This window comes from Bufo gargarizans, chromosome 9 (genome assembly GCF_014858855.1).
Source record: "Bufo gargarizans isolate SCDJY-AF-19 chromosome 9, ASM1485885v1, whole genome shotgun sequence".
Classification (NCBI taxonomy): domain Eukaryota; kingdom Metazoa; phylum Chordata; class Amphibia; order Anura; family Bufonidae; genus Bufo; species Bufo gargarizans.
Window position 1 is genome coordinate 17,415,604 of NC_058088.1, and position 71,658 is coordinate 17,487,261.

General features: G+C 47.1%; 3 protein-coding genes and 1 long non-coding RNA gene across 6 annotated transcripts in view; 2 read left to right on the forward strand and 2 right to left on the reverse strand.

Annotated features, from left to right (window-relative positions):
• Positions 1-8,770: 8,770 nt before the first annotated feature.
• Positions 8,771-14,052, reverse strand: LOC122946294. 2 transcript variants are annotated; one of them, XR_006391232.1, is made up of 6 exons: positions 13,949-14,047; positions 13,196-13,226; positions 12,972-13,089; positions 11,648-11,799; positions 10,302-10,353; positions 8,771-9,927 (listed from the first exon to the last, which is right to left on the reverse strand). It is a non-coding gene; the product is annotated as an uncharacterized LOC122946294 (long non-coding RNA). The 2 variants fall into 2 exon arrangements; XR_006391231.1 differs by having other exon boundaries at positions 12,972-13,226; positions 13,949-14,052.
• A 279-nt stretch (positions 14,053-14,331) lies between these two features.
• On the forward strand, positions 14,332-36,094 carry DDX39B (DExD-box helicase 39B). 2 transcript variants are annotated; one of them, XM_044305723.1, is made up of 11 exons: positions 14,332-14,418; positions 20,455-20,696; positions 21,646-21,773; positions 22,031-22,123; positions 22,737-22,920; positions 23,486-23,604; positions 31,312-31,443; positions 34,702-34,811; positions 34,980-35,124; positions 35,315-35,462; positions 35,585-36,094. In XM_044305723.1, the coding sequence occupies exons 2-11, from the start codon at positions 20,486-20,488 to the stop codon at positions 35,599-35,601; spliced, it is 1,287 nt and encodes a 428-aa protein (XP_044161658.1). In that variant the 5' UTR covers positions 14,332-14,418; positions 20,455-20,485; the 3' UTR covers positions 35,602-36,094. The 2 variants fall into 2 exon arrangements, with proteins under 2 accessions (XP_044161658.1, XP_044161659.1); XM_044305724.1 differs by lacking the exon at positions 31,312-31,443.
• An 8,006-nt stretch (positions 36,095-44,100) lies between these two features.
• On the reverse strand, positions 44,101-48,318 carry DXO (decapping exoribonuclease). The gene is made up of 7 exons (XM_044306591.1): positions 48,235-48,318; positions 47,059-47,443; positions 46,399-46,625; positions 45,823-46,042; positions 45,600-45,735; positions 45,424-45,518; positions 44,101-45,278 (listed from the first exon to the last, which is right to left on the reverse strand). Exons 1-7 carry the CDS (start codon positions 48,269-48,271, stop codon positions 45,164-45,166), a joined length of 1,215 nt encoding a protein of 404 aa, XP_044162526.1. The 5' UTR covers positions 48,272-48,318; the 3' UTR covers positions 44,101-45,163.
• A 285-nt stretch (positions 48,319-48,603) lies between these two features.
• STK19 (serine/threonine kinase 19) overlaps positions 48,604-71,658 on the forward strand; it is a 23,910-nt gene continuing 855 nt past the window's right edge. The window contains 7 exon segments of the mRNA XM_044306515.1: positions 48,604-48,675; positions 48,982-49,200; positions 66,549-66,694; positions 66,960-67,105; positions 68,296-68,422; positions 68,425-68,530; positions 70,971-71,068. Of these exon segments, the coding sequence (XP_044162450.1) occupies positions 66,592-66,694; positions 66,960-67,105; positions 68,296-68,422; positions 68,425-68,530; positions 70,971-71,068 (580 nt within the window). The 5' untranslated portion in view covers positions 48,604-48,675; positions 48,982-49,200; positions 66,549-66,591.

Genomic DNA, 71,658 nt, shown 5'->3' on the forward strand with positions numbered 1-71,658 from the left:
CAGATGAGGCAGATAAATATATGCTAAACACCATCAGTTATTTGTCAACTACCATTTGACACTTTTTAAAGTTCCCCTATCCTTATAACCTAATAAATAAGATCCATATATCCTATCGGTTGCGAGTCTTGTCTATTCATTTCATTTCCAATATTACTACTTTGAAGCTTTGGGTTAGCTTCCTCGGACTGAGCACAGCCACAATTCTACTACCAGAAGTGAGCCACCATAACCGCACATTCTTTATCTTTTTAACCCATCTCCACACCTCTCTGGAGAAAATCTAGAACCTTAGTTGGAGATGACAGGAAGTAGAGGGAGAAACACCCAAGAACTTAAAAAACACCTACAAAGTTCTGGCATAAATATTGGTGGTTACCGGTTTTCTACTTAGCAACATGGTAGAAACAACAGACTCGGATAACCCTTTGTCTAACAATAATCGCCTCTCAAAAGCACGCCATCAAATGGAGTCCCTTCATTGGGGGATTAACAATTGGGCCTTGCATAAGAAGATCCGGTATCTCAGGCAGGACCCAGGGATCGGCTCTAGACCTGATCCTTAGCCAGGAAAACTATGCTCGTCAGGGCCAGAAAGGGGCTAGGAGTATTATCTTTGCCTTGTCCTCTCTGACCTTCTTTAAAACCCTGGGGATAATCTGAAGAGGGGGAAACTCATATAACAGACCCTGGCTCCATGGCTGAAGCAAGGCGTCCACTGCGTTTGGAAGGTCTGTTGGTGACAGGGAGAAAAACTGCTCCACCTTTCTGTTTTTGCTCTGGTGGCAAACAAATCTATTTGTGGTAATTCCCCAGAGTCTGACTATCCTGGAAAAAATGGATTGATTGAGGGACCATTCCCTCTGATCCAGAGACGACAACTCAAATAATCCGCCTTCCAATTGTCCACCCCTCTGATGTGAAGGGCCGACAAGGACAAAAATCTGACAAGGAAAAAAATCTGAACCGCCAGAGCTCCCAGAGACTTGGACCGCGTTCCGCCTTAATGGTTAAGATATGCTACAACGGAGCCATTGTCGGATAATATCTTCACATGTCGGTCTTTGATTAGGGGAAGAACTCCCTGTAGGGACCAAAGGACAGCCATTAGCTCTTTCAGATTTGAAGAATTGCCCGAAATCTGGCAATCCCATAATCCCTGGAGTAAAGTTTCCCCCACATGCCCCCCCCCCCATCCCCACAGGAACGCCCTGGGTTCCTGGGTTAGATTGTACAGAGAAAGCCACCAATCTAGGACCTGACATGTCTGAGCTGAGACTAAAACTTCCTTCTCTAGGTCTCTTGCCTCTCTCGACCAAGCCCCTAAGATCTCCCACTGAAGAGCTCTGCAATGTACCTGGGCCCATAGCACAGCCGGGATACAGGCGGTCAAGGTTCCCAACACTGACATCCCTTTCCTTATAGAAACTTGAGGGTTGTCTATCAGGGAGTGAACCACTGACCTTACCTTCTGGGTTTTTTCTGGAGTTAAAAAGGATCTCTGAACCACTGAGTTCACCATTATCCCCAGGAATTGTTGCTTCCTCTCTGGAACTAGCCTCGACTTCTCCTCGTTTAGGATCCAACCGAGGGTCGACATGATCTGCGTCACCTGCTGAACATGATATAAACATTTTTGACTTGATGGGGCTACAATCAGGAAGTCGTCCAAATATGGTACGAACAGGATGTCCTTCTCCCTTATATGGGCTGCCATCTCTTGGGGCAATTTTATATTTGATTAGCATTAATAAAGGCTAGGTTTTAAGTTGTAGGATGTTTCCTGTGAATATATTTGAATTGAAGACCATCACGAGATATATTACCCTCCGACCGGTTATAGTCTGTACTGTGAATGCCTGCCATCTCTGAGACCAGTTTCGTAAATATTCGAGGACATTAAAATCCCAAAGGGTAATACCTAGAATTGAAAAAGTCTCAATCTCCCCTAAAATCTCAGTGCCAATCGGAGGTATTTCTGGTGTTCCGGAAAAATTGGAAGATGGTAATAGGCATCTTTGATGTCCAATATCACCATAAAGCAGTCCTTGTAGAGGAGCTCCACTACTGACTTTATGGTCTCCATCTTGAACCGTCTGTATTCTAGATATCTGTTTAGAGACTTCAGGATTATAATCGTTCTGTAGTCTTCACTTGGTTTTTTTACTAAAAAGAGTGGAATAGTATCCTGTACCTTCTTATCTTTCTGGACATGGAATAAGCGCTCCCTTCTGAAGAAGGCTTAAAACCTCTTTCTCTAAGGAGGCCTGAACTGTGCGTCCTACTTGGGTTACTCTGAACTTTTCTGGAGGGGAACATTTTAAATTTATCCTGAATGCCTCTTTTAACGATCGAAGGATCCAGGTGCTGTTTGTTATTTTTGTCCAGACTGGGAGGACATTTTTTCATCTTCCTCCCACCCTGGCTTCATTGTGGATTATCTTTTCTGGCAGGATCTGAGGGCTGATTTCTGAACAAAAAAAACCTAGCTCTGGATCTGGAAAATTTTTCCCATCCTTAAACAGCCTGCCCCTTTGAAAGGAAAAATTCTGTCTACAAAAAGGAGAAAAGGAAGATGGAAAACCCTTTTTTCCATCTCCCGCTTTCTCCAGGATGTCGTCTAAAGTTGAGCCAAAAAGGAATTTACCCTCACACGGGATGCTACAAAGGCGACTTTTAGAGGCCACATAACCAGACCAGTTTTTCAGGAATAATGCTCTACAAGCAGAATTAGCCATAGATGAGGCCCTAGCAGATAGTCTAACTGCATCAGCCAAAAAATCTACTGCTTTAGAGATGGCCAGAAGGGATTCTAATCATTTATCTCTGGGAGTTTATCCCTTATCTGAGCCTCCAGTTGTTTAATCCACAAAATCTGTGCTCTCGCCGTACAAGTGATATTAGGCTTAAATGCCGCCCCAATGGACTCCCAAGTTCTTAAAAAAAACGATCTGCCTTCCTATCCATCTCCTCCTTGAGTTGACTATGATCATCAAAAGGCAGTGAGGATCTCTGAGACTGGCTATGGGGACGTCGATTTTAGGAGCTTTATCCCATAAAGAACAATCACCTTCAAAGGGATAGTTCCTCTTAACCAACCCTGGGATGAAACTGCGTTTATCCGGATGTTTCCATTTCCTGTTAATCATGGCCTCAAAAGTTTTTTTGTTTGTAGCCCCTCAAACATAATGTCCTGAACAGATCAGACTTCTTTAGCATCTTCAAAATTCATGGTTGCGCTAACAAGCGAAAAAAAAAACAAAAAAAAAAAGGTCTACCACCACCTTCGTCATCCGAGGATGAAGAAGCTGTAGCCACTTCCCCGCTTTCTAGGAATTCTTCAGAACTGGAAACATCAGAATCTGGCAAAGCTAAAGCGGACTTTTCTCTAGTCTATGGTGACGGTGTTTTCTTTTAGATAACAAGGTACTATTGACTTCTTCCCTAATCATTTTCTTCATGCATCTAACCATAATCGGGGATTCTTCAGCAATGGTATTTTCAATGCATGCTCTACATAACGGGTTAGTATAGGGGGGATATAGTTTTGTTTTACAGAGGCCACATTCTTTATGGCACATCTCAACGGCCGCTTTTTTAAGGTTTACCCTAGAAGAATAAAAAAAAATGCCAGGATAAACAATCCAAAAAGTCCATTACATTGAAAATAGACCCACCCATACCCGCATTCATACCACAGGTGCAGGGGTAACTGGGTCTCTTGGGGTTTCAGCAGAGCTCTCCATGCTGGGATACCTCTTGCGGCTTTCGATCTGGAAGAACCCCGCAAAGATCCTAAGGTAGGCTTGAACTGGGCTGAAGAAATTTCTGAATCAAGCATGGGACGCCAGGATCACATCATTAGCACCCCCTCTTATATACCTGGCGCTTTTGAGCTTGTCACTACCGCTATGCTGTTTGAAAAAGAGCGCTCCTTCAAGCTCTGACCCTTCTTACTTACCTGTCAGCTGGGGAGGCCAGACGCCACCAGGGATCGCTCTACTGCATCTATGTGCCTGCTGCGGCTCTGGTGAGTACCACCACATCCTCTACTTGCGTCCCTGCCCAGATGGCCTTGTATTTAAACACATTTTCTGCTCTTTCCATCGCATCCTGCTGCCCCTGCGATCAGATGCAGTCTTCAAGGTGTGCGTAGCGGGGACCTCACCCGGTGCACACCTCTGCCCAGCCAGCCTTAAATCCGGGGTTAGAATCTACTCCCCATGTAGCTTTACAATATAAAAATCCTGCAGGCTGTCCTTCCAGGACAGGACACCACATCACTGAATGAGGGAGAGGCTCCTTTTAATTTATACCTGTGGGTTTCCTGTCCAGGGAGGCAGATCCCCTCTCCTCATGCTGTCATAGGACGTAGGGATAAAGTTGACTATTAATACCAGCACATTGATATGACTTTGTATTAAGTTTACTTCTATAAAGAAAATCAATTTAACGCCATTGTGCGTTTGGCAAGTGTGAAACGAGCGATTCCTCACTCATTTAACGGTTCATATTCTCGTGAGGTTAGTTTGGTTTCATTCACGAAATTTGGTACAATATTTGCTCCATCTAATGCAGGCTTTACCAGTCTGCTGGGTCCCCCCTAACCAGTCATTAGACACCCCCTCCCCCTTTACTTATACACTTTCTAATAGCTGGCAGACTATTGAGACGAGCACCACCAGCTTCCAGACCTTCTCTGCCCCCGACAGGACAGGCAGCAGTCAGTGCAGGACTTTATAGACTGCTCAACAACTACATAAAAAAGCAACTCCTTTTCCCAGCCAACATTTATGGACTTATTGTTGTTTCTTTATTGCAGAAATTCAGTTTACAGACATGTGAGCAGCTCAGCTGCCCTTTTACAAGCCACGACCCTCTTTTACAAGCTCCATATACAGTCACCTACAATCATTCCTAAGGAGCCAAGATCAGGAGTGGATCATAAGGAGAGAACACACAAAGGACAGATCAATAAAATGCATTCCTGTTTTGGCAACCTGAACGCATGGCTGTGCCCTGAAGGCAGGCTGCATGGCTAGGGGCTAGAGGTTATACATTTGGGGGACTGGCTGATACGCTGGAAATCAAGGTCAACACAAAACGCAGTGCCATCTGAAAGCAGCATGTTCTAGAGCAGGAGGAGCTGAGCAGACTGATCTATAATAATACTGTAGGGAAAGATTCAGTAAAACTTTTTGTCACTTCCTGTGAACAGCTATTGGTACAGGATAGCACTGTGTATAAGGGCGATATTACAGCAAAAGATTCTGCAGGCGATTGTCAGGAAGCAAGGGGTTTGCACGGTCATCGGGTAATCAGCGACACTTAGGCTAGGTTCAGACCTGAGCGTTCGCGATGGAGCGATTGTACAGGCGTTTGCAATCGCGCACACAGAGACAAGCGAACGCCCATTGTCGCGCATTCCCGCTGAAGTCTATGTACGGGAACGCGCGACAAGACGCCCCAAAGAAGCTCATGTACTTCTTGGGGCGTCGGGCGTTTTACAGCGCGATCGTACACGCTGTAAAACGCTCAGGTCTGAACCCAGCCTTAGGGCTGTATTAGGGCGCCTTCACATGTGGCAGAAAATTCTGCAACTGAAAAATCTGTTCCATTTATTCGAGGTTTTATTTTTCTCCCAGGCTGTGAGCTCTGCGCTGCGATTGGCCAGCACTACAGCCTAGGAGGAGACGCCCAGCAGAACATGGGGAGACTCCGCCTACTATAACCAAGTCCCCGAACATACCAGAGGAGAACAGATAATAGTAAGTGCAGGGAGAACCTTGGCCGCTGTATATGTCATGATACTTAGTTCACAATGTCAGGATCGGTGAAAGGTCCTCTTTAAAGGGTTCCTATCACCTCGTTTTGACATAATTAGCTATCAGACACTAGCGATCCGCTAGTGTCTGCTCTACCAAACAATGCTATTATAATAGCTTTTTGTGCAGCCGTTTGCCTAAAAAACTAACTTTTATTGATATGCTAATGAGCCTGTAGGTGCTATGGGAGCGTCTTTTTAGCACCTAGGTGCGAGAATTCGTCAGCTGGCTCAGAGGGAGGATGGCATTCTAGAGACGGGCTGGAGGGACGCGCTGGGCGGCATTTTGTGCGAGTAGACCGAGCCTCTAGGTGCTGAAAAGACACCCCCATAGCACCTGGAGGCTCATTAGAATATCAATAAATGTTAGTTTTTTAGGCAAACGGCTGCACACAAAGGTATTATAATAGCATTGTTTGGTAGAGCAGACACTAGCAGATCGCTAGTGTCTGACAGCTAATTATGTCAAAACGAGGTGATAGGACCACCTCAGCCCCGCTAGCTTAAACCCCCTTAATGACCAGATCACTTTTTACAATTCTGCACTACACTACTTTCACGGTTTATTGCTTGGTCATACAACCTATCACCCAAATGATTTTTACCTCCTTTTCTTCTCACTAATAGAGCTTTCATTTAGTGGTATTTCATTGCTGCTGAAATTTTTCCTTTTTTTGACATCAAAAAAGGACCAAAATTTTTGCAAAAATAAAAGTTCACTTTGTTGTAAAATTTTTCAAATGAAACTACATTTCTATATAAATTTCTCAATTTATTGTTTTACATGTCTGATAAAAAGGCAATAAGTGTATATTTATTGGTTTGGGTAAAAGTTATAGCGTTTACAAACTATGGTGCAAAAAAATGAATTTCCGCAATTTGACTTTCTGAGCACCTGTCACGTTGCCTGAGGTTCTACAATGCCCAGACAGTAGAGACAACACACAAATGACCCAATTTCAGACAGTAGACACCCTAAGGCAGTGATGGCAAACCTTTTAGAGACAGAGTGCCCAAACTGCAACCCAAAACCCAATTATTTATCACAAAGTGCCAACACAGCAATTTACCCTGAATACTACAGTCCAGTCTATCTTGCATGTACTTTATTAATTTACCCTGAATACTACAGTCCAGTCTATCTTGCATGTACTTTATTATTTGGTTATAATAGCCTGCCTACATTCAGTACGTCTCCTGTGCTGTTCATAGTGCGTCCTGCGCTGAATGAATTAAAGGAAAAGTCTAAAGCATATTGGTACACCATAGAATTTTTCCCGGGTGCAGGTGCCCAAAGAGAGGGCTCCGAGTGCCACCTCTAGCACCCATGCCATAGGTTCACCATCACTGCCCTAAGGTATTCCCTGATAGGCATAGTGAGTTCATGGAAGTTTTTATTTTTTGTCATAAGTGAGCGGATTTTTATTTTTTTCTTACAAAGTCTCATATTCCACTAACTTGTGACAAAAAAATAAAATTTTACATGAACTCACCATACCCCTCACGGAATACCTTGGGGTGTCTTCTTTCTAAAATGGGGTCACTTGTGGGGTATTTATACTGCCCTGGCATTTTAGGGGCCCTAAAGCGTGAGAAGTAGTTTGGAATCCAAATACGTAAAAATGCCCTGCTATCCAAACCCACTCAGCCCGTATGCCCTGGCAAACCCGATTTCTCCATTCACATCAATCGATGTGGATGAATAAATCATTGCCAGAATTTATTATATACAGTGTTTGCCAAAGCATATGAACACCGCCGCCTCGGCAAACATATCTTTATTACTTCAGAGAAAGCTAGTCTTGCAGCGCCGCATACACCGACTTGTGTAATCTGACAGCAGCGCAATGCTTCTGTCAGAATGCACATCAGTGCTGCAGCTGATTGATCGCTTGGTCCACCTAGAAGGTAAAAAAAACAAAAACACACAGGCAGCAATGCAATAAATTTATTATTAACTTTACATAAAACATTTGAAAACAGAACATTAACTTTTATAAACTCTATTGAACTTTTGGAACATTAACTAGGACAGGTTTCCACAGAAAGGCTGGGCATAAAAGCTGGGTGGTCTCTGGGACGGGAGGTGGCGTTGTCACTAAAGTGCAGGAAACACAGGATGGTCTCAAATCGTGCCCTGGACATAGCAGCAGAGAACATGGGCAGTGATAAATTGGGTTCGTGGACCAATATGACCGCAATTCATGCTTTTTGGTTAGACCCATGTTGAGAAGGCCCAGAAATTTTTTTTATTCGGAAACTTGGACAGGTTTCCACCGGAAAGGCTGGGCATAATAGCTTCCCGGGTTGGCGGATATAAATTGAGTGGCATACCGGTTTGTTTCTGCCACGACTATGTCCAAGAGCTCCGCAGTCAAGAACAGCTTAAAAAAAAAAAGTGCCGAACCGATCTGAGCTGTGAAAGGGGGAACTACTGGTGCGGCTTAAGATGGTGGCTGACAATCAGGGTTTGCCAGCACCTCAGGGACTCTAAGGGCCTGTCTGTGCAGTGGCTGCGACGGGGCGACTATTGCACGTGCTTACCGTACCAGCGTCAACTGCCCTTCTGGTGCTCGCCACTTCACCATGTTGTATGGCAGTGCTGGTACTAGGTCCAGGAAGGGGTGCACTGCTGGTGCATGCCTCACCACATAATCCGACTACGCCAGCCCCACTCTGCTGCCCTTGCGCAACCTGCGGTCTAGCAACACGGGGCCGGGTACGCATGGTGCTATCAGGGACCTCAACCTCATCGTCCGAACTTTGGGTCAGAGAGCCACTGCTTGCTACAGGTTCGTATTCTGACCCGCTAGATCCATCAGATGAGGGTTCCCATTCCTCATCCGACTGGGTCAGAAGCCTGTAGGCCTCTTCAGAAGAATACCCCTCGTTTGACATTTGGTCAACTAAATTTAGGGGTATTCCCTGAGACTACCCAAGAAAAAAAGCAAGCCTGTCTTCCAAATGGGAGGCTAGTGAAGTACCGGAGGCCGCTGCAGTTGATAAAAATATCTAAACTGATTTTTTTTATCACCGCAGTGCGTGTAAAGTGAGAAAAAAAATGTTGTCAATGCGGCAGGGCGGGCATGGGTGAACACACGTGTGGGCGATCAGGCCTGATTGGGCAAACAATGCGTTTTGGGCAGAGGGCGAGCTAAGGTGACACTAATACTATTATAGATCTGACTGATCACTCAGATACTATAAAGTACCAATGCTGATTAGCGATACGCTAATCAGCGACTGCGGTGGACTGGGCGCTAACTGAAACCAACTACCTACGAAAGGGGCCTAAACTATCCTAAACCTAACAGTCAATACTGGTGGAAAAAAAAGTGCCAATTTACACTGATCACTTTTTCCCCTCTTTCACTAGTGATTGACAGGGGAGATCAGAGGCTAAATATGTAGTGCTTGGTGTACTCCGTGATCTGTGCCCTCTGCTGGGACCAACCGATGAAAAGGACCCAGCAGAGAGCACAGAAGCCATTTAACATATTATATTTATAAATGTGTTATATGGCTGGTGGTTTGTTATTTTAAAAGTGAACCTGCCAGCGCTGATCATTGGCTTGCAGGCTGGTGACCAACTCCTTGTGCACCTTTTGCCAACCCACACTGCGCATGTGCGGGCCACATATGCACGCCATCTCGTGTATATGCGTCCAGGAGGAATAACCCGGCCCCCCGCAGGATGCATCCCCGCGTTAGGTGGTCGGGAGGTGGTTAAGGCGAACAGAACCGCTTTTCAGTAGTGGAATTTTCTGCCGCAAAATGTCACATGTGAAGGTGCCCTTACACAGCCTGATAAATGCTAACGAGCATTCCTACAAACACTCATTAGGGACGACCTGGTCTCATACAGCCATTAGTGTGCAGATATCCGTCAGGCACTGATCACACCACCTCCCCTGTACTGGAGGGGTATTCACAGGGCTGCAGATAGAAATGACAGGTTTTACTGCATCTTTCCACAATACATATCAGTCCGCTCCTCCTGCTCTAACCAGGTGCCTTCAGATCACATTTTGTGGTAACAGGTCCTCTGTAATTCTCCATGCAGTGCATCTAGGCTCCTGGGCTTCACTGATGGCAGACCGCACCTGTAATCAAGATGATAATTAGTGCAGATCTATGATTAATGACAATAGGCAGCACTATTCCCTGGTAAGGGTACATTCACACTGCAGCCAGTACTGTCAAGTTACAACCTAATGTCAATTCTTGCAAAATTGTGGCATCGTGCAGCCATTTCACTGCAGTAAACCGAGGTGTGACTGCTGCATGAGAACATAGCCTTATAGTAACAGGGCCAGCTAGACACGCAGCTCGGCACTGCCATGCTTACCACCCCAGAAAGGAGGAGCGTGTCAGAGCGTTTACTAAGGCATCAGACTATTCAGAGACTCTAGTCTAGGTGTCATCAGCCACGCTCCTCCTTCATGTACCCCCCCATATACATCGTCTGTAGACTTACATCCAGTACGGAGACTCGCTCGGCCTCTGCAGTCCTGGGGACCACACTGAACCTGCAGACAAAATAGAGATTAATATCCACAAGCATTTCATTACTGTATTTAAAGCGGTATTCCAGTAGGTACAGGTTAACCCATCCACAGGATAGGGGATAACTCAGATCTGTTGGGGTCCAATCAACTATCACAATGGGGTCCCTGGAACCCCTGCAGCCCCCCCCCCCCCTTAAAATAACCAGTGGCACATGTGCAGCTACTCCCTTCATTTCTATGAGAATTCCATAGAGAAAAGTATACTCTGGAACTCCCATAGAAATGAATGGAGTGGCCACGCATGACCGGCTATGCTGTCATTTTAGGGGAGCAGCAAGGGGTACAGGACCCCTGTTCTCATGATCGGTGCTGGTCCCAGCACCCCATCCTGTGGATACAGAATAGCTTGTACCTACCAGAATACCCCTTTAACACCAAGCTGCAGTATAATTTATGCTACCTTTGGCACTCCAGCTGCAGTGAAACTACAACTCCCAGCATGCACATGTGCTTGGCTGTTCTCTAACTCTGTTTCCCAACCAGTGTGCCTCCAGCTGTTACAAAACTACAACTCCCAGCATGCCCAGACAGAATTTGGCTGTGCGGGCATGCTGGGAGTTGTAGTTTTGCAACAGCTGGAGGCACACTGGTTGGGACACACTGCTCTAACTCGCATAGAACTAAGAGGATGCTTGGAGTTGTAGCTTGAGCAGAGCGCCAGAGGTTTCTCTAGAGAACACAGAAGGTGTCCAAGTTTTACAGACAAAGCCAGAGGCCGATCTGAGGCTTTAGGGCGCTGCCACATTTTATTAAGGAGACTTTCATATCTGGAATTTTTAAAGCTGGCATAGAAACAGCGTGCTGTATTTCTCTGCACCGGGCACAGCGGTATACCACCTTCACTGCTGGACCCCATTGGCTATGATGGATTCTGCCACTTTCCGTCCTGATTGCCAGATTTCGGCCGGACATACCGACGCATGCATTTTTTCCAGTAAAACCCAGCACTCAAGCCAGAAAGTGGCCGGATCCCCACCCTGGACCCCCTTAGTGTGAAATCTGGCAAGCTTCTTTGCTTGGTGGAAAATACCAAGAAAATCCATGCATTTTTTATCTTGTTACTTGTTCAGACTTTCCCTATATGAAAAACCCTGAAAAAGCCAACCTGCATGCTGCCAGTTACCACCACTACAAGGACCACTGTAGCGGGTTTTATAATTTCCTATCGGCCAATGGTCTACCATGGGTTTTCCTGCCTCCTGTAAACTGATGCCGTAACTACAACTCCCAGCTGAAATTTTGCCGCCATTCTCACCGGTGCAAGCATCAGGCAATTCAGTGACATTATCCACTCCATTCCAGACTCAGGGCAAGGTGCCGCCAAGCGTTAGCAAGCTGGTGACCAGCGCAGAGGTATAGCAGGCCCCATACCTCTATCTCTGTAGCTCTGGGTTAGTCAGGATGAACCTACAAACGAAAGAAAAGGAAAGTCAATGAATGACCCCATCCCCAGAGTAATAGACCGAGAGAAGACCTGCATCTCCCCAACCTGCAGTGCTACATGTACAACTCCAAGCAGGCTGTGCCATCTACAAGCTGATTGGAGTGGTAGTTCTGCACCAGCTGGATAGGTCCTAAGCAATTAAGCCTAAAGCTACCCATACACAGACAGCCTGGCAAAGCTGCTGCTTTTAGTGGGACCAGCTGACCACATAACGTGAATTCAGTGGCCCCTGCAGCAGATTTCTACATGCCTGATCCTGTCCTCAAGGGAGATGTACTCCGACACCTCTGGCGGTGGTCTGTGTGGGGGTAGGTGCTGAGGAACCCCGTTTATACAAAGGTTAGATTGGTGCTACCAGCCAAGAAAATGGCACTGCCCGTACAGACGAGGTCCTGCGTGCATCAGAGCGTTTACTTGATCTTCACGAGTTATCAGAGACTCTAGTCAAGGTGTCATCACGTACACGCAAACCCATCACACGAAGGACCTTAAAGGAGGTTGTCTCACATCAGCAAATGGCCTTTATCATGTAGAGAAAGTTAATACAAGGCACTTACTAATGTATTGGGATTCTCCATATTGCTTCCTGGTTACATTTTTTCCACCAGATTATACACTGCTCGTTTCCATGGTTACGACCACCCTGCAATCCAGCAGTGGTGGTCGTGCTTGCATACTATAGGAAAAGGCACCAAGTCTGGTGAGGACTGGGAGCGCACATAGGACGGCACCTTCCTACAGTGTGCTAGCACGACCAGCGCCGCAGGGTGGTCATAACCATGGAAACAAGCAGGGTAGAATGTGATGGAAAAAAATTAATCCAGCCAGCAAAGGAGGCAATATGGAGAATCACAATACATTAGTAAGTGCCTTGTATTGACTACCTACATCAGGGAGCAGCAACCTACAGGATGCTCCGTTTACTTCTATGGTAGATCTGAGAACAGCCAAGCAATTGTGCATGCTGGGAGTTGTAGTTTCACCACACCCTGGAGTGCCAGAAGCTGCCGATCCCTGATCTACATGATAAATGCCATTTGCTGAAGGGGGACAACCCCTTAATCACAAGCTTCCACTCAGGACGGGGCTTAGGTGAGGTCCCCTGCCCACACAGAACGTCCTTACACAGCCTCACCTGGAGCTTGGATACATCACAGCGCCATCCTGCGCAGCTACTGGAAGAAGAGAATAGATTAGCCTCAGGTGAAAGGCGGTCAGCCGGCCTTCGGAGGGTGGGATGGTCCATCAGAACGCTGCGGTGATGACATCACAAGATGAGTCAGTGGTGAGAAAGTCATCATGGAGGAGACCACACAAGATCAGATGGATTAATGAAGGCGAGACGAGCCGCACACTTACCATCCCAGGAGGACGGCCGCCGGGGAGCAACCTGCAAAACAGAGCAGAAGGTGTGAGCCGTCAGTGTACTGCGACCAGCACGGCCGACTACAGACGGAGGACCACCACGGCAGTACCCACAAGGGCGCAGAAGCTTACATACTGCCAATGTGGAATAGGGGCAGGTCCCACAGGAGCCGCCTGCAAACTGACATGGCGCACTGCCCCGCTCCTATGGGAGTGCCGAAAATAGCCAAGCCATGCACTCTTCTGTTTTCGGCGCTCCCACAGATATGAATGAAGGATGGTCATGCGTAGGAGTCGTCCCCTCCCTCACTTTAGGGGCCCCCGTTCTAAGGATAGGTGGGGGTCCCTCAGAGGTAGGATCTGGCCCATCACACATTAGCAATATGACCCCCAACATCCAATATGGGCCAACACCCTAACCCCTGGTTGCAGCTGAAATTGTCCACCCCCAGATCTCATGCAACGGCCCTGCGTCAGCCATGCATAAAGCGTTCAAAGGCAGCTGACATCTCTGTACCGGCAGCCGCACACGTGCATGCTCAGCCGAGGGTGCATGTATATGGGATTAGTCCCTGCAGTCACAAGATCCCTCCATCAGGCAGTCAGCCAGAAGCCCACATACAGGGACCTCCACGTGACCCCCGACCAGTATAACCAGTACATGGGCCACGGATTAGAATGGACTAGTCGCAGACATAATCTCCCCGATAGATAGCAGGCGGCCTCCTGCACCCATATCAGACATACCTCGGCAGACCTACTGCAGGATGGCGCCGATATCGCGCAGCTCTTCCACCGAGCTCGACCGCCGCCATCTCCACACACCGGCAGCGCAGAGAACAGGAGAGAGCGCACGCGCCAGCGCTGACTTTTATAGCCGCGCTGAAGGCCCCCTTCCTTCCCGCGCAGCAGCAAGAGCGGTTCTCTCAGGTCCGAGCTGTCTACACAGCTGCCTGACTCGAAATAAATAGCCAGTCTTTTTTTTTTTTTTTTTTTAAACTAATAGCGCCATTGTAGGACTTTGACGGTGCCTGCTGCCGCGCGTATTCACAGTGTAGGTTTTTTGTTTTACTATTATTATTATTTTAATCCGGCACGGAGAAGGACAGTCGCGGTTGGCAGAAGGTTGACAGGGAACTTGCCAACCAGCAGGCGCTCTCCACCGGAAGTAGTATCCTTGACGTTGGCGCCTTTGGAAAAGAAGGATAACGGTTGAGGTAAGCGGGATGTGGTCCCGACCCGGTATCTCCGCCATCCGGTCATACTGCCGTTACCTGCGGCTCTCCGTGTGGAGAGGGGGGCCCGCCTTCACTGCGCTCCAAGTATTTCTGTCACAGGAGCCACAATGGCGGCGAGAAGACAAGATGGAGGCGCCCGGGCTCCTGTCCCTTCAGTGGGCTCCTCTGTGTCTTGTCGGGAGCCGCCATATTAGCTTCTGTGAGGAAAGAGGCCTCAGGGCTCTGTATGGACCGGGCTGGCTGGGACTTGTGGTTCTCCAGGGGCTGGGACACTGCAGTGTGACAAAGTACAGACCCCACCGGGAATACGGCCTCCCCCTGAATAATAGAGGAGCCAAGACCCCCTCAATACAGACCAGACCCCCCCTCACTGTATACAGACCCCCCCCCCCCCCCCCCCCCCTCCCTGGTGTCAGCGGGCCCAGCTCCAGATCAACGTGGGCAAAACCAAGGAGCTGGTGGTGGATTTCGGCAGACACAGGCCCTCTGCTTTGGTTCCGGTGAACATACAGGGAACGGACATTGAGGTGGTGGTATAAGTACCTGGGTCTTCACCTGAACAACAAACTGGACTGGAGCCATAAGACTGATGGGGCAGAGCGGACTGGGGCCATAACACTGATGGGGCAGAGTGGACTGGACTGGGGCCATGACACTGATGGCGCAGAGCGGACTGGACTGGGGCCATAACACTGATGGGGCAGAGCGGACTGGACTGGGGCCATGACACTGATGGGGCAGAGCGGACTGGACTGGGGCCATGACACTGATGGGGCAGAGCGGACTGGACTGGGGCCATGACACTGATGGGGCAGAGCGGACTGGACTGGGGCCATAACGCTGATGGGGCAGAGCGGACTGGACTGGCGCCATAACACTGATGGGGCAGAGCGGACTGGACTGGAGCCATAACGCTGATGGGGCAGAGCGGACTGGACTGGAGCCATAACGCTGATGGGGCAGAGCGGACTGGACTGGAGCCATAACGCTGATGGGGCAGAGCGGACTGGACTGGGGCCATAACACTGATGGGGCAGAGTGGACTGGACTGGGGCCATGACACTGATGGGGCAGAGCGGACTGGACTGGGGCCATGACACTGATGGGGCAGAGCGGACTGGACTGGGGCCATGACACTGATGGGGCAGAGCGGACTGGACTGGGGCCATGACGCTGATGGGGCAGAGCGGACTGGACTGGAGCCATAACACTGATGGGGCAGAGCGGACTGGACTGGAGCCATAACGCTGATGGGGCAGAGCGGACTGGACTGGAGCCATAACGCTGATGGGGCAGAGCGGACTGGACTGGAGCCATAACGCTGATGGGGCAGAGCGGACTGGACTGGAGCCATAACGCTGATGGGGGCAGAGCGGACTGGACTGGGGCCATGACACTGATGGGGCAGAGCGGACTGGACTGGGGGCCATAACGCTGATGGGGCAGAGCGGACTGGACTGGAGCCATAACACTGATGGGCAGAGCGGACTGGACTGGGCCATAACACTGATGGGGCAGAGCGGACTGGACTGGGGCCATGACACTGATGGGGCAGAGCGGACTGGACTGGGGCCATGACCTGATGGGGCAGAGCGGACTGGACTGGGCCATGACGCTGATGGGGCAGAGCGGACTGGACTGGGCCATAACGCTGATGGGGCAGAGCGGACTGGACTGGAGCCATAACGCTGATGGGGCAGAGCGGACTGGACTGGGGCCATAACACTGATGGGGCAGAGCGGACTGGACTGGGGCCATAACACTGATGGGGCAGAGCGGACTGGACTGGGGCCATAACACTGATGGGGCAGAGCGGACTGGACTGGGGCCATAACGCTGATGGGGCAGACGGACTGGACTGGAGCCATAACACTGATGGGGCAGAGCGGACTGGACTGGGGCCATAACACTGATGCGCAGAGCGGACTGGACTGGAGCCATAACGCTGATGGGGCAGAGCGGACTGGACTGGGGCCATAACACTGATGGGGCAGAGCGGACTGGACTGGGGCCATAACGCTGATGGGGCAGAGCGGACTGGACTGGGGCCATAACGCTGATGGGGCAGAGCGGACTGGACTGGAGCCATAACGCTGATGGGGCAGAGCGGACTGGACTGGAGCCATAACGCTGATGGGGCAGAGCGGACTGGACTGGAGCCATAACGCTGATGGGGCAGAGCGGACTGGACTGGAGCCATAACGCTGATGGGGCAGAGCGGACTGGACTGGAGCCATAACGCTGATGGGGCAGAGCGGACTGGACTGGAGCCATAACGCTGATGGGGCAGAGCGGACTGGACTGGAGCCATAACGCTGATGGGGCAGAGCGGACTGGACTGGAGCCATAACGCTGATGGGGCAGAGCGGACTGGACTGGAGCCATAACGCTGATGGGGCAGAGCGGACTGGACTGGAGCCATAACGCTGATGGGGCAGAGCGGACTGGACTGGAGCCATAACGCTGATGGGGCAGAGCGGACTGGACTGGAGCCATAACGCTGATGGGGCAGAGCGGACTGGACTGGAGCCATAACGCTGATGGGGCAGAGCGGACTGGACTGGGGCCATAACACTGATGGGGCAGAGCGGACTGGACTGGGGCCATAACAATGATGGGCAACCAATGAACGTTTTCCCTTCTATGTATATATGACCCAATATCAGAACAATTGGAACCAATAATAGAAAATATATGGATCAAAATTTAAACAAACCGCAATTCCACCACTCAATATATATTCAAATAATCATCACTTTTATTAAACATTTCATTATAATAAAAATCTGGCTTCACATGATTAAGAACATTTAAAATCTCATGGGCTTGGGGTGTATGGTAATATTAGTTCATCAATATAAAGTGCAAATGCAAAACATATCCATAGGGTAGTATGAACAGTGCATACATATAGTATTATTGCTGCCACAGTATATAAATATCAATGTTGCTAGTTACTACTAGGCTTATAAATACTCTATAAAGTGCAAAAATTGTTCAATGGGCATCACAAGAACTTATATTATATTGATGCCCAATACTAGTGTTATGCAATAGATAATACTGCACGATCAGAACATTGTACCGTGCTATAGCAAAATACAATATAACGTTAGCATAATGCAGTGTAAACCATACCACCGCCAGACCGTACACCGACGCGTGTTTCGCCGTCAGCTTTTTCAAGGGATTATAACATCTACTTAGATAGCCGGATATATGTAGCCATAAGACACCCCCCCCCCCCAGATATACAGACCAGACCCCCCCAGATATAGACCCCCCCAGATCTACAGACCCCTCCCTGTATACAGATGAGACCCCCCCAGATATACAGACCCCTCCCTGTATACAGATGAGACCCCCCCCCAGATATACAGACCAGACCCCTCCCTGTATACAGATGAGACCCCCCCCCAGATATACAGACCAGACCCCTCCCTGTATACAGATCAAACCCCCCCAGATATACAGACCCCTCCCTGTATACAGATCAGACCCCCCCCCAGATATTCAGACCAGACCCCCCCCCCCCCCCCCCAGATATACAGACCCCTCCCTGTATACAGACCAGACCCCCCCCAGATATACAGACCCCTCACTGTATACAGACCAGACCCCCCCCAGATATACAGACCCCTCACTGTATACAGACCAGACACCCCCAGATATATTGACCCCTCCCTGTATACAGACCAGACCCCTCCCTGTATACAGACCAGACCCCTCCCTGTATACAGACCAGACCCCTCCCTGTATACAGACCAGACCCCTCCCTGTATACAGACCAGACCCCTCCCTGTATACAGACCCCTCACTGTATACAGACCAGACCCCCCCCCCCGTATATACAGACCCCTCACTGTATACAGATAAGACCCCTCCAGATATAGACCCCTAACTGTATACAGCCCAACCCCCCCCCCCCCAGATATACAGACCAGACCCCCCCCCCCCCCCAGATATCCAGACCCCCCCCCCCCCCAGATATATAGACCCCTCACTGTATACAGATCAGACCCCTCCAGATATGATCTATACAAGTGTATTACTGTAGTGCAGAGGCGGCATGAAGCGCACGGCGTCATACGCTGTCAGCAGGAATCCAGGCCGGCATACCACGGACCGCTCACGGCTGCGGAACACGGCCGTGTGCATTCGGCCATAGTCGGCCTTATCACAGGTGAGGACGACTCAGAGTATAGACAGGGGACACAGGATTTTGTGGACTGGTGTCAGCGGAACCAGCTCCAGATCAACGTGGGCAAAACCAAGGAGCTGGTGGTGGATTTTGGCAGACACAGACCCTCTGCTTTGGTTCCGGTGAACATACAGGGAACGGACATTGAGGTGGTGGACTCTTATACATACCTGGGTCTTCACCTGAGCAACAAACTGGACTGGGGCCATAACACTGATTGGGCAGAGCGGACTGGACTGGGGCCATAACACTGATGGGGCAGAGCGGACTGGACTGGAGCCATAAGACTGATGGGGCAGAGCGGACTGGACTGGGGCCATAACACTGATGGGGCAGAGCGGACTGGACTGGGGCCATAACACTGATGGGGCAGAGCGGACTGGACTGGGGCCATAACACTGATGGGGCAGAGCGGACTGGACTGGAGCCATAAGACTGATGGGGCAGAGCGGACTGGACTGGGGCCATAACACTGATGGGGCAGAGCGGACTGGGGCCATAACACTGATGGGACAGAGCGGACTGGACTGGGGCCATAACACTGATGGGGCAGAGCAGACTGGACTGGGGCCATAACACTGATGGGGCAGAGCGGACTGGACTGGGGCCATAACACTGATGGGGCAGAGCGGACTGGACTGGGGCCATAACACTGATGGGGCAGAGCGGACTGGACTGGGGCCATAACACTGATGGGACAGAGCGGACTCTATCTGCTGAGGAGACTGAGGTCCTTTGGGGTCAGGGGACGCTCCTCAGCGGTGGCATCAGCCATATTCTAAGGTGTGGTTTGTTGGGGGAGCAGCTTATCTGTGGCTGAGAGACAGAGATTAGATAAGCTCATTAAGAAGGCCAGCTCTGTCCTAGGTTGTCCCCTTGATCCAGTGCAGGAGGTGGGGGACAGAAGAACTCTAGCAAAATTAACACCATTGTTAGACAATGTCTCCCACCCCATGCATGGAGCTGTAGTGGAGCTGGAGAGCTCCTTCAGTGACTGCTGCATCCTAGGTGCACGAGGGAACGTCATCGGAGGTCCTTCCTCCCAGTAGCAGTTAGGATTTATAACCACCACTGGTCCCAGAAACCCAGTAGTGAATTTTTTAAGGAAACTCTTTGTTTGTTTTTCTTGTATTTTACTCTTTAATTTCTAATTACTCTTATTTTTGCCCCTGTTGTGAATGTGATTGCTGCTGTTATGCCAAAACTTCCGCACTGAGGGACAATAAAGGGATTTTCTCCTTCTTCCAACCAGGCACCCCAAGATATACAGATCCCCTAAACTACACCCTAAATAAATATCACCCCCCCCCCCCATCAGAACCCTCCCTGTATAAAAGTCAAACACCTGAAATTAATATGGACCATCAGATATGACACCCCTATATAGAGACCCCTCTCAGATCAGAAACCCCATATATACAACCCTCCCTGTATACAGATCAGACCGCCCCCCCATATACAGTTCCCTCCCTGTTTACAAGTCAAATCCCCTAAAAATACACCCTAAAATGAATATGGATCACCAGATATGACCCCCCCCCCCCATATACTTGTATATAGATCAGACACCCCTATATACAGACCCCTCTTAGATATGACCTCCAATCATATACAGACCTCTCACAGTATATAGATCATACGCTTCACTCACACAGGACTCGGGGACCCCCTATGTGATGACTGGTGGTCCCAGCAGTCAGACCCCCAGCGACCACACCCCTTTAGTAAGACCCTGGCCTTTCCTTGGTGCTGGCCCCTGTGTTGTAGTCCGTCCTGCGCCGCGCCCCTTCTCATCTGTTCTCCCTCTGTCCTAGAACCTCCAGCGGGACCAAATCCAAGTGGATCATGGCAGAGACCGATGTGGACAACGAGCTGTTGGACTATGAAGACGACGAGGTCGACAACCAGGCCGGGGGCGATGCTCCAGACATTGCCCCCAAGAAGGAGATGAAGGGATCCTACGTGTCCATCCACAGCTCTGGATTCCGAGATTTTCTTCTAAAACCTGAGTTGCTCCGGGCCATTGTGGACTGTGGCTTTGAGCATCCATCAGAAGGTGAGCGGTCGGTACTGACGAGAGAGCAGCTTCTAGGTGCGGACCAGTCTGCACCAAGTCTACGGTGTGTGAACATCTGTGGTATGCTTGTACAGAAGGGGGGCAGCTGGTGTAGATAGTGTTATGCTCTAATGGGGTTTTCCAGGACTTATGGACGACCTCTCCTTAGGATAGGTCATCAATATTGAGGTGAGGGTGACTACAACTGGGGGTGTTGGTCAGATCGGATCCATCCTTCCCCTAATCTGTCATTGATGACGTATCCTGAAGTCGTGAATAAGAAAGTCTAGGAAGACCCCTTTAACTGACACCTAGCCATGCCTCCAGGGGCGGCTGTTGACATTGTATGGAGGCCCCAGGTTTTAGTGGTAGTTCCAGGAGGACACCGGACAACCCCCGGGATCTGCCTGAAATAAAGATCATGGAAGTACTGGACAAATCCAGCGCACTGCTCCCGTTCTTCTGGCATCAGGAATGTCACATTTACATCACTTGACCAGCGCTGCAGCCAATCACTGGCCTCGTCGGGTGCCCTGCTGAAGCCAGTGATTGTGCTGCAACCGGGTAAACGGAGCTCGGCCAGAAGAACTGGAGCGGCGCGCAGTATCCGTCAAGTAAGTGCTCGCCAGTTCTTTATTTCAGACACATCCCGGAGGTTGTCCAGTTTCTAATAACCGCTTGGATTAGTAAGTTTCATTTGCTCGTGTAAGAAGCTGTTCACGTCTCGTCTTTGCTGAAAACCTAATGTGAACGGATCCTCTGTTCATGTACGGTAGTGTTTTATGGCTCTCAAAGCTCACAAAAAGCACACAAGCCGCCCCCACCAATAGGAGTTCATTAGTTTGCCGTGAAAGCCGAGCCTGCTATTCCTAACTGCAGATAAGCGTCTCTAGCCCCCCGGGGTCTCCGGGTCTCTGTGTGTAATGAATTCTCTCGTCTTTTCTTACAGTACAGCACGAGTGTATCCCTCAGGCCATTCTGGGTATGGACATTCTGTGCCAGGCAAAGTCTGGCATGGGCAAAACAGCTGTGTTTGTCCTGGCCACGTTACAACAGCTGGAACCTATTACAGGACAGGTAAGGGTCCACCAATTCTCCCCACCCCCGCTTCATTTGGAACGTGAAGAAATGTTGGCAGTAGCGGAGGCCTCCCATCACTTAGACAGCAGAATTATGTTCTAGTTACATTTTTGGGTTAGAAATCGCCAAGTAGATCCTCATTGATAGGAATATCAGTTTAGAAATCTACTAAGACCCTTCCCCTACCGCGAAGACAAGATGGAGGATAGACATGTCCGGACTCCTGTGCGTTACACGTGATCTTTCTCTTTCAGGTTTCTGTCTTAGTCATGTGTCACACCAGAGAGCTGGCCTTCCAGATCAGCAAAGAGTACGAGCGATTCTCCAAATATATGCCCTCTGTGAAGGTAATTGTGCCCCCTCATATGTGCTGTCCATTAAAGGGGTTCTGCAGTTTGTTTAAACTGATGATCTACCCTCTGGATAGATCATCAGCATCTGATCGGCGGGGGTCCGACACCCGGGACCCCCGCCGATCAGCTGTTTGGATGTCGGACCCCCGCCGATCAGATGCTGAGTTTTTTTGCAGACGGATCAAGGACCCACTCAAGTTGAATGGGTCTCGCTCCGTCCCGGCTGCCGCATGGACGTCGCCCGTGCATTGGGGAACGCAAACTGCGGTCCCCAATGCACAGAACGAATGCACAACGTTCGTGTGCAAAAGGCCTTATTGCCTTGACCTAGCGGACATTGCTAAACCAGTTTTCAAACCGTTTGTTCTGTTGTCTGGATCAGATGGCAGCTGTCTGTCTGACCACCTTTCCCTTTTATTGTCTGCTCCTCTACGTGGGTTGTACATTTTATACATTTCAGTTATAGGTTTTTGCAAAGATCGGTAGAAAGTTATTAAGAAAATGAGATGAGATTTTTTTCCCTTCACATCTTTGTTTCTTTTCACTGGGTTATGAGATTTTGCCGTCATGCATCTAGTGCTTATCTCCTCTTATTTCCCTCCACTAGGTGGCAGTGTTTTTTGGCGGCCTTTCTATTAAGAAGGACGAGGAGATGCTAAAGAAGAGCTGCCCCCATATAGTGGTGGGCACCCCGGGCCGAATTCTCGCGCTGGCAAGAAACAAGAACCTGAATCTCAAGCACATCAAACACTTTATCTTGGACGAATGTGACAAGATGTTAGAACAGCTAGGTGAGTGCGGACCCGGAGCCTGTGCAGCTGTGCTTTGTTGAGATTAGTGCAGAGTTAAAGGGGTTATCCAACCCTTATAATGCCCCTCACACAGGTGATTACTTACCTTGCTCCCCGGCTCCTGATGCCCGCACAGCCGCTGCTGCATCTCCCCGTTGCGCAGATCAAAATATCCAGCGACGGGATGGCAGCCAATAGCAGGCCTCAACAGGAGCGAGCCTCCCTAGCGTAACCTGCGATGCCAAGGCTTGTTCCCTTCGGGGCCTGCTATTAGCCGCAGGCACAACCTGAGCCAGATGTTCTGATCTGCACTACGGGGAGATTCTGCAGCAGCCGTGCGGGCATCAGGAGCGGCACGGGTGTCGGGGAGCAAGGCAAGTATAACCTGTGTGAGGGGCCGGGCATTTTGGGGGGTTATGTCAGTTTATGGAATGCAAGGGGGCTCTCTGCAGCTCATCCGGGTTTGTAGCTTTGTATGGTGTCGATTTGCAATTCTGACTCGAGGGTCCGGGTGGGATGTCACAGCTGTTCACCAGTGTCATTTTTCTGTATTGTCTTCAACCAGACATGCGCAGAGATGTTCAAGAAATCTTCCGTATGACCCCTCATGAGAAGCAGGTCATGATGTTCAGTGCCACCCTCAGCAAGGAGATCCGCCCAGTCTGCCGCAAGTTCATGCAAGATGTAATAACCACCTCCTCACGTCCCTTCTCCTCCTCTCGCATCATCCTTCCAGCAGCCCCTGCCTGAAATTGCTGCCAAAGAGATCTCGCTGAAACAAATCTGCAAGCACCGGGTCTGGGTCTAGCTGTAGTCCTGTCGTGACCCTAAGCCAACCAACCCGATGGCCTGACCTGATGCTGGCCCGACCTCTGCTCTCCCCGTCCTTCACAGTCGTGTCACGAGAGCTATTTTTTCTTTTTTTTTGACATGGCACAAAGTCAAGTTGCCACATATGTCAAGTTTCACGCAACATTTGGCACAATTTTCACAGTTCCCAAATCAGTCAACATTGACCCTTTAGTGGCATGGGTTAAATGTGTCGCCCTAAGCGAGCTAGTCCAGTCGCCCAGGTCAGAAACACGTGTGATACACCCGCAAAAGTGTCACACATTATGTAATTGACACGGTCCCTTTATATTCCGGCAGTTGTGCTACACTAGTCGGAGTGAAGCATCCGGTCCTGTGTGACACAAGTGCATATACACCGTCACCACCCAAGGGATACACGAACAGCCGCACTGCAGCACAAGCCTCATGCAAGGAAACCAATTGCGTGGCTACTAGAAACCACACTGACCACTTGTGACACAACTCATCACACATAGCTATGTCTCGTGACACCATATGACGCAGTTTACATGTCACCTAAATCCATGTGACGCAGCAGAACAAGTCACACTAGTAAGTTTTATCACACAATGCACCATGTGCCATATTTTAATATTTTTGCTCGCACAGCAGTGCAGAGACCATGCCGCATGATTTGGCAGCGCTCAGTTTTTTTTAGTTTTTTTTTTTTTTTTTACATAATTTTCTTTTGTTTTTGTTTTTTATGGGACACGGTTCTTTTTCTTGCATTTTTGGATTGTGTCTCGATTTTTTTAAATTTTTGTTTTTATATCTTCTAGCGATTTTTAAGCAGTGTAAAAAAAAAAATGCTCTAAAGGCGTCGTCTCACTTCAGCAAATAGCATTTGTTATGTAGAGAAAGTTAATACAAGGCGCTTACTAATGTATTGTGATTGTCCAAATTGCTTCCTTTGCTGGCTGGAATCATTTTTCCATCACATTATACACTGCTCATTTCCATGGTTACGACCACCCTGCAATCTATCACTGGTGGCCGTGCTTGCACACAGTAGGAAAAAAAGCTGGCCTGCCTGGTGGTCGGCACCATGGGACCGCACACAGGCTAGTGCTTTTTCTTATAATGTGCAAGCATGGCCACTGCTGCCGGATTGCAGGGTGGTCGTAACCATAGAAACGAGCAGTGTACCTTTGCTAGCTGGATCCATTTTTCCATCACATTATACACTGCTTGTATCCAGGGGTTACGACCACCTTGCAGTCCAGCAGCGGTGCCCGGGACCGTGGGAGTGTGCATAGGCCGACCCTTTTTCCTATAGTGTGCAAGCACGACCACCGCTGCTGGAGTGGAGGATGGGCTGTTACCCCTGGAAACGAGCAGTGTATATATAATGTGATGGAAAAATAAATGAAGCCAGCAAAGGAGGCAATACGGAGAATCACAATACATTAGTAAGTGCCTTGTATTAACTTTCTCGACATGATAAATGCCATTTGCTGAAGTGAGACAACCCCTTTTAATCCATCATCTGGTAGTCTGGCATCAAACAATTAGGGTGAAAGGAGGTAAATAACTGGGGGCGAATCCTCTAATAGATGTATTTGGGCTCCATGTCCACCTGATAATCCAGTCCTAGGATCTGTCACCTTTCTGGTCTTGTTGATGCCAGATCATAGTCATTTTACTATACCAGACTGGGATGAATCCAGGATAGTCTTTTTATTTTTTCAAATTTACTTCTTTTTTTTTTTTTCCTTCTGTGACATTTAAAAGGGGTTTTCCAGGAGTTTGATACTGATGACCCATCCTTAGGCTAGGTCATCAGTATCAAATTAATGGGGGTTTGAAGAGACCATGACGCTGCAGTGAGCACTGCTCCCTCTTCCTAGGCCTTGTGATGTCACCTTCATCGGCTACATGGCCTAGGCACAGCGCAGTGGGACTGGGCTGCAATACCAACCACAGCCACTATACAATGTATGGCGCTGTGCTTGGTAAGCTGTGAGGAGGGGAGCTGCTCTGCGGGGGTCCTGGGAGTCTGACGCCTATATCGCCTATATGAGGATGGGTCATCAGTATTGCAGTCCTGGAAAACCCTGTCACCTCTTCCCTCATCTACTCGTGTCAGGGGATTGGGAGTTTTTGCACTGAAGAGATGGGGGCAGGATGGGCAATAGTCCGGGCAGTCAAGTTGGCTGTATAGATAGGCATATAGATCGCAGGTTGTCAGCCAGCAACGGGCAGCAGGCCATATAGCCATATATTTGGATGCTCGGACGAGGGACTGTTTATAATTCTGGGAGGGAGGTGTAAAGAACGCAGAAGGTGCAGGAACAGCATGTAGTAGTGTTAGGCGGGTTGAGGAGCCATCTCTATTCCTTCTGTCTTCCTTCTCTCTCACATCTGATTTCGGAGCTTTGTCTGTGAGGCTCGCCGCATGTTTGTGCGTATGTATAGAATTGTCCGTGTAACCCACAGACTCTTCCATCTTCAGTTATTGTTAAGAGGCGGTTCCATACATACGTGACTGTGAATCGAGATGTACATTTTGGATCGAGGTGTTTGCATGCGTAGCACTGTGTGTCATGTTCTCTTGTGACTGATGTGGACATGGGACCTCTGAACCTAAAAATGTCACAAGAAATTATTAAATTATGTGCAAGAATGGGTGGGTTTTTGGCAACCCGGACCTGTAAAGGGAAGGTTACTTGCCTGCAACCCGGCACTGTCTCCCCGCTCCTCCTCCTCCTTCCGGCCTGGGATCCTTCGCTGTAAACATCCAGTCACTGACCATGGCGGCGATTGGCTCTCCTTAAGTCATGGCACATAGTCACATGACGCAAGGGGATCCGGTCACTGCTGCGGCCAGTCATTGGCATCGAACCTGAGTCTTACAGCAAGGGAGGCAAGCGCAGCATCACAGGCCGGGAGGAGAAGGAGCGGAGAGCCAACACCAGGAAGCAGGTAAGTAAGGTTCCCTTTACAGGTCTGGTCAAGTGTGGTTGGGGGGGGGGATGCTAAAACAACGCTCATTCTTGCACAAACTGTTTTAAGGGCTCCTTCACACTTGCGGCAGGACGGATCCGGCAGGCTGGTCTCCCTGTCGGATCCGTCCTTCCGCTGTTTCGCCGAGCCGCCGCTCCGTCCCCATTGACTAAAACGGGGACGGGGGCAAAGTCCTGCATGTCCGACTTTTTAGTCCGGCGCCTTTATAGTCAATGGGGACGGAGCGGCAGCTCGGCGAAACAGCGGAAGGACGGATCCGACAGGGAGACCAGCCTGCCGGATCCGTCCTGCCGCGAGTGTGAAGGAGCCCTAAGTTGCACATTATCAGGTTGATGCTGAGCTTGTGTGTGTTCTTGGTTTCGGAGGTTCCGGAACATGCGGCTGTTGTGTGATGTCATAGTTGCTAAAAGTCAAATTTTTAGAGAGGACAATACAGCTTAAAGGGGTTCTGCATTTTTTTTTAAACAGATGATCTATCCTCTGGATAGATCATCAGCATCTGATCGGCGGGGGTCCGACACCCGGGACCCCCGCCGATCAGTTGCTTGAGAAGGCAGCGGCGCTCCAGGAGCGCTGCGGCCTTTTCACTATTTACCGCAGGCCCAGTGACATCACGACTAGTATCAACTGGCCTGGGCGGGGCTAAGCTCCATTCAAGTGAACAGAACTTGGCCCCGCCCAAGCCAGTTGATACTAGTCGTGACGTCACTGGGCCAGCGGTAAACAGTGAGAAGGCCGCGGGGCTCCTGGAGCGCCGCTGCCTTCTCAAACAGCTGATCGTCGGGGTCCTGGGTATCGGACCCCCGCCGAGATCTATTCAGAGAACAAACTGCAGAACCCTTTTAATGTTCTAATGATTTCATGAAAGGGGTAGTCCCATCTTATATTGTGATGACTCTACACTAGGATATGCCATCACGTGCGTGGGTCTGACCTTCGGGACTCCCACCATGCAGAGAGTGAAGGGGCCAAAGTGGTAAGTCAGTGCTGCAGCCCCTTCATCACGTAAACCCCGCAGCACCGCTCCATCCTACCGATCTGTCTTCGCTTTATAAGATGGTAGTATCCCTTTAACAGGCTTGACACTGCTCTTTGCTCATCTGATCCAGTGATCTTTATCGGCCGTTTCCATCCCGGGGTGGACTAGATGATTTACTGATCAGTAATGGAGGATCTGCCACCTCTTCTAACTCACTGGTTGTAGAGTATAAATCCAAGCTGCTTCTGTCCCATATAAATGTCTCCAGGTCTTAAAGGGTGTGTCAGCCCTCCGTCCTCATCATGTCCGCTCTGTCTTCTGCTCTGTTACTAGAGGTCTGTGACATAGGAGGATCTGTACCAGGGTTGGACAAACTACTTTTCAAGCCAGAGTGATCGCTGCTGTTCTGCTTCAGAAACCCTGGTCGTACATGGAGAGTTGCATGCCGGCCATTAAAGGGGTTTTCTGGGATTTACATATTGATGGTCTTTCCTCAGGATTTGTCATCAAAATGAGATTGTCGGGGTACGACCCTTGAGGAGACTGCACCACGGCCTTCTCTTATCTCACAGAGCACAGTGCTGTACATTATATAGCGGCCATGCTTGGTATCACAGCTCAGCCCCATTCATTTGCCGAGGGCATGTGACCAATGAACGTGATGTCACATAGCCTAGGAAGGGACAGCAGCGATCGGCAGGGGTACTTGGGAGTCGGACCTCCGCCGATCTCATACTGATGGCCTGTCCTGAGGATGCCCCCCATGACGGCCAAATACCTTTAAGAACTGCCATATACATTAAAAGAAAACAACAAAAGTTGGGCCCCAGTGGCCCATTTCTTAGTGTACTGACTGCCTGGCTGCAGGGGTTTGTCCAGCCCTGGGGGGGGGGGGGGTGAAAGGCGTCTACAAGATGGAGGTTTTTCTTTACAGATTAGAGGAAGTCTCTATCTCCATTTGATAGGAACAAGCCATTGTTATAGTGACGTACAGGCTACTCCCACTGTATTGCTGCACACCTTGAACAGTAGCGGAGTTTTTTTTTGACGAACAGTTGCATTGGTCATGTCCAATAATTCAGAAAATTAGCACTGGATGCATGGAAACTTCCTCTAATCCGCTGCTTTAACTGTATTTGGTTCTCCTTAAAGGGCTTGTCCATGGTCTAAGAAAACTAGGGGGGGCAATAAAGCAGTACTAACCTTGTCAGAGACTCCCTGTTCAGCAGTGCGGGAGCCAGAAGTCCTGAAGTGGTGTTTTATTTAATTTTAATATTTTTTCATTAGCTCATGCCTGGCCACTCCTACAATTTTTAGATCTTTGGCAACCCCTTTAACCTCTTGTGAATCAGAAGGACAGATTAGTTATGGAACGTCTGAGCCGAGTTAGTTGTGATGGTGTCAGATTGTGAATGCATGTGAAAATGTACACCTTGAAGACTACATTTGGTAACCTCTTGTTTTGTAAGTTGTGCCATTTCTTTCACAGGTTAAGATGGTTTCTCGCATAGCAGACTGTACTATAACATAGTAGCTAAGGTGGATCTGTCAGGTCTCCTATTTGGGGAGGGCAAGATGGCGGGGATATAGTTTCAATGATTTGATTCACTACTTTCATGTAAAATTTGGACTCAGTCTGCTTCCCCCGCTCCTAGAGCCTGTGAGTCCCGCTTCCCCCCCGCCCGCTCCTAGAGCCTGTGAGTCCTGCTTCCCGCCCGCTCCTAGAGCCTGTGAGTCCTGCTTCCCGCCCGCCCGCTCCTAGAGCCTGTGATAGCCTTGAGCCCGCTTCCCGCCCGCCCGCTCCTAGAGCCTGTGAGTCCCGCTTCCGCCCGCCCGCTCCTAGAGCCTGTGAGTCCCGCTTCCCGCCCGCCCGCTCCTAGAGCCTGTGAGTCCCGCTTCCCGCCCGCCCGCTCCTAGAGCCTGTGAGTCCCGCTTCCCGCCCGCCCGCTCCTAGAGCCTGTGAGTCCCGCTTCCCGCCGCCCGCTCCTAGAGCCTGTGAGTCCCGCTTCCCGCCCGCCCGCTTCCTAGAGCCTGTGAGTCCCGCTTCCCGCCCGCCCGCTCCTAGAGCTGTGAGTCCGCTTGCCGCCGCCCGCTCCTAGAGCCTGTGAGTCCCGCTTGCCGCCCGCCCGCTCCTAGAGCCTGTGAGTCCTGCTTGCCGCCCGCCCGCCGCTCCTAGAGCCTGTGAGTCCTGCTTGCCGCCCGCCCGCTCCTAGAGCCTGTGAGTCCTGCTTGCCGCCCGCCCGCTCCTAGAGTCCTGTGAGTCCCTGCTTGCCGCCCGCCCGGAGTCCCGCTTCCCGCCCGCCGCTCCTAGGCGGAGTCCCGCTTCCCGCCCGCCCGCTCCTAGAGCCTGTGAGTCCCCGCTTCCCGCCCGCCCCTCATAGAGCCTGTGAGTCCAGAGTCCGCCCGCCCGATCCTAGAAGCCTGTGAGTCCCGCTTCCGCCCGCCCGCTCCTAGAGCCTGTGAGTCCCGCTCCCGACCGCCCGCTCCAGAGCCTGTGGAGTCGCTTCCCGCCCGCCCGCTCCTAGAGCCGTGAGTCCCGCTTCCCGCCCGCCCGCTCCTAGAATCCTGTGAGGTCCCGCTTGCCGCCCTGCCCGCCTCCTAGAGCCTGTGAGTCCCGCTTCCCGCCCGCCCGCTCCTAGAGCCTGTGAGTCCCGCTTCCCGCCCGCCCGCTCCTCGAGCCTGTGAGTCCCGCTTCACGGCCCGCATCGCTCCTAGAGCCTGTGAGTCCCCGCTTCCCCCGCCCGCTCCCTAGAGCTGTGAGTCCGCTTCCCCCGCCTGCTCCTAGAGTCCTGTGAGTCCCGCTTCCCCCCGCTCGCTCTGCCTAGAGCCTGTGAGTCCTACACACACACACACACACACACACACACGCACACACGCACACACACGCACGCACGCACGCACACAACTACTATATATATGACTTCTGGCCCATGCTGTATTCGGATAGGAGACCTGAAGGCCCCAGCAGTCACATCCCATTTATCAACTGTTTTGTGGATATCAAATAGGTGCGGTTTGCATCTCTGGGACCTGCACCTATCTTTGGAACGGGGCCCCCAAAGTGAACAAGAGCCCATGCGCGACGTGCTCTCCAGGTGAATGTAGAGTGCACTGCACAAGTGCGGCCACCTCTCCATTTTCAACTCTCCCATAGAAGTGAGTGGAGAGTGGCGCGCACTCGTTCACTTCGGGGTCCATTCTATAGATAGCGGCTTCTTACTACTGCGTCCTCTAGAAATTCCCGGAGAAGACTTATCGGAAATGGTGCAAAGGAAAAGTGGAGCCCATAGGAACCAGTCAGTCGCTGCTTTTAGTTCCCAGAGACCTCTTAAAAAATGGGAGATGGACACTAGATCGGTTGGGTAAAGGCAGCCGTTCCGCTTTTCCCTTGCACTATTTTGGGGGATTGGCCCATTTTCTTATTTATAATTTGTATGCGAGACGCCAGCTTAGCCTGAGAAATTCATCAGTGTGGGACGCCACCTTGATCCAGTCCTCGCCTGTAACAGGACTTCTCAAACATCTTAAAGAAAAAACAAAAAAAGCCGGCGCCGCCCCTTACTGTTTAACCCTTAATTTCCCACCCCCTCCTCCAGCCAATGGAAATCTTCGTGGATGATGAGACCAAGCTGACCCTCCACGGCCTGCAGCAGTACTACGTCAAACTAAAGGACAATGAGAAAAACCGCAAACTGTTTGACCTCCTGGACCTGTTGGAGTTTAATCAGGTGAATTTGGTTTATATTGTACGTCTGGCATACAACGGTGAAGGAAGGCAGCCCTGGGTGTGATCGGCCGCTAACGGGGAATTCAAGCCAGTGTGGCTGTTTTCTGAACTTCCATAGCGATGAATGGAGAGCATGCAGTACAGTTACAGTGTACGCTCCGTCTCCTGGGGGGGGGGAGTGGAACCTCTAGGATCCACTCCTTTCTGGTATTGACGGCTAGGGTTGAGTGAATCGGGTTCGGATTGCTGAACAAGGTTCTTTTAAAAACTTTAACAATATCTGCTCTGTTATGTAAAATGTATGTCCTCCGCTGAGGTCTTTCCAAAGTTTCAGCAAATATTGTGAGAATTATCACGTGTTACTTCGCTTATTCGCCTAAATTGCTCAATCAAAATGCAAAGCTGAACTCGGCTTTGTACTTCATGTTGCCCGTACTAACGGTAGCATAAAGTAGAGACACCGGAGCTGATTTCAGCGCTCTGTCATTTCTAAATTAAAAGCAAGTTGTTGCCGAGAACCAACATCAGTCGTTGCAGACCGGGCCTGGAAAAGAGTCCCGGCCACCTGAGAAGAGTCCTGGTTATTCATGAATTCCTGCTCTCCTGCTGATGACTGACAGTCTTCTACCTAGTTTCCTCCTCTCTAGGAGAGAACTGCCAACCATCAGCAGATGGCCAGTGAATGCAGGAAATTAGGAATAACCAGGACTCTTCTCAGGTAGATGTGACTCTTTCCCAGGCCTGAGCTGCAATGATTATGAGGCTGGTTCTCGGCAACCACTCACTTATAGCTCATGAGGGACACAGCAGTGAGGTCAGCATAAAGTTGATAACAGGTTCCCTTTAACAAAGCAGAGTTCAGCTTCGTATTTTGATACATTAAATTAGGCGAATAAACAAACTGACACGTGATAGAAACGAGACGAATGAAAGGGGTTGTCTCATCATAGACAATGGGGGCATATTGCTAGGATATGCCCCCATTGTCTTATAGGTGTTGGACCCACACCATTATAGAGAACGGAGCTCCGAAAGTGAAGGAGGGCGCACTGCGCATGTGCAGCCACCCTCCATTCATTTTCTATGGGGCCGGCGAAAATAGTCGAGCGCTGGCTCGGCTATTTCCATCGAGCCCATAGAAGTTAATGGAAGCGGTGGCCAGTCATGCGCAGTGCGCTCCCATTCACTTCTATGGGGAGCTGACTTGGTGGTGGCCGGACCGGAGTCCTCCAGCCACCACCTTGCGGGGCTCCGTTCGAGATATAGGTGCGGGCCCGCACCTATAAGACAATGAGGGCATATCCTAGCGATATGCCCCCATTGTCTATGATGAGACAACCCCTTTAAGTCTCACGATATTTGCTGAAACTTTGGATAGACCTCCGCAGAGAACATACATGTAACAGTAGGACATAGCCGATATTCATATTTTTTTTTTTTTTTTAACATGTTTTATTTTTTTCAAAAAGGAATGTTACATACATTCTATGAGTTGCATGTCTCATTATACATTGTAAATAAACAGTATTTAACAATACTACATGAGATGTTTGTCCTCGTCATCCCCCAATATAGGGATACCAGGGCAAAATTTACGAACATTACTATAAGGTAACATTGGGAAAGGGGGACGAAAAGAAGGGGAGGGGAGGTGTGTGACAAGGAGTGATAAATACATCTGTACTTTACTTATCTATTAGGACTTAGTTGAATTTGGAATGAAGCCAGTAGTGCCATATAGTTTTAAAATTGGCTCGTTTGTTAGATATAGAGGCATTGATCATTTCATATAAACAGTTGTTATTGACAGCGTTTACAATTTCCATCAGTGGAGGGGGGTTTGGCAATTTTCACTCTAGTAGCCACAATCACATGGGTGATAACTGTCCTGATAGTTGGGGGAAATAAATCTCAGATCAACGGAGGGGCTTGAGCTATGGATAGTGAAATTGGGATATTACATATTTGTGTGAGAATAGCATTGACCGAGCTCCAGATCGGTTTAATCTTACAGCATTCCCACCAAATATGTTCCATATCGACTTTTTCCGCAGAACATCTTCAGCAGACTTGGGATGATAGGGGGTACATCTTAGATAGTTTATAGGGTGTAAAGTACCATCTATAAAGTATTTTCCTAGAGTTTTCAAGGTGATTTACACATTTAGAAGAGGCACTTATAACCGAGAAAGCTGTGTCCCATTGTTCTGAAGAAATATTCAAGTTTAATGTAGATTCCCATTTCCTCAATAGGGGGGTCAGTGGTGAGTCCGATCTCTCCGTCATAAGGTGATAGCTGAGAGATAGGGCTTTGAGAGAAGTTAATGGGTTTCGTAACATTTTCATTATATCAGAGGTCGTGGGGAAATTCGCCTCAGATACCTAGCCGATATTCTTAAGGTGGTTTTTAAAAGAATCTGGTTCAGGTACAGCAGTCTGAAGACGATTCGCTCCTAGCGTTATGCCATCCTTTTCTCAGATCGGCCAACCCCTTTACGTAGGATACTTCCGGAGGTCCAATGCAGCGGACCCTCCACTGTGACCGTGTATCTGTTTCATACAGCTCCAGTGCATCTGGGGAAAAAAGTGAAGCAACTTGGTGATAAAAAAAATACCAGGTGTATACAGCTCCTGTGTGGACCTATGTGTATCCGTGGTTACAGACCACAAACACGGTGTGTAGTCTGATCCAGAAGTCATGAGATGCCTTTTTCTTCTTTAACCTGCAGTGGGAGGGGGCAGGCAGAGGCGTATGACTGCAGGATCGGACCAGACACGAGGCTGGTGTTTAGCATGTTACCGTTGAGATGCACAGGTCTGCTTTGAGCTGTAGATAAAAATTTCTCTATCCAAATTTTTATTTTATTTTTTCATGAAGACTTTTTTTTCATATTTCAGAGTTTTTGTTGCTTTTTTTTAAATTTTTTTTTTATTATTCCTTGTACTTGTCTGGACATCTGTCCTGGTCTCTGCAGAGATAGTTGGGCTCCTTTCACGTTGTATTTCCTCTGCACATATGTATCAGGAAAGCTCTTGTTGAACATACCCATTGACTCCCATTATACGATGTTTCCATTGGGAAGTCCTCCTGATAGAAACCACGGATAGACCCAGCAGAACGCTGTGTGAAATGAGCCTAATGTCATTGTCTGCCGCAGTCGGTGGAATAGACTGGATCTGGGCGCACACGGGTCAGTGCACAGACTCGCCCTGATTTCTATACCGAGGCACAAGACTCAATGAACATATCCCGTTTTAGGTGGTCATCTTCGTAAAGTCCGTTCAGCGGTGCATCGCTCTGGCTCAGCTTCTGGTGGAACAGAATTTCCCAGCGATCGCTATTCACCGCGGGATGCAACAGGAGGAGAGGTAGGACCTGAGAGAGCGGCCGGTGACGCAGTCTCGCGTAACAATGTGTATCATAAGGATGGTGGGTGGGGATACTGCAGGATGGTGAGACCTGGGGCTGAAAAGAACATTGTGGCGGTAGAACACGGTGAATGCCGCTAACCTCTGATCTGTGTTCTTTAATGGCAGACTCTCCCGATATCAGCAGTTCAAGGATTTCCAGCGCCGAATTCTGGTGGCCACAAACCTGTTTGGTCGCGGGATGGATATTGAAAGAGTGAATATTGCCTTTAATTACGACATGCCAGAGGATTCTGATACTTACCTGCACAGGGTAGGTTCACTGCCTTCCTCTTACAGACCCTGCCAAAGGACACTACTAATAGTGTAATATGCCAAGTGCCGGTTCCGTCCTCTCTGGTCCAGCACTAGGCATAACATGCTAGAAGATGTCATAGCCTGCGTATTACCGAGTCTGCCACGAAGGTGACCTTCTATCTCTTGTGTTGTATACCTCTTATTAGGTGGCACGAGCTGGCAGGTTTGGTACCAAGGGTCTTGCCATCACATTCGTCTCTGATGAGGGAGATGCAAAAATCCTGAACGAGGTTCAAGATCGTTTTGAGGTCAACATCAGTGAGCTGCCGGACGAGATCGACATTTCATCATACAGTAAGTGCGGTCTTTTGTCTAGTTTCGTCCACTTTGCTGGTGCTGTCCTCATCTTCCACCTGCCAGGTATTATTATGTCTATGCGAATTGCCTGCCTAATATCCTCTGTTTCTCTCCCCCAGTTGAACAGACCCGGTGAAGGTGGTTTCCAGTTCCGGACGCCGCTCACTCCTGCCGTTCCTCCCTGCATCGGATTGGCATTAGCAAGTCACCGGCTATAACCTGTTTGAAGTGGAGCATGGCTCTTCCCGTCTGTCCCAGCAGAATGTCACTCTCCAGTGCTTCCCTGCTGCCCAAAGTTGTAAAACACGGAAACTGTTTAAAAAAATATTGTGCAGGAGAAAAAAGAGAGAAGCAAAACGCTGCCTGACTCGGCGCCACGTGGGGTGTGATATTTAGTGTAGTCCCCAGCCGCACAACCCGATCTCATGATAAATGACAGTCATTATCCATCTATCGTTAATGGATGAATTTGGCAGAAGCCGCACGGCTGAGTTGTGTAGTTCTGGTGTAGTATTTAGTTCCAGTTTTATACAGTGAGAATGAATTATTTTTTTTTTTTTAACCACAGTCTTGTATTTAGTGACTTATTACTCCATGTCACAATGAGTAAAAGTATTACGTTTCCTCAGCGACTTTGTCATGTTGTGATTTATACAAGGGTGGTGTGGCAATTTTCATAGCTTCCGGTATTTCATTGGTGATGGTGAAGGGAACCGGTCCCCTCTGCTATGCTGCCCTCGCTGAGGTAGGCATAGTACAGTGACAGAACCGCTGACTCCACAGCCAGGTCTCTGCATGGTGAGCCCCTGGGTTCACTGCAGAGCAGCCAGGAGATACAGCTTTCTGCCCAAAAGACTCCTGCAGTACAGAGAAGTATAGCTGAGAAGACTATACTGTGAGCTGCCAGAGGGGAAAGGAGACTGATTCTGGCCAGAGCCCACCTTAAAAGCACTAAGGGGGGACACATGGAAGTAAAACATGATGAAAAGAGATTTATTTTTTTCATGCTTTTCACACTGCAAATTATTTAAACATCTATTAATTGCATTTCAGGACTTTTGCTATGGAATTGACTCCCGGGATAAAAGCCCCCATAGTCCAGAGTGACATGAGGCCACAGTTTTTGCAGCTTGGATGCGGGACCCATTCACTTCAATGGGGCCGCAAAAGATGCAGCACTCCGTTACGTGGTCCGCAAAAAAAATATAACCTGTCCTATTCTTGTCCGTTTTGCAGACAAGAATAGGCAGTTATATTAATGGCTGTCCGTGCCATTCCGCAAATTGCGGAACGCACACGGACGTCATCCGTGTCTTGCGGGCCGCAAAACTCACAACTGTCGTGTGCATGTAGCCTTACTCATGTGTTAAAGCCTGACCCCAGCTTAACTATCTGTATCCTAGATCCCTATGCTGCTGAGAGTACAGGTCAGTTAAACCTGTGGTTGGTCTGTAAGGCATAAGTAATATGGTTGGAAAATATGTCTGGATTATACTAGTGTAAAACCGGCCTTAAATGGATTCCCAGAAGTTTTGAACATACTAAACTGTTGACGGCACTAGGTAGGGGCTGGATAGGGCAGTACAAGCATACCTTTAGGGTAGCGTTTATCAGGAGTAGCGTGATTATATAGTTTTATTCTGACAGGTTCTGGTCGTGTAAATTCCCTGGAGGCAGAGCTTCACCGTAGAGCTCTGCATTGAGCTACACAGCTCCTCTCCCTGTGAATGACAGGTGTAGTGGTCTCCTGGGTGGATGCTACAGCTGTCACTCAGAGGGGAGGGGCTGTGAAGAATGCAGAGAGCATTCACAGGGAAGCTCCTCCTCCTGGGCACTTGCAGAACCTATCAGAATAAAACTTCATATTCACACTGATCCTGATAAAAGCCACAGATGCATCTCAATAAATTAGACTTATTTCAGTAATTAAATTCAGAAAGTGAAATGTCTTATGAGATGCTCATAGTTTGGGGGGAGGGTTGAAGTCCTTGTTTCAGAGCTCCAGTCTGAGGGCCTCTTTGCACCGAGTTACACATAGGGCCTGTCTCTACAGATATAGCCGGCACTGATTGGGTAGCAGCAGGAGGCTGTACCTGCCTGCCCTATGGCACAGGTGAGGAGGGCGAAAGGGCTGGCGTTGATGTAAACGTTCTTATTCTGCGGGCAGTGTCTCCAACTGGTGCGTCAGGTCATTTAATTTCCCACTGCTGAATCGTGGTCCATCATCTAGACCAGGGATCAGCAACCTCCAGCTGTTGTGAAACTACAACTCCCAGCATGCTCCATTCACTTCTTTGGGAGCTCTGAGAACAGCCAAGCAAGTGTTCATGCTGACAGATGAACACCGTAAAAAAAAAATTAAAAACTGCTAAAAAAAACTTTGTCACCTTACATCACTAAAAGAGCAAAACAAAGTGATCAAAAAGGCATATGCCCCCCCCCCACAAAATAGTACCAATCTAACAGTCACCTCATCCTGCAAAAAATGAGCCCCTACTTGACAATTTCCTGCGCCTGGAGGAAAGAAGGTTTGTACACAAACATAGAAAAGGATTCTTTACGGTAAGAGCAGTGAGACTATGGAGCTCTCTGCCTGAGGAGGTGGTGATGGTGAGTACAATAACGGAATTCAAGAGGGGCCTGGATGTATTTCTGGAGCTTAATAATATTACAGGCTATAGCTACTAGAGAGGGGTCTTCCTCTGGATCAACTTGCGGGATGACAGGCCGAACTGGATGGACAAATGTCTTTTTTCGGCCTTATGTACTATGTTACTATGTTTAAAAAAATGCTTTTGTGTTAAAATTTTAAAAATATTAAAAAAAAGTAGACATTGGGTAACAACCTGCTCTATAAAAATACCACAGGTGAACACTGTAAAAAAAAAAAAAAACACTGCCAATTTTTTTTTGTTTCAAAAATATTATTGTGCAAAACTTATAGTAATTTTTTTTAATAAAAACTGTCAAAGGCCATTTTTTGTCACCTTACATCACAAAAAGTGTTATAGCAAGCGATCAAAAAGTCATGCTATAACCTCCTCCCGCAAAAAATTATATCCTACCTAAGACCGTCGCCCCCCCACCCCCCCACCCCCCCAAAAAAAAAAAAAACTGAAAAAAAAAAACTATGGCTTTCAGAATATGGAGACACTAAAACATGATTTATTTGTTTTAAAAATGCTGTTATTGTGTAAAACTTAAATAAAAAAGTATACATATTAGGTATTGCCACATCCATAAGAACCTGCTGTATAAAAATATCACATGACCTTATCCCTCAGGTGGACACTAAAAAAATTGTGTCAAAAAAGCCATTTTGTCACCTTACATCACAAAAAGTGTAATACCAAGCAATCAAAAAGTCATATGCACCCCAAAATAGTGCCAGTCATTTCATATAAAAAAAAGCCCCTACATAAGACAGTCGCCAAAAAATAAAAATAAACTATGGCTTTCAGAATATGGAGACACTATAAAATAATTTTCTTTTCAAAAATGCTTTATTATGTTAAACTGAAACAACCAACCAAATAAAGTAGTCGTATTTGGTATAGTCACGACCGTAACAATCTGCTCTATAAAAATACCACATGATCTAACCTGCCAGATGAACATTGTAAATAACAAAAAATAAAAACGGTGCCAAAACAGCAATGTTTTGTTACCCTGCCTCACAAAAAGTGTAATATAGAGCAACCAAAAATCATATGTACCCTAAAATAGTACCAACAAAACTGCCACCTTATCCCATAGTTTCCAAAATAGGGTCATTTTTTTTGGAGTTTCTACTCTAGGGGTGCATGTTAAATGTGACATGGCAGCTTAAAATTATCCCAGTGAAATCTGCCCTCCAAAAACCATATGGCATTCCTTTCCTTCTGCACGCTGCTGTGTGCCCATACAGCAGTTTACGACCACATATGGGGTGTCTCTGTAAACTACAGAATCAGGGCAATAAATATTGAGTTGTGTTTGGCTGTTAACTCTTGCTTTGTTAGCAGAAAAAAATTGATTAAAATGGAAAATCTGCCAAAAAAGTGAAATTCTGAAATTTCATCTCTTTTCCAATAATTTTTGTGGAACACCTAAAGGGTTAACACAGTTTGTAAAATCAGTTTTGAATACCTTGAGGGGTGTAGTTTCTAATATGGGGTCATTTTTGGGTGGTTTCTATTATGTAAGCCTCGCAATATGTAAGCCTCGCAAAGTGACTTCAGACTTGAACTGGTCCTTAAAAAGTGGGTTTTGTTTCTAAACTTATAAGCCTTGTAACATCCCCAAAAAATAAAAAGGCATTCGCAAAATGATCCAAACATGAAGTAGACATATGGGGAATGTAAAGTAGTAACTATTTTTGGAGTTATTACTATTATAAAAGTAGAGAAATTGAAATTTTTTTTCACAATTAAAAATGAAAATGTTTGACTCAATTTTACCACTATCATGAAGTACAATATGTGACGAGAAAATCTCAGAATGGCCTGGATAAGTAAAAGCGTTTTAAAGTTATTACCACATAAAGTGTGACATGTCAGATTAGCAAAAAATGGCCTGGTCCTTGAGGGTTTAATAAACGTGAGCTTGTCCACCTTAGCTGTGGACAGGCGGCTGCGCTTGTCTGTAATGACGCCCCCTGCCGTGCTAAACACACGTTCAGACAATACACTGGCTGCAGGGCAGGCCAGCACCTCCAAGGTGTAAAGGACAAGCTCAGGCCATGTGCCCAATTTGGAGACCCAGAAGTTGAAGGGGGCAGACCCGTCAGTCAGTACGTGTAGGCGTGTGCACACATACTGCTCCACCATGTTGGTGAAATGCTGCCTCCTGCTAAGACGTTCCATATCAGCTGGTGGTGCTGGTTGTTGTGACGTGCTGACAAAGCTTTTCCACATTTCGGCCATGCTAACCCTCCCTTCTGAGGGGCTGGCGGTGCCCCAGCTGCGTTGGCAACTTCTTCCTCCTCTGCCTGCTTCCACTGTGTCCCCGCTGTCAGGTGGGAATGCCACCAGCAGCGCGTCTACCAGCGTGCGCTTGTACTCGCACATCTTCCAATCACGCTCCAGTGAGGGAATTAAGGACGGTACGTTGTCCTTGTAGCCGGGATCCAGCAGTGTGGCCACCCAGTAGTCAGCACTGGTTACAATGTCGGCAACTCGGCGGTGGTTGCGCAGGCACTGCAGCATGTAGTCGCTCATGTGTGCCAGGCTGCCCATGCCTAGAGACAACAAGCTGTCCTCTGTTGGAGGTGTATCGTCTGTTTCCTCTGTATCCCCCCAGCCACGCACCAGTGATGCCCATGAGCTGCTTTGGGTGCCACCCTGCTGTAAAAACAGTTCCTCCTCCAGAACTCTGCCCTGGCTGGACAGTTGTATACCTGGCCTCTGTTGGTGCAGGAACCCACCCTCTGAGCCACTTATGAATGACTGGCCTGATAAACCGTGGAAATGATCCCTCTTCCTCCTTTGCCACATCCTCTTCCATCATCGCCCGAAGCGTCTTTTCAAGTGGGATGGTAACTCTGAGTCCCGCTTGGTAGTGAAGTGGTGCTGTTCCGCAGAGCGACTCACCCGTGCGTGCTGCAGCTGAAACTCCACTATGGCCTGCTGCTGCTCGCACAGTCTCTCTATCATGTGCAAGGTGGTGTGTGGGTACGTCGCATATGAGGCGGTGAGCGGGAAGGCGAGCAGCAGGGTGAAAGCGCGCACAGACGGCCCGCACTTTCTGCAGCTCTGACATATCGGGGTAATTTTCCAGGAACCTCTGCACCACAAAAATTCAGCACATGCGCCAGGCAAGGGATGTGCATCAAATCGGCTAGTCCCAGAGCTGCTACGAGATTTTGCCCGTTATCACACACCACCAGGCCGGACTTGAGGCTCACTGGCACCAACCCACTCATCGATCTGTTGTTCCATGCCCGTCCACAGCTCCTGCGCGGAGTGGGGTTTGTCCCCCAAACAGATATGTTTCAAAACTGCCTGCTGTCGTTTACCCCTGGCTGTGCTGAAGTTGGTGGTGAAGGTGTTACGCTGACCGGTAGAGGAGGAGGCAACGAGAAACGTCTTGCAATCCTCGGTGGCGGAAGGACATGCGCCAAACTGCTATTGCCTCAGGCCCAGCCGCCACTGCATTTATCCAGTGTGCAGTTAGGGAGATATAACGTCCCTGCCCATGCTTACTGGCCCACGTATCAGTGGTAATGTGGACCTTGCCACAGATGGCGTTGCTCACTGCACACCTGAATTTGTCTGCCACTTAGTTGTGCAGGGCAGGGATGGCTCACCTGGAAAAGTAGTGCGGGCTGGGAACCACATACTGTGGGACAGCCACCGCCATAAGGTTTTTAAAAGTCTCTGTCTCCACCAGACGGAATGACAGCATTTCAAAGGCCAGGAATCGCTGGTGGGTAGGGGGGTACTTCCTCTTTCTCTCCAGTGTTTAGGGAATGGACAGCTGAACGCTTGCATGGGACAGTGTGGAGAAGCTTGGTGACAGTGGTGGTGTTGCTGCCACATCATCTGTTTGCGGGGTGGCAGGTGCCACTGTCACTCCAGAGGGGAAGGAAAAGGCCGAGACTGCAGGAGAAGAGGGACCAGGAGGAGCCTGAGATCTTTTGTGTTTTTTGAGGTGTCTACTCCACTGCAGCTCGTGCTTTGCACTTAGATGCCTGGTCATGCAGGTTGTGCTCAGGTTTACAACATTTTTGCCTCGCTTCAGTCTCTGATTGCACAGCGTGCAAACCACCCGTGTCTTGTCATCAGCACATTGTCTGAAGAACTGCCACGCCAGGGAACTCCTTGGAGCTGGCTTTAGTGTGCTCGATCCCTTGCTGCGGTGGGCAGTAGGAGGCGTACTGTCCAGGAGACGGCCACTCAGTTTTTTCACCTTGCTCCCTCCTTTGCTGTGCGGCTGGCGCTGTGAACACCGCCTCTTCCTCCGAACTGCACACGTCACTGGCATGACCTTGATTCCATGTGGGGTCTAGGACCTCATCATCCTCCACCCACTCTTCACCCCTGCCCTCCTTGCCGGTCTGCACACTGCAGCAGTTGGCACCTGTGTTTCGTCATCATCAGAGACGTGCTGCGGTGGTCCCCCCCATGTCCACATCCTGAAACAGAAGTTGTTGAGCATCAGTGCACTCAATGTCTTCCACTTCTGGGGCAGGGCTAGGTGGATGGCCTACGTCAGGGCTGGCCAACCTGTGGCTCTCCAGCTGTTGTAAAACTACAGCTCCCACCATGCTTTGCTGTAGGCTGATAACTGTAGGCAGTCTGGGCATGCTGGGAGTTGTAGTTTTGCAACAGCTGGAGAGCCTCAGGTTGGCCATCCCTGGTCTACGTAAACCCTGCCAGCAGAGTCATCAAAAAGCATAAGAGACTGCTGCATGACTTGGGGCTCAGACTGCTTGGCTGATTTGCAAGGGAGTGAGGTGAAAGACAGATGCCCATGGGCTTCAGGTGCCAACTCTGCGCTTCCAGCAGGGGAACGGGTGGGAGATAATGTGAAGGAACTGGAGGCACTGTCAGCCACCCAATCTACTACCGCCTCTACTTGTTCTGGCCTCACTATTCGTACACCGGTATTCGGGCCTACAAAATAACGCTGAACGTTCTGTCGCCTACATGCACCTGAGGAAGGCGTTTAATTTGGGCGTGTAGCTGGCACAGATCGACCACGTCCTCTCCCTGCAACAGGAGCTCCACCATCCCCAGCAGCACTACGACCAGGGCCAGGTCCCTTGTTTGATGCTCTCCTCATTCTTTGAGGTCACCCACTGAACTAAATGACGTATTAACTATATTAAATTTCCCTGTCACGGATGCAGTGCCGCTGTACCTCACACCAAAAATGGGTATATGTCACCCACCGAACTAACAGACAGAATAACTATTATATTTTTTAATCAGTGATACAAAGATGGTGCATTGCACCCACAAAAAAAAAATCACTATAGGTCACCCACAGAATAGCCAGATGAGATTCCTAACACTCTCCCTCACTTCAGCTGCCTGTCCCTGCACTACTCAGAGCTGATGGGCGGTGCTACACGTGATCCAGCTTGTACAGAGGCTGGGTCACATGATGCATCGGCCAATCACAGCCATGCCATTACTAGGCATGGCTGTGATGGCTTCTAAGTGCCCACAGCTTAAAAGCTTGTTTTTTGGCTCCCAGCATGCCTGGACAGCTTACAGCTTTAAGGGCATGTTGGGAGGTGTAATCTTGCAACAGCTGGAGGGCCCTAGGTTGGGCATCCCTGATCTAATATGTATGACCAGCTTTAGGCCTCGTTCACACTTCAGTGTTTAGTCAGTGATTTCCATCAGTGATTTGTGAGCCAAAACCAGGTGCAGCTCTAAACATAGAACAGTAGCAGATCATTCCCTTCTACCTCATGTCTGTGGAGGCTCCACTTCTGGTTTTGGCTCACAAATCACTGATGGAAATCCCTGACCAAACACTGCAGTGTGAAAGAGGCCTTAGGCTCCATTCACAGAGAGATTTTGCAAAGCCAAAATCTGCCAAAAATGTATTCTGCTGCGTTTTTTTTTTTTCAATTTGAATGCCTGGGATCGACTCGTGGCTTAGGACCTTTGTATGGAGCTAAACCTTGAATGGATACCGGCTGTGGCTTGGGCATGGCTTTAAACAGCATAGAACAACCTTCCATTGAAAACAATGTCGGAATCTGAAAACTCAGTATGTTAGAGAAGTCCAAGTCGGCTATAGTAAGAGTCCAGTGCATTGTAGGAAAGAAAAATGGGAAAATGTATGAATAGATCAGACCCATACAACAGATCACATGGAGACTGCCCCACTATAGTTTCTAGACTTTACCTTAAAGAGAATCTGTACTTTCACACAATTTCATTTCATTTAATAGAAAATGGGGTAACTAGCAAATTTCAAAATCACTTAAAAAAAAAAAAAAAAAAAAAAAAAGCTGTGACGTCATGGCCACTAGGGGTCTCACTCCCACCTACTTTGCCGTTCACTGCCCATAGTTAGGGTAGATCTATTCCTAGTAACAGGAAGACAGCAGAAAGGAAGTGGGAGCGTGTCAGAGCTAGCTGAGATCGTCAGCCTGATAAAAGAACTGCTTCTGAACATCACAGGAGCCTCCTTTGTGTCTGTTCTGTGAGCTCCAGAGCTGAAAACATACATAGTGGGAAGTAAGGAAAAGGACGTCACAGCAGTACAGTGCTGAAAGATTCCACAAAAGGGAATTGCCTCCTGCTTGTGAGAGAAATGCATCTAGCTGTGCAGCTGACGAGGAGAATAATTAGGCTGAAAAGGACATTAGGGAAGCCCAAAAAGACCAGTTCCTTCGCAGTTATAATTCTACAAAAAAGCACAGCCATTATGCAAACTTTAAAAAATAAAAATAAAAAAAACCTCAGGTATGCCTTAAACCTTTGGAGATTGAATTAGGAGGAACCAGTACTTCAAACAAGGCCTCCATAATTGGTATAAGGCGCACTAATGGAGATTTCAGCTGAATTAGACTGAAAATAGTACATAAATCTCCATTTAATTGATCGGTTACACCGATACGTAAAAAAAAAGGACCAGCCTCCAGTAATAAATCAATTGCTCGGCCAGAAGAGAAGAACCTTGGCCCCAGCTGACATCTGTACTATGGTATGAAGGCTCGGGGCGTCTTCTTCCCAGCTCATTTTCCTGACCAGAGCTCAGTTCTGTGATAACGCCTGCACGTACCACTCTGGAACAACCAAGTGATCCGAATCCGCTTCTACTGTAAAAGTGACATCCTGACCCGGCTCCCAGGAGAACACAAAGACAACTCTGGAAAGACAAACAACCTCAGAGATGGTAAAGAAGAAATGACCAAGACGAGGAATGAACCCTTCCTCACTTGCTCCTTAGCATCTTTCGCCACGTAGATCAGTGGCGTTGCTGTCACACTATAGTTATTGGTGTCATCTCTTACCTGGGGTCATCAGTGGTCACCACTTTCTTGATATGACTGAGGAAGGCATTACAGAAGTTCATACACACGGCCGGATCCCAGCTCTGCCTGTCACCCTGCACCAAGGACAAACAGAATCAGCACAAGTCACGTTATGGAGGGGACAACCAAGGGACGGCCCAACCCTCTCCTATTACCCGAACTAAGTGAGGGATCTCCGATGTCTTGAACTTCTCCAGAGATACAATTCTTCCTTGTGGATTCCGAAATCCTGCGACGATAAGGGGAATCCCGAGCAGGAAGGACTGGCACCACCACTTCAGAAGTTTATACCTGGTGAGAAAGAGAAGGCGTCCATCTTCCACACACTGACCAGATGAATGGATGAGTACTGCATGTAGCATGAGCTATGACCAGCACCTGTGGAAGCTGCGCTCTTGGTGCTGGCTACGCATCTGGGCATTTGTCTTCAGCTCTACGTAGCAGGATGGCGGCGAAGGATTGCTACTGCTGGGGTCTTTGCAGTCCACCTCTCCAGAAACCAAGAAAGTATGGGATGCCAGGCGGCCCAGCAAGACGCTGCAAAATCCCTCGTTGGTGTTCACAACTTCGGACGGGCAAGGAGAGCCATCAGGAGTATCTGGGTAGAAAAACGATGGTGGATACGTCATCCAGAATAGACTGGCAATGCCAACAATGCCCCGTTCATCCCCGAGAACTCCTTAAAGGATTGTCATCTCCTTAGATATGCATCACATGATCCCTCAGAAAAGTATCACGAGACATGCACTCCACAGCTCCTTAGAAGTAGAAGTCCTACTCCATCACATGTTCCTTTTCAGAGCTGCTCAGAGGGATCATCCCCCGCTCAGTCTGTACAATAGCACCCACTAGTGTACTACTATTAAGGCATCTTTCGGTACGTTTATATTATTGGCTGCCCTGAGGACTTCCTAGTAGCAGGGACAGAAGAGGACATCATGGAAATGGACAGACCTGCACACAGGTGGCTCTCAAACTTGTATCCGGAGTACATGAGCTTCTCCTGCTCCCGCGTCCTCTCTTTCCTCTTCTTGTAAGCAGCTGCAGTCTCCCGCTCGCTGATATACAGGGTGCCCTTAAACAGGGTGACAGCCAGGATCCAGCCTTCTTGGGTTTCATACGGGGTGCAGAGAATCTTGGTTAGGTGACCCCGCCAGCTGACAAAGTCTCGGTCGACCATTCTGGGGACAGGACGACAAAAAAAGTCATTCGGATACATCTGCCATTAGACTCCCTATCTGGATACTAACCTCAATGTTTGAGGGCTCTACCCTTTTTTTCTTTCTTAAAGGGATTGTGCAGGATTATAAAAACATGGCTGAAACAGCTCCACACCTGTCCACGGGTTGTGTCTGGTATTGCAGCTCAGAGCCATTGATGTGACTGGGGCTGAGGTGCCGCACCACACACACACACAACACATGGACAGGTTGTTGCGGTCATATTGTAAACCCCATGGCACATTAAGCTATTCATAGGGTATATATCCTGACCGACTTCTTCTCTAGTGAACTCCTGGTCAGCACAGACAGGGAAATCATGGAAGAATGAGACAGATTCATTGCGTTATTTTACTGCACACCACGAATCCCCTTCTCCTCCCGTGTTACACACCTGCCGGTATCAGAACGTCCGCTCGCCCGCAGCAGTCCTCTGTTCTCCTTTACCCACGTTAATAGATGCAGCAGTCCCTCTTTCTCATCTTCGTTACGTCGTACATAGCGATCCTCAAATCCGTCCATCAGGTCCCATCCAAGGGAGGCCCCACCGCTATCCATCCCCGCGGGGAGACTAAGATAGCGCAGGCGACGGCCGTCACCATGGTAACACCGCTTCTCATCCAGAGAGAAAGAGCCCAGTTCTGAAGGCAGTCTGTAGAAGGGAAAAGCGCCCTGGTGGCAGGAGGGATGTGTTCTTAAAGAAGGAGGGGAGACGTGAGGGATCTTCAACCGTGGCGAGTCTGAGGGGTCCTGTTCAAGGCCTCTTTTATGGGTTCTATCTGAAATACAGAATATAAAACAATATAGTACAGCATGGTGGGGTCCAGCCTGACCAAGGGCCACATCTGTGTGGAGCTTGCATGTTCTCCTCATGTGGGTTTCCTCCAGTGTCCACACACAGTGGCTAGATGCAGTTTGCATATTTTTTCACGTGCCTGTTTTTTTGGGTGGCCAGAATTTTTTTGCATAAGAGAGTACGCTCCCACGCCGGATTAAATGCCCCCAACATGGCAGACTGACCACCACTGACACCTCCATGGCAATGTGACTACTGATGCACCAGAGTGATTGCCACCTGCACCAAATAAGGCAGACTGACAACCACTAATGCTCCCCATGCCATGCAACGTGACAATGTCAGTGCGATTCGCACAATGCCCATCATGGCAGACGGACCACCACCACGGATGCCCCCGTGCCATACAGACCGGCCACTGGTGATGCCCTCATGGCAGTATGACTACAACAAGCACTCCCAATGGCATCGGGACCACCACAGACAGCCCCCGTGGCACCTTGACTGCAACCAAGGCTCCTGTGGCAAAATAACCGTCTCTAATGCTCCCCACTGGTACCGTGACCACCAATAACGTGTCCCCCATAGAACTAGGAGCACCACCAATGCCCCCTCCTGGTACTGTGACCAGTAGTAGTAAAGTGGGCGTTGATTATAAATGAAAATGTACAGGAAAATACTAGCTTCACTTTAACTACAACCCCCAACAGGTGGAAGACTCTAAACCCATATAAATACTGCTTGCTTCCATAGCCATCTCCTAGAGCTCCTCACCTCCTCTGTCTCTGGCTGTAGTCGCAGTTTCATCCATTTTTCCATGTGTGTCTCTTTAAGAAGTGATGACGTTTAATGAAGGCGCCGGAGGGTGTGAAGCTCTCGGCTCCAGTATAGGACGTATCCATTCACAGGTTTAGTTACAATAGAGAGCGAACAGAGGGTTACAGTTATGTCTCCGGCGGCTGCTTTCCGTATGTGGTGCCTAATAGGCGCTGGTCTCCGGTAAGATGGCCGCCGTGTAGCTCTGGCCCTAAGGTTTAGACGTCGGCTTGTGTGTACGGTTCAGACTACAATTTGCTCCTGCAGTCTGTGTTTGCCAGCACTGCCCACACATGGTCATGTGACCATGAAGGAGCATGTGACCAGTGATGTCACAAACCTCCATTCTAGCATCTACCTTATGTGTACAGCAGTGAGAAGGAGGTGTGTGGACTGGAGGTAGGTACATGACGTGTATGTGACGTGTACCTGTCAAGTGTAAGAACTACAAGGCCCAGCCAGACTGAGAACGGCCGGGGGGTGAAGTTCAGCTACAGATGTGTATGTACAACAAGTGATACGCCTGTCCTCCTGCAGAGGGCGCCCCACTGATGTCTGTGGCAGCCTGCAGGATCTGACTGTCAGTGTGCCGACCACAGATGACCCACTGTGGGCATGGCAGCCATATTTGCTGCCACCCAGCTTTCCCAGACGCAGACAGAACCCCATGTGGAATTAAAATATAGTCTTTTTTTCCTTGTCTAGGAAGCCGGACGTCTCCCGCCATTACCCCCGCCCCCTCCCCTTTATGGACCGCAAACGCAAGCTGACCTGTGACCCCTTCAAATTAAAGAAACAGAGCGAAGAAAATCTGAAATCTGATGCAAGTGCGTATCCGTCACCGTATCCAGAGGACGCCAACAGCGCATGTCGTACCGGGCGCCAATAAAAATTACAGCTCGCACCACCGTAGACAGGTTACTGGTGAGTCATAGTATTATAGTAGTTGTATTCTTGTACATAGGAACAGTATTATAGTAGTTATATTCTTGTACATAGGAGCAGTATTATAGTAGTTATATTCTTGTACATAGGAGCAGTATTATAGTAGTTATATTCTTGTACATAGGAGCAGTATTATAGTAGTTATATTCTTGTACATAGGAACAGTATTATAGTAGTTATATTCTTGTACATAGGAGGCAGTATTATAGTAGTTATATTCCTGTACATAGGAGCAGTATTATAGTAGTTATATTCTTGTACATAGGAGCAGTATTATAGTAGTTATATTCTTGTACATAGGAACAGTATTATAGTAGTTATATTCTTGTACATAGGAGCAGTATTATAGTAGTTATATTCTTGTACATAGGAGCAGTATTATAGTAGTTATATTCTCGTACATAGGAGGCAGTATTATAGTAGTTATATTCTCGTACATAGGAGGCAGTATTATAGTAGTTATATTCCTGTACATAGGAGCAGTATTATAGTAGTTATATTCTTGTACATAGGAGCAGTATTATAGTAGTATATTCTTGTACATAGGAGCAGTATTATAGTAGTTTATTCTTGTACATAGGAGCAGTATTATAGTAGTTATATTCTTGTACATAGGAGCAGTATTATAGTAGTTTATTCTTGTACATAGGAGCAGTATTATAGTATTTATTCTTGTACATAGGAGCAGTATTATAGTTTATTCTTGTACATAGGAGCAGTATTATAGTAGTTATATTCTTGTACATAGGAGCAGTATTATAGTAGTTTATTCTTGTACATAGGAGCAGTATTATAGTAGTTATATTCTTGTACATAGGAGCAGTATTATAGTAGTTATATTCTTGTACATAGGAGCAGTATTATAGTAGTTATATTCTTGTACATAGGAGCAGTATTATAGTAGTTATATTCTTGTACATAGGAGCAGTATTATAGTAGTTATATTCTGTACATAGGAGCAGTATTATAGTAGTTATATTCTTGTACATAGGAGCAGTATTATAGTAGTATCTGTTTCTTGTACATAGGAAGCAGTATTCGTATAGTAGTTATATTCATTGCTACATAGGAGACAGTATTATAGTAGTTGTATTCTTTGTACATAGGAACAGTTATTATAGTAGTTGTATTCTGTCCATAGGAACAGTATTTATAGTAGTTGTATTCTTGTACATGGAACAGTATTATCGTTAGTTGTATTCTTGTACCTAGGAACAGTAGTATAGTAGGTTTATTCTTGTAACATAGTAACAGTATTATAAGTGTATTCTCTGTACATATGGAGGCCAAGTATTATAGCAGTTATCTTCTTGTACATAGGGAGGCAGTATTCTAGCAGTCTTATCTGTAATAGGAGGCAGTATTATAGTAGCTTATATTCATTGTACTAGAGGCAGTTTATAGTAGTTATATTATTGTACATAGGAGGCGTATTATAGTAGTTTATATTCCTGTACATTTAGGAGCAGTATTATAGTAGTTTATATTCTTGTACATAGGAGCAGTATTGCTAGTAGTTTATATTCTTGTGACAATAGGAGGCAGTATTATAGTAGTCTATATCTTGTACATAGGGAGCAGTATTATAGTAGTTTAATTCCTTGTTACATAGGAGCAGTATTATATGTAGTTATATTCTTGTACTAGAACAGTATTATAGTAATAGTTATATTCTTGTACATAGGAAGGCCAGTAGTGATAGTAGTTATATCTTGTACAGAGGAGCAGTATATAGTAGTTATAGTCTGTACAGAGGAGGGCAGTATTATAGTAAGTTATATTCTGGTACATAGGAGCAGTATTATAAGGAGTTATATTCTTGTACATAGGAGGCAGTATATAGTAGGTATATTCCGGTTACATAAGGAGGCAGTATTATAGTAGTTATATTCCTGTACTAGGAGGCATATTATAGTAGTTATATTCATGTACATAGGAGGCAGTATTATAGTAGTTAGTTCTGTACATAGGAGGCAGTATTAGAGTAGTTATATTCTTGTACATAGGAGGCAGTATTATAGTAGTTATATTCTTGTACAGAGGAGCAGTATTATAGTAGTTATATTCTTGTACATAGAGGCAGTATTATAGTAGTTATATTCTTGTACATAGGAGGCAGTATTATAGTAGTTATATTCTTGTACATAGGAGCAGTATTATAGGAGTTATATTCTGTACATAGGAGGCAGTATTATAGTAGTTATATTCTGTACATAGGAGCAGTAGTATAGGTAGTAGTTATATTCTTGTACATAGGGAGGCAGTATTATAGTAGTTATATTCTTTACATAGGCGCAGTATTATAGTAGTTATATTCTTGTACCATAGGAGGCAGTATTATAGTAGTTATATTCTTGTACATAGGAGGCAGTATTATAGTTAGTTATATTTCTCTTGTACATAGGAGGCAGTATTATAGTAGGTATATTCCTGTACATAGGAGCAGTATTATAGTAGTTATATTCCTGTACATAGGAGGCAGTATTATAGTAGTTATATTCTTGTACATAGGAGCAGTATTAATAGTAGTTATATTCTTGTACATAGGAGCAGTATTATAGTAGTTATATTCTTGTACATAGGAGGCAGTATTATAGTAGTTATCATTCTTGTACATAGGAGCAGTATTATAGTAGTTATATTCTTGTACATAGGAGCAGTATTATAGCTAGTTATATTCTTGTACCTAGGAGGCAGTATTATAGTAGTTATATTCTGTACATAGGAGGCAGTATTATAGTAGTATATCTCCTGTACATAGGATGCAGTATTATAGTAGTATATTCTTGTACATAGGAGGCAGTATTAGTAGATTATATTCTTGTACATAGGAGCAGTATTATAGTAGTTATATTCTTGTACATAGGAGGCAGTATTATAGTAGTTATATTCTTGTACATAGGAGGCAGTATTATAGTAGTTATATTCTTGTACATAGGAGGCAGTATTATAGTAGTTATATTCTTGTACATAGGAGCAGTATTATAGTAGTTATATTGCTTGTACATAGGAGCAGTATTATAGTAGTTATATTCTTGTACATAGGAGCAGTATTATAGTAGTTATATTCTTGTACATAGGGAGCAGTATTATAGTAGTTATATTCTTGTACATAGGAGCAGTATTATGTAGTATATTGTACATAGGAGCAGTATTATAGTAGTTATATTCTTGTACATAGGAGCAGTATTATAGTAGTTATATTCTTGTACATAGGAGGCAGTATTATAGTAGTTATATTCTGTACATAGGAGCAGTATTATAGTAGTTATATTCTTGTACATAGGAGGCAGTATTATAGTAGTTATATTCTTGTACATAGGGGCAGTATTATAGTAGTTATATTCTTGTACATAGGAGCAGTATTATAGTAGTTATATTCTTGTACATAGGAGGCAGTATTATAGTAGTTATATTCTTGTACATAGGAGCAGTATTATAGTAGTTATATTCTTGTACATAGGAGCAGTATTATAGTAGTTATATTCTTGTACATAGGAGCAGTATTATAGTAGTTATATTCCTGTACATAGGAGCAGTATTATCGTAGTTATATTCTTGTACATAGGAGCAGTATTATAGTAGTTATATTCTTGTACATAGGGGCAGTATTATAGTAGCTATATTCTTCTACATAGGAGGCAGTATTATAGTAGTTATATTCTTGTACATAGGAGGCAGTATTATAGTAGTTATATTCCTGTACATAGGAGGCTGTATTATAGTAGTTATATTCCTGTACATAGGAGGCAGTATTATAGTAGTTATATTCTTGTACATAGGAGCAGTATTATAGTAGTTATATTCTTGTACATAGGAACAGTATTATAGTAGTTATATTCTTGTACATAGGAGCAGTATTATAGTAGTTATATTCTTGTACATAGGAACAGTATTATAGTAGTTATATTCTTGTATATAGGAGGCAGTATTATAGTAGTTATATTCTTGTACATAGGAGGCAGTATTATAGTAGTTATATTCTTGTACATAGGAGGCAGTATTATAGTAGTTATATTCTTGTATATAGGAGGCAGTATTATAGTAGTTATACACTGCCGAGCAAAAGGGTAACAATGTTTAGAACTTTTTACTTTCAGGCCCTATATCTCACCATCGACTACAGCTTTAAACATGAGACTCACTTCATAGACAATCATCTTGGCTATCTCATACATAAATTGGAGTTGCAGCTATTTAGCATATGATTATCGTATTTTTCGGCCCATAAGACGGGAAATAAGGAGGAAAATAAGAAAAAAAAAAATTTCATTACACCTCGGGTCAGACCCCTAATATTAATCAGACCTCAGATCAGAGCCCAATATAAAGAACCTCCCCCCCCCCCCCATTCAGACTTCAGATGAGACCCCATGCCTCATATCAGCCCCCTGCTATATCTCATAACCCCCAGCCATATTTCTTTGCCCCAGCCATGTTTGATCAGCCCCCAGCCTCAGATCACAAAAAAATAAATCACTTACCTCTCCTGCTTTTGGAGCTGCTTACTGCCTGCGCTCTGTCTTCCTCCTCTGTCGGCTGTGCTCTGTGAACTGGCCCTCATGTTGTGCGCAGCCCTGCACAGCGGAGGACTAGGAAGCGGTGAGTACAAAGCCTTCTCCGCTTCCTGGTCCTCCGGTACTAATGAGTGCTTCCATAATGGAAGCGCTCATTAGTATTTGCCCCATAACACGCAGGGGCATTTTTCCCCCACTTTAAGGGGGGAAAAAGTGCGTCTTATGGGGCGAAAAATTCTGCAGATTCTTCTCATGTACCTGCATTGTTACCGTTTTGCTCCTGGTGGTGGAATAATCTTTTTCTTCTTGTAGACTACAAATTACAACCTGTTCTCACATTCCCTAATAGCTTTTTGTGTTATTAGGTTGATTCCCAAGTGAACGGTCACTAGTTCGGATCCAGGAGCAGCCATGAAGAAGATTTCCCAAGAAACGAGAAAGAGCATCATCCAGCTCATCGATAGCGGTATCTCAGCCAAGAAAATTGCCAAAATGCACCATGTGAGCGCCATGACAGTTGGAAGAATACGAAATGAAGTCCGTCCATCCATTCCAAAGCCAAGAGGTGGACGTCCAGGCAAAATATCAGAGTCAACAAGTCGGCTCATCACAAGGTCTATCCGTTCCGGCGCGACAAACACGGCAGTGGAGGTGGCTTATATGCTTCATAATAGTGAGATCACAGACGTCCATGCAAGCACCGTGCGACGCGCGTTACACAAGTCCGGAATGGTGGCCCGAAAAAAGGTGAAGAAGCCTCGACTTCAATATCGTCATAAGAAGCGTCGGCTCAAGTTGCAAAAAAGTGACAGTGGAAGATTGGAAACGGGTGATGTAATATGAACTCAAAAGATTTGAGAATGAATAAGCTTATACGATACGGTACATGAACATTTCAACACCGTCTAGAAGAGGTCATTAAAAAAACGTAGTCCTTCTCAGGAAAAGCAGCTGACGGGGTGAATTTGGGTTTCCTCTCCACCCCTTCAGCAAACAAAAAGTTATTGAACGCGTGTCGGTCCGACACCGCATCTGGATAACTTTCCAATGGTAGCATAGAGGTTCATTGCCGAAGCCAAATAAACGTTGTTAATTCCTGGATCTAATCCTAAGGCCCCTTTCACACGGGCGAGTTTTCCGTGCGGGTGCGATGCGTGCGGTGAACGTATTGCACCCGCACTGAATCCTGACCCATTCATTTCTATGGGGCTGTGCACATGAGCGGTGATTTTCACACATCACTTGTGCGTTGAGTGAAAATCGCAGCATGCTCTATATTGTCCGATTTTCACGCGACGCAGGCCCCATAGAAGTGAACGGGAAGCGTGAAAATCGCAAGCAAGTGCGGATGCGGTGCGATTTACACGCACGGTTGCTAGGTGACGATCGGGATGGAGACCCGATCATTATTATTTTCCCTTATAACATGGTTATAAAGGGAAAATAATAGCATTCTGAATGCAGAATGCATAGTAAAACAGCGCTGGAGGGCTTAAAAAAAAATAAAAAAATATTTTAACTCACCTTAGTCCACTTGATCGCGAAGCCGGCATCTCCTTGTGTCTCCTTTGCTGAACAGGACCTGGGGTGAGTATTAAATATAGGTAAAGGACCTTTGATGACGTCACTCCGGTCATCACATGGTCTTTTAGCATGGTGAATCACCATGGTAAAAGATCATGTGACGTACCATGTGATGACCGGAGTGACGTCATCAAAGGTCCTTTACCAATATTCAATGCTCACCCCAGGTCCTGTTCAGCAAAGGAGACACAAGGAGATGCCGGCTTCGCGATCAAGTGGACTAAGGTGAGTTAAATTATTTTTTATTTTATTTTTTAACCCCTCCAGCGCTGTTTTACTATGCATTCTGCATTCAGAATGCTATTATTTTCCCTTATAACCATGTTATAAGGGAAAATAATACAATCTTCAGAACATCAATCCCAAGCCCGAACTTCTGTGAAGAAGTTCGGGTTTGGGTACCAAACATGCGCGATTTTTCTCACGCGAGTGCAACGCATGACAATGTTTTGCACTCGCGCGGAAATATCGCACATTTTCCCGCAACGCACCCGCCTCTTATCCGGGCAAAAAAACTGACGCCCGTGTGAAAGAGGCCTAATTGTTTCTGTTTTTCAAGAAATAATATTCAATGCAATGTGTAATAGGGAATGGAAGGCGCCCCCCGTGTGTATGTGCCGTCTCTCTTCCTGCTCGCTGTAGACATAGCAGCAGCGAGCACAAAGCTCTAAGGGAGACGGCATGTACCTTCCTCTCATACAGCTGATCAGCCGGGGTACCAGATGTCGGACCCCCACTGATCTGATATTGATAACCATTGATATTAAAAGCCCGGAGAACCTCTTTAAACCAATACTTATACATATCAATTTTACAAGTAATAGAGATCCTCGTCTTCCTCCTTCCTCATTAGATAAACAGCAGCACTGGATGACGTTGTACTATATATCACAGCGCTTTCCAGTTATGTTTCTTTTGCATTTTGTTCATATCACATTGTGGTGTGAAACCGAATCCTACATGTGATGTAACTCATGGGTGTATTTTTCAGTGCCACACATTTAGATACAACACCATTAAACTCTCAAGATCCCCACTGTTGTTTTGTGGGGTTACTAATGTGCCGTTTTGTGTATTCTGCAGCCTTTTGCATTTTGTTTAGTTTTTCTTGATGTTGAGACAAATAGACTTTTTTTTTTTCCATGAATCCATACCCCAGAACACAGGACTTCCCATCTTTCAAGGGGGTGTCTCGTAATTAGGGGATGGGCACAAGGGCTGTCTTTGTGTCTGTGACATCCACCATTTCCTCCCCGTTCAGGAGTATAGATCTCTGCTGTTATCAGAAAATTTCACAGTCAACATATAACACAAACAAACATGAACACGTGAAGGGCCTATAGTAAACTTTTTATTTAATTCAATTAAAAAAAACTTGGCACCAATAAAAAACAAATCTCCCAAGAAATGTTTTTAATTCCTAATGCGCATTATAAAAAAAATATATATAATATTGTACTCTATACACAGTCACATTTTCATTTATTCTTTTCTTGCTGCAGCATCATTTATTCATATTGACACACAGCTCGTAACAACATACTTATACTTGAAGTACAGACTGCACACACAGCTCTGCTAAGTATCTATCAGTCTCCACTTCAAACACAACTACAACTTAGTAACAGTTTATAAGGCCGAAAAAAGACATCTGTCCATCCAGGTCGGCCTGTTATCCTGCAAGTTGATCCAGGGGAAGGCAACTTAAAGCCACACCCATCCCACTGAATGATTTATGACTCTCAGCTACACAGCTTTCCTGGAAACAGATAAACACACCATACCCAGAATTGCTGACAATCTGTATTGCCTATTTCTGCCATTACTTGCAAAAGCCTTTTGGTCTTCCATCAAAATCTTATAACAAGACAGCATACAATTTATAATAACAAAACAATTTTTGTTAAAACTCAATCATTTTATATGCCACATGGTCTTACTCAATTGGTGGTGCGCATATATAAATTATCTTTGAAGTTTTCTTTAACCCCTTAGTGACCACCCATACGCTTTTTTACGGTGGCCACTAAGGGGCGTTAGGCCACTATTTATGGTGGTCCAGTCTAAGCGCTGCACGGGTCCCCCGTGCCACGGGAAATGGTGCCCGCCGCATGTAAAGTGCTGACAGAGGGAGCGGACTCCCTCTATCTCCCACTAGCCCCCAACAAATGCGATTGCAGGTTGCTGATGTGTGTGAAGGCTGGTTGGGGTCTCGTGTAGGCCCCAGACCAGCCTTGAGTAATTTCCAGCAGGCTGCGCCTCTCTGGCAGATTAGCATTGCCATTAAAATGCAAAGCACTATAGGGATAATGCATTGCATTTTAAAATCAATCAGAATGTTGTCGGTTATTAAGTGGTAAAAAAAACACATTTATTCAATAAAAAAATGTTATGATTTTGTTCCATTGAAAATATGCTTTTCAATGAAAAAAAAAAAATAGCAAAAAAAATATAAATCTCCCCCATATGTTTGGTATTGCCGCGTCTCTAACAACCCGGACTACATAAATATCATGTAAATTATCCCCTACATCGGTGAACGCCGTAAAAAGAAAAAAACAGAATTACAAATTTATTCTTAGTTGCCACCAAATTTTTTTTATAACAAGCAATCAAAAAGCTCAATTTACTCCAAAATAATACCAATAAAAAATACAAGTCGTCCCGCAAAAATCAAGCCCTCACACAACTTTATAGAAATAAAAATAAAAAAAGTCATGGGTCTTGGGAAGCGGCAATGCAAAAACATTTTTTTCTTTAAAAAAAAAAATAATAAAAAAAAAAAGAGGGTTTTATTGCAAAAAAGTTGTGAAACGGAAAAAAACGATATGTATTTGGTATCACTGTAATCGCAGTGACCAAGAGAATAAAGATATTATGTTATTTATACCGAAAAATGAACGCCATAACATTTATAACGTAAAAACGCAGGGCAGTATTGCTGTTTTTCCCATCTCCCTCGCAGAAAGAGTTAATAAAAGTTAAATATTAATTAAATATTCTTCAATGTTCCTGTGTCTTGTAAAAAGCTATTGCACATCGTTTATTAAAACACATCCTACATTCTTACTCCTCACCCCCCCCCCCCCAATCATAGTCAATTTGCCATTGCGTAGAATCCAAAATCCCTTATCTAAGGAATATTTGAGCCTTGCAAACTATGGGGGTCATTTACTATGCTGAAATATGCCTAAATTAGGCTACTTTCACACTGGCGTTTTGGCTTTCCGTTTGTGAAATCCGTCATGGGCTCTCACACGCGGTCCAAAACGGATCCGTTTTGCCCTAATGCATTCTGAATAGAAAAGGATCCGCTCAGAATGCATCAGTTTGCCTCCGCTCTGTCTCCATTCCGCTCTGAAGGCGGACACCAAAACGCTGCTTGCAATGTTTTGGTGTCTGCCTGACGAAGCGGAACCAAACGGATCTGTTCTGACACACAATGTAAGTCAATGGGGACGGTTCCGTTTTCTCTGACACAATAGAAAACTGATCCGTCCCCCATTGACTTTTAATGGTGTTCAAGACGGATCCGTCATGGCTACAGAAGGCATAATACAACCGGATCTGTTCATGACGGATGCATGCGCTTGTATTATTGTAACGGACCGCAAAAAACGCAATCTGCGACTTTGCCCTCCTCAGGGCAGGTCTAAAATTGTGGGTGGGGAAGGGCCAGCAGGCCCGTCTCATTCACCATTTTCTACAATTGTCTTAGGCATAGAAAAAGGTCTAAATGTAAGACCGCTCAGAAGCTGTCTTACATTTAGAACTGGCGCTGGATGTACCCAAGTTATAGAGGGGCCTGTGCCTCTTCATAACTTTGCCTGTCCACCGCCAGTTTAGGGCTTTATTAAGACCGGCGTCTTAATATGCCCCTATATGTGTCTTAACAAGTCTTCGCTGTTAAGGCTGGGAGATGGGAATCAGCCCGCACGCAGCCGTCAGCCCCACTTTCATGACTCTTATCTCTCAAATATTCATCCAACTTTCCTGAGACACATAAAAAAGTGAAAAACAGATCTACACAATCAGATTAGATTTTTGTGGACTCACCTGTAAAGTCTCTTTCTCGCAGAGTTCATTGGGGGACGCAGGACCGTAGGTATAGCTGCTGCCACTAGGAGGCGATATTATGCTAGAAAAAGTGTTAGCTCCTCCTGCCAGCTATACCCCTTCTGGCCTGGAAAGAGCTGATCAGTTTGTGCACTAACAGTAGGAGGAGAAGAATCTAAGAATGATACAACAGAACAACAATCAGGAAGTCCGAACCTAGAACTGAGGACCCAACCAGCCAACCAAACACAGCCTCAACGGCAAACAAGGAGAACTCAGGGTGGGAGCTGTGTCCCCCAATGAACTCTGCGAGAAAGAGATTTTAGAGGCGAGTCCACAAAAATCTTGTTTTCTCACTGGTATCATTGGGGACACAGGACCGTGGGACTTTCCAAAGCAGTCCACGGAGATGGAAAAGAAATTACACGCCTATGAAAGTTAGAGCCACGGGAAACTAAGACACCATGGCTCGCAAAACCTTACAACCCAGAGTGGCGTCAGCTGACTTAAATGTATGCAACGGTAGAATTTTGTAAAAGTGTGAAACGAAGACCAGGTAGCTGCCTTGCAAAACTGCAAAGCGGAAGCCTGGTGATAATGAGCCCAAGAAGCACCCACCACCCTGGTCAAGTCAGCAATGACAAGTAGAGGCAGTGCCTTGCCCTGGGACCGATAAGTCTTAGCGATGGCCAAGTGAATCCACCTGGCTATTGTAACCTTGGAAGCCGCCAGAACCTTGTGAGAACCCTCAGGAATGACAAACGGAGTCAGTGCGTTGAATCGACTCTGAAACGGACAAGTAAATACACAGGGCACGAACCACGTCTAACTAGTGGAGAGCCCTTTGCAGAGGATGCGATGGTGAGGGACAGAAAGAGGGGAGGACGATGTCTTTGTTGTGGAAGGCAGAGACCACCTTTAGAAGGAAGGAGGGTACGGGGCGGAGCAATGCCTTATCTTGGTGCAAGATAAGAAAAGGCTCCCTGCAGGAGAGCTTCGCTAATTCCGAGACGCGTCTGATTGAGGTGATCGCCACAAGGAAGGCCACCTTCCAGGAAAGAAGGCGAAGAGAAATAGTGCCAAGTGACTCGAAGGGTGCTGACTGAAGAGTCAAGCACAAGATTCAAATCCGAAGAAGGGAATTGGGGGCAATAAGGAGGAACAGTGTGAGCCACCCCTTGGAGAAAGGTCTTTACCGGAGCCTTTTGCTCTAGAGGTCGCTGGAAAAAGATTGACATCGCTGAAACCTGCTGTTTTAGGAAACCGAGGCCGAGTCCCAAATCCAGACCCATTTGTAAGAAAGAAAGGACCGTGGGAAGGGAAAACCAGAGTGAAGGGAGGCGATGGTCTGCACAGAAAGGAAGAAAAGACTTTCAAGTCCTGTGGTATATATTGGCCGACGCCTGGTTCCTGGCCTTAATCATGGTGTGGATGACTCAGTCGGAGAATCCCTGCCGCTTCAGAATTGCCGTATCAATAGCCACGCCATCAAACGTAGCAATTCTAAACGCTGGTGGAAGACGGGTCCCTGAGAGAGAAGGTCTTCTCTGAGTGGAAGAGGCCACGGAGTGTCTGCTAGTAGAAAGATTAGATCTTTGTACCAGGCGCAATGCGGCCAATCCGGGGCGATGAGAATCGTCTGAATGCCCTCCTTCTTGATTCTGCACAGGATCCGGGGCAGAAGAGAAAGAGGTAGGAAGATGTACAGGAGGGAGAAGCCGTCCCATGGGGCTACCAGTGCGTCCACTGCGCATGCCCGGGCAGATAAAGGTGGGAAGCTTGTGTTTTAGTCTGGACACCATCAGGTCCACATCTGGGCGGCCCAACTGGAGAGAGATTGATTGGAACACCTCTGGGTGCAGAAACCAGTCGCCCAGGTCCTCCAGAAAGTCCGCCGTCCAATTTTCCACCCCCGGAATGTGGACCGCCGATAGAGCTGGCATATGCTTCTCCACCCACTGTAAGATCTTGGCTGACTCTGCCATTACCGCAGGACTGTGGGTTCCCCCTTGATGTAAGATCTTGGCTGACTCTGCCATCACCGCAGGACTGTGGGTTCCCCCTTGATGATTGAGGTACGCCACAGCTGTCCGACTGGACCTGGACCGGCAGCCTGCTCAGGAAAGGAGTCCAGTAAAGCAGGGACAGATAGATGGCACGAAGTTCCAGGATGTTGATGGTAAGTCTGGATTCCAACTGAGACCATTTGCCCTAGACTGCTCGAGGTGGGAAGACTCCACCCCACCTGTGGAGGCTGGCGTTGGTGGTGATAACTGTCCATGAGACCAGGAGAAAGGATTTGCCGGACACCGTGGCTGGGGTGGAGAGCCACCACATGAGGGCCGACCATAATCATGAAGAAAAGATGAGGGGACACTCGCTGGAGAGGGTGGGTATGAAATTGAGCAACTGGAAGTACCTCGAAGGAGGAGACCATCGTCTCCAACACCCGCATGCAAAAACGGAGCGATGGGTGCATCCGGCTGAGGAGACGAACTGACCGCTGAAGGCACAGGCACTGGTCCGAAGAAAGAAGGACTTTGGCCGAGGCAGTGTTGAGGACCATGCCGAGGAAGGTGATCTGCATGCTGGGATGCAGGGATGACTTCTGGAAGTTTGTAAGAGAAAATATAAAAAAGAGGATTATTGGTATCTATATTATGGGTAACGACCCAGAATATAATGCAACAAAAGACGGGGGCCAGGAAGGTGATAAATGTGTTCTCCAAGAGAGGTGAAGAGAAAAGGAAGAATTGTCTGAGGGAAGGCAGCAGAGGTGGTCCGAGTGCAGCAAGAGCCTACACGTCAATAGAAGAGAATAGATGTGGCTGGAGTGGGCTCAGGAGCTCATGTTAACTCCAATATACCACCAAAAATTGGACTCGCAGATTGGCACCACTCCCTAAAAAGAGAAGGTTAAACGCTATACCAATAGTGCAATATATTAGACCACTAGTAGAAAAGTGCAGCCGATGGTAGAAATGATGGCAGCAGAAAGTCCAGCTTCTGATCGGTATTTCTTTATTCATTAAACCCATGGCTCTCAACAGAAACAAGCCCCCTTCCAAATGTGGCTCAGAACCCAACGGGGGAATATTGTGTTTTGCCCACCTAGTCTCACTCTATAGGCATTTGATGCCCCATATCACTATCGCCTGCACTTTTCTACTAGTGGTCTAATATATTGCACTATTGGTATAGCTTTTAACCTTATCTTTTCAGGGAGTGGTGCCAATCTGCGAGTCCAATTTTATATGGTATATTGGAGTTAACATGAGCTCCATAGTTACCTCAATACCTCTCAATATTCTCTTCTGGAAGTTTACCAGCCAGCCAAAATGTGTCAGGGCGTCCAGGGTGATGTGCAGACTGTACTCGTTCTGTCGGAAGGTCGGAGCCTTCATGAGGATGTCACCCAGATAAGGAATAACAGTGATGCCCCTAGAACGAAGAAGGGCAAGGAGGTGAGCGAGTACTTTTGTGAACACGCGCAGTGTTGTTGCCAGACCAAATGGTAGGGCAACGAACTTGTAATGGTGAGCCGCTACTGCGAAGCGAAGATAGCGCTGGTGCGCAGGAGCAATGGGAACGTGCAGGTACGCATCCCGAATGTCCACAGAGGAAAGGAACTCGCCCCGGTCCATTAGGAAACTGCCTTAGCCAGCCAAGCTGAGGCAAAAAGGGATGCAACGCGGAGTCACCCACCACAAAGGTGGACTTAGCGAATGACTATAGGCAACGATCTAGGAGGGTCCACTTTGGGTGGGGACGACCATTTTGTGACCAAGTCCGCCGGAAAGGGTTACAGATGATCGAGGCGTTTAGAAGCAGTAAAGCTACGATCCGGATGATCCCATTCCTAGGCGACGACAACCGAAAAGTCTTCATGCAAGGTGAAGGCCTTAGGCTACTTTCACACTTACGGCAGAGGAATCCGGCAGGCAGTTCCGTCGCCTGCCTGCCGGATCCGGCAAAACGTATGCCAACTGATTGCATTGTAGAGACTGATCAGGATCCTGATCCGTCTTACAAATGCATTGCAACAACTGATCCGTCTGTCATACGGACAAACGGATCCGTTTTGATTTTTTTTCACATTTTTACCGGAAGAACAGATCTGGTATTCCAGTATTTTGAATGCCGGATCTGGCACTAATACATTCCTATGGAAAAAAATTGCGGATCCGGCATTCAGGCAAGTCTTCAGTTTTTTGGGCCGGAGATCAAAATGACTGAACTGAAGACATATCCTGAACGGATTGCTCTCCATTCAGAATGCATGGGGATAAAACTGATCAGTTCTTTTCCGGTATTGAGCCCCTAGGACGGAACTCTGCCGGAAAAGAAAAATGCAAGTGTGAAAGTACCCTTGAAGGGGTTATCCAAGTTATAGGAAAAAAAATTTAAACCTCATAAAATTCATCAGGACATACATATACGTTAGTTAAGCTTGATTTCTTAAGAGAGAAACCTATACTTACACCTTTTCATGGTTCTGTCATTGCTGTGTTTACATGCTGAAGGGGCGTGTAACAACAATGCCTGAGCTCTCCCTCATGAATATTTGTGGGCGTGAACAATCTGACCTTCCCCTCACCCTGCTGTGCACAACCCGGTCATCACATGGTCCATCATATGATCTTTTACCATGGTGGTGGATCATGTGATGGACCATGTGATGACCGGAGTGACATCACCACAGGTCCTGTTACTGCACACAGCTAAGATGAAGACAGAAGGAGATGCTGGCTACGCGATCAAGTGGATTAAGGCGAGTTAAATTATTTTTTATTTATTTATTAACCCCTCCAGCGCTATTGTACTATGCATTCTGTATTCAGAATGCTATTATTTTCCCTTATAACCATGTTATAAGGGAAAATAATAATGATCGGGTCTCCATCCCGATCGTCTCCTAGCAACCGTGCGTTAAAATAGCACCGCATCCGCACTTGCTTGCGATTTTCACGCAACCCCATTCATTTCTATGGGGCCTGCGTTACGTGCGTAAAAATCACCGCTCATGCGAACAGCCCAATAGAAATTAATGGGTCGGGATTCAGTGCGGGTGCAATGCGTTCAATCCGCGCGTAAAACTCGCCCGTGTGAAAGGGCCCTAAGGGTAAGACTGCGTGTACACAAGACTTTACATCATCATCATCATCTCCTAGCTCACACAGGCAGATCTTCCTGTCACATTGCAGATGCAGCTACGGCTCTATCTATAAGATGGACAGCTGTATCTAAGCTGCCGCTGTATCTAAGTAATGGGGACTTGTTGAGGGGGGGGGGCCAGGGCTGTAATAACGATCCCCAGACGCGGGAGGGGAACGTGTAAACTGGCCCATGTAAGGGAAGGAGCCAGACACATACCCTGCTGCTGGAGAAAATCTATCACCTCAGCTCTGGTAAGTATCGCGCATGAGCGATTGCTTACCATCGCCGAGGAGAGGGAGAGAGGGGCGGGCACCAAAGGCTCTGACGTCTCTTTTACAGAGCCGGGCCACTCCCTCAATCAGGGAGAAGCTTGTGAACGAGACTGGCAGGAGGAGCTAACACTTTTTCTAGCTTAGTGTCGCCTCCTAGTGGCAGCAGCAATACCCACGGTCCTGTGTCCCCCAATAATACAAGCGAGAAAATACCACTATCTACGGGTCTATGTCTCTTAAATAAAGAACAGTCCGCACATATCTGCCCATTCTTCCAGGAAACTATCTGTATACATTTCTTCTTTAACCGATCCTCAAATCCATCCATCAGGTCCCATCCAGGGGAGGCTCCGCCGCCATCCATCCCCGCGGGGAGACTAAGATAGCGCAGGCGCCGGCCATCACCATGGTAACAGCACTTCCCGTCCAGAGAGAAAGAGCCCAGTTCTGAGGGTAGTCTGTAGAAGGGAAAGGAGCCCTGGTGGCAGGAGGGATGTGTTCTTAAAAGAGGAGGGAAGACATGAAGGATCTTCAACCAGGGTTATTTGAGGGGTCCTGTTCAAGGCCTCATTTATGGGTTTTCCCTGAAATACAGAATATGAAATGATATAGTACAGCATGGTGGGGTCCAGCCTGACCAAGGGCCACATCGGGGTGGAGCTTGCATGTTCTCCTCGTGTTCACGTGGGTTTCCTTTGCAATTCAGACTGTCAGCCACACAACAGGACACACCCCAAGGAACCAGGACCACCACCAATGTCCCCTCATGGCACTGTGGCCACCACCAATGCCCCCTCATGGCACTGTGACCACCACCAATGCCCCCTCATGGCACTGTGGCCACCACCAATGCCCCCTCATGGCACTGTGGCCACCACCAATGCCCCCTCATGGCACTGTGACCACCACCAATGCCCCCTCATGGCACTGTGACCACCACCAATGCCCCCTCATGGCACTGTGACCACCACCAATGCCCCCTCATGGCACTGTGGCCACCACCAATGCCTCAGTAGTAGTAAAGGGGGTGTTCATTATAAATTTAAACGTACAGGAAAATACTAGCTTCACTTTAACTACAACCCCCAACAGGTGGAAGACTCTAAACCCATATAAACACTGCTTGCCTCCATTGATACCTCCTCTGGCTGTAGTCACAGTTTCATAAATTTTTTCATGTCTGTCTCTTTAAGAAGTGATGACGTTTAATGCAGGCGCCTGACGGTGTGAAGCTCTCGGCCCCAGTGTATGACGTCTCCACTCACAGGTTTTGTTACAATAGAGAGCGAACAACGGGTTACAGTTATTGTCTCCTGTGGCTGCAGAGTGCGCCGTACACTGGGCGCTTTCCGTACGTGGTGTCTAATAGGCGCTGGTCTCCGGTAAGATGGCCGCCGTGTAATTCTGGCCCTGAGATTTAGACGCCGGTGTACATGACGTGTATGTGACGTGTACCTGTCAAGTGCAAGAACTAGTGCCAGACTGAGAACGGCCGGGGGGTGAAGTTCGGCTACAAATGTGTAAGTACAACCAGTGATACGCCTGTCCTCCTGCAGAGGGCGCCGCACTGGTGTCTGTGGCAGCCTGCAGGATCTGACTGTCTGCCCCAGGTGAACACTGGTCAGTGTGCAGACCACAGATGACCCAACAAGGGCAGCCATATTTGCTGCCACCCAGCTTTCCCAGACGCAGATAGAACTCCTTGTGTCAAATTAAAATATAGTATTTTTTCCCTGTGTAGGAAGCCGGACGTCTCCCGCCATTACCCCCGCCCCCTCCTCTTTATGGACCGCAAACGCAAGCTGACCTGTGACCCCTTCAAAGTAAAGAAACCGAGGGAAGAAAATCTGAAATCTGATGCAAGCGCGTATCCGTCACCGTATCCAGGTAACGACGCGACCGCAGGACGCCAACAGCTCCTGTCGTACCGGGCGCCAATAAAAACGACAGCTCGCCCCGCAAAAAACGAGCGCTGACACAACGGCGGAAAATAAAACCGCCACAACTGTCAGAATATGGAGACACATAAATGCTTATTTTTTTTTATATTAGTAACATTTTATTAAGCACAGAATGAAGTCATCCTGTCACAGCGGACGCCGTAAAGAAACCCGCAACCTCACTGCCTGATTGTCTCGTTATCTCCTCTCAGATTTCACAGAGAATCTCCAGGAGGCCGTCTCCTATCTCTGGGCGCTCTTCCCACGTAAACTCTTCAATGACTCTCTGCCCCCTATGTTCTTGAGACATCAGCTCTACAGTCTCAGCCGAGACCGCACCGCCGTAGACAGGTTACTGGTGAGTCGTAGTATTGTACAGTATTATAGTACATAGGGGGTAGTATTATAGTAGTTATATTCTTGTACATAGGAGGCAGTATTATAGTACTTATATTCTTGTACATAGGGGCAGTGTTATAGTAGTTATATTCTTGTATATAGGAGCAGTATTATAGTAGTTATATTCCTGTACATAGTAGCAGTATTATAGTAGTTATATTCTTGTACATAGGAGGCAGTATTATAGTAGTTATATTCTTGTACATAGGAGCAGTATTATAGCAGTTATATTCTTGTACATAGGAGCAGTATTATAGTAGTTATATTCTTGTACATAGGAGCAGTATTATAGTAGTTATACTCTTGTACCCAGGAGGCAGTATTATAGTAGTTATATTCTTGTACATAGGAGGCAGTATTATAGTAGTTATATTCTTGTACATAGGAGGCAGTATTATAGTAATTATATTCTTGTACATAGGAGCAGTATTATAGTAGTTATATTCCTGTACATAGGGGCAGTATTATAGTAGTTATATTCCTGTACATAGGGGCAGTATTATAGTAGTTATATTCCTGTACAGAGGAGGCAGTATTATAGTAGTTATATTCCTGTACAGAGGAGGCAGTATTATAGTAGTTATATTCTTGTACATAGGAGGCAGTATTATAGTAGTTATATTCTTGTACATAGGAGCAGTATTATAGTAGTAATATTATTGTATATAGGAGGCAGTATTATAGTAGTTATATCCTTGTACATAGGAGCAGTATTATAGTAGTTAAATTCTTGTACATAGGAGCAGTATTATAGTAGTTATATTCTTGTACATAGGAGCAGTATTATAGTAGTTATATTCCTGTACAGAGGAGGCAGTATTATAGTAGTTATATTCCTGTACAGAGGAGGCAGTATTATAGTAGTTATATTCTTGTACATAGGAGGCAGTATTATAGTAGTTATATTCTTGTACATAGGAGCAGTATTATAGTAGTTATATTCTTGTACATAGGAGGTATTATTATAGTAGTTATATTCTTGTACATAGGAGCAGTATTATAGTAGTTATATTCTTGTACATAGGAGCAGTATGTACAGTCATATGCTTGCTTATAGGTGGCAGTGTTGTTGAAACTACAACTCCCAGTCTATTTTCTGGACTACAGCTCCCGGAATGCTTAATGATAAATCCTCCTATTCTCTTGTAGAGCACTTTACAGCAGAAGGGGGAGGTGTGTCTTGTTCAGCCCGGCTTTGATCCAGACACTTTCCTTGTGATCAGGAACGAAGATTTTGTGGAGGCCGTCAGTAAAAGCATAGATGGAAGTTCTGGAGCCCCGTCGTCCGCCGTTTCCTGGACTCCAGCCTCTTCACTCCCTCTAAAATAAGCTACAACCGGGAAGAGATGATGGAGAGACACCGGTTTAGCGATGCAGAGATCTCGTAAGGATAGGAGTGTGTGATGGGGTAATGTAGCAATGGAGTCATCACCAGCTGACAACCTCACGGGCGTGTGAAATGATGTCAGTGCTGACAACTCCTCTCACATTGTACTATTTCCTTTTTATGTCATCATTGCATTCTTGGTTTACCTATCAGACCAGTACAATGTGTGATCAGGTGTTCCTGAGATCTGCACTGTATAGTATAGCACAGGGATGCCCAACCTGCGGTCCTTCCATCATCTCTGGACGGCCTACAGCTATCAGGGCATGCTGGGAGTTGTAGTTTTGCAACTGCTGAAGGGCCGCAGGTTGAGCATTGCGGGAGATGCTAAGAAAACTTGCCCCCTCGCGGCCCGCTATTGGCTGCTCCCTCTGTCGCCGGATGTTTTGATCCACGCGACGTGGAGATGCAGCAGAGGCAGCCATGGGGGCATCAGGAGCGACACGGGTGGCGGGAAGCGGAGTAAGTAAAACCTGTATGCGGTGCCCAGGCATTTTGGGGGGTATTATAGGGGTTGGATAACCCCTTTAAAGAGGACCTTTCACCGCTCCTGACATATCCGTTTTAATAGTCTAATGCGTTCTCCATGTAATAAGAATAGATGCTTCAGAATTGTTGTGTCTGTATGTTGTGCCGTTCCTTTATTACTTCTACTAGAAGTTATGGATGAATTGCCAGCAGTAAGGGTACAGAGGGGCGGTAACAAGTTGGGTGTGTGTCCCTGCATAGACTCACTCTATCCAATCAGTGCTGCCATGTTCAGATCGTGCAGGTACACCCCCCTGTCACAAACTATGGATCCGATCGCTCCGGATCCCACAGCTGTGACGTAGTGGTCTGTGACGGAGTCTGCGCACACACAGAGACCTCACGTGACCGGGGTATTACCACTCGGCTAACACCCCCCCACTATACTTCGGTAACTGCCACCACGTGGGTTCCCGGTCCACGAGCCGACTATCCGGGTCATTCACTATCACACAGATCAGTGGATGAACCGGATATCACTTACTGACCAACCGCAGTCAATCACCCCCAGCTACAATTCCTAAATGCAATTTAACTAACTACCTGGTAACGTCTCTTCAGAGGCAAGGTACGTTGTTCAGCAGCTTAGAATATGGAAGACTTGGCTATTTAGATTTTATCATCTTTAATGAGAGGTAAAAAGCAGTGCATACAAGTCTAATGAAAATGACTACAAATCTACAGAATAATAATAACAATATAAATAATCACGACAGTTCAAATGAAAGGGAAAAAGATGAAAGAATACTTAGTTTCTCTGGAGGGTTTCAGATGGTCGTTCATATGTCCTTTTTGAATCCTTGCAAACCCTGTTCAGTATGTATCAGGGGAGACCCTCAAAGTTCTTCTGATACAGGGATATGCCGTCAATGTCCAATTAAGTGTCTGGTGATGTTCCATGGGTCTCTCTCCTCTGTCCTTGTGCATGGATTTTTATGAACTCTGCCATGGGCAGGAGACTTACTCCTGTCAGCCAATGGCAGCAGAGTGACTGTGAAGCCTAGGGATTGGCCCCCAAGTGTGTTATGACCCCATCAAAGTTCAGTTCCTACAATGAGGATTATACTTAAGCCTGTATCTCCCTGATACATCGGCATATTTTTTATACAGAATACATATTTGTGATCCTTATTTATTTACATACAGAATGAGACCACACACGGTAATGCTGGGACCTGTAGTTCTTCTACCACCCATAGGTCAGCTACAGAATCACATCCTCTGGTCATATTTGATACCCAATTAACCACAATACTCTGTAGAGCCTGGATCTGGTGTCAGAAAGGGCATAGGTTGATTCATAAATGAAATATGAAAGTGGACCTGTTTTATGCCCAGAGCTAATTAAGGGCTATTAGCTCTCCTCAAACCAGACCTGGAAATTAATGACGTCACGCTCCAGCCAGGCTTGACAGCGAGCTGATCTTTATCTTATAGGACAGGATGAGCTGGGCCTGGTATAGCCTTTATGACCTTTTATAGCCGGCCTCACAGAGTAGTGGTAATAAAAGTGTCCATCTATATCATAGGTGACCCAGGCTTCAGGAAGATGAGAGTTCACTGTTTTTTTACATATGCCAAAAGCATACAAGATGGCTACCCAGAGGAATTATGTATGTATGCCGGCACACCCCCCAACTGGTTACCGCCCCTCTATACCCTTACTGCAGACTGCTGGAAATTCATTGATAACTTTTAGTAGGAATAATAAAGGAACGGCACAACATATAGCCGTGAGAATAGATGCTCCAGAATTGTTATTACATGGGGAATGCATGAAGCTATTTAAACAGGCATGTCCGGAGAGGGGACAGGTCCTCTTTAAGTTTCACCATTTTCAACACATATGTAATCGGAGGTGATCAGGTTTTTCTCAGCTTCATCATCTGAATATAGCTTTTTCTCTCAGGCAGCTGGTACATGCCGGGCTGCTCACCGTGAGGGATGCCGGGAGCTGGTGGCTGTCCATCCCCGGGGCCGGGAAGTTCAGCAAGCATTTTATAAAAGGTAACGATACATCAGATGCATCGGAGCTGTGAAGCCGTCCTGCCAGTAGACTCCATAGTACCGTGCCCATACTAATGCCAGTCCTGTAGTAGGTCCATAGTAGACCCCACTAGACTATGTAGAAGGGTCTTAAGTCTCACTTATTGTAACGCACAAGTACTTGTTTCTGACTGCAGGGATATATCTGCCATAACACAGCCCCAATGCATTCAGGAACCATTGGCGCTTTAGGTGAGGCAGTGCTAGTATGGGATATACTAGTGCTAGGTCACCTCCATCTCCTGGAGTTCCCATGTAGTTAAAGGCTATGTACACCTTTTGGGGGCATTTTTGTTATTATTGCATTGTACTTATTTTGAGCTAAAAATACATTTTTTAATTAGTCTTTATTAAGAATATGGAATCCTTTTCTTTGTACAGAGCTGATAAGCTCCAGTAGCACCCTTTGGATTTTCTGTCTTTTCCCGGCAGACCAGGAGCTGACGGGCTCCTTATCTCTGCTCTCTGACCTTATGAACACTCATTGTAGCTCAGGTCTTATCTTACTGATAAGATTGTGGCTTATTTAAATAAGTGTTTACATCCTCTCA

Coding starts and splice junctions, on each gene's coding strand:
- DDX39B (XM_044305723.1), top strand. CDS start 20,486: ATGGCAGAGACCGATGTGGACAACGAGCTGTTGGACTATGAAGACGAC. Junction 21,774..22,030: donor TGGAACCTATTACAGGACAG/GTAAGGGTCCAC, acceptor TTTCTCTTTCAG/GTTTCTGTCTTAGTCATGTG. Junction 22,124..22,736: donor AATATATGCCCTCTGTGAAG/GTAATTGTGCCC, acceptor TCCCTCCACTAG/GTGGCAGTGTTTTTTGGCGG.
- DXO (XM_044306591.1), bottom strand. CDS start 48,271: ATGGATGAAACTGCGACTACAGCCAGAGACAGAGGAG. Junction 47,444..48,234: donor TACAGCCAGAGACAGAGGAG/GTGAGGAGCTCT, acceptor TCTGTATTTCAG/ATAGAACCCATAAAAGAGGC. Junction 45,519..45,599: donor AGATCCCTCACTTAGTTCGG/GTAATAGGAGAG, acceptor TCCTTGGTGCAG/GGTGACAGGCAGAGCTGGGA.